The sequence below is a fragment of the Centruroides vittatus genome, unplaced genomic scaffold, assembly GCF_030686945.1.
Source record: "Centruroides vittatus isolate TY-2023 unplaced genomic scaffold, ASM3068694v2 contig_2787, whole genome shotgun sequence".
Taxonomy (NCBI): domain Eukaryota; kingdom Metazoa; phylum Arthropoda; class Arachnida; order Scorpiones; family Buthidae; genus Centruroides; species Centruroides vittatus.
The window spans coordinates 228,581-291,003 of NW_027121767.1; the positions used below are offsets into that span (position 1 = coordinate 228,581).

The following is a 62,423-nucleotide window of genomic DNA, read 5'->3' on the forward strand; positions in this document are numbered from 1 at the left end:
AAACAAGAAATAATTTAATTTTTTCCCTAGAATAATGGTAATAATAAAAGACACGATAATTTATTATGTTAGAGAACGACATTAATAAGAATAAGTTACAACCTTCATATATTATTCAATTATTATTTTTATGCTAGTTGTACTCAGTAAAACATTTTCTGTAAAATGTTGTTAAATTACAAATAAATAGAGAAAATAAAGAAGCAAATAAATTTATTAACATAAAGACTTAGATCTCCGTATTTCAACATTTTTTGAGTAAATAACTTCACTGTTGGGTATTCATTTTCGCATGCAAAGTTGACGAATTTAATTGAACATAATTTTTCTTATTTACCTGTGAAAGTTTTTCGTTCAAGCGTCATTTTATTCGAAAGAAATGACATCAGTCACTTCCAACTTTAATTCATTTCCAATACTCTTTCCTTTACTAACGTAAAATTAAAAATAACCGGAAACCAATGAAAATAAATAAATAAATAAATAAATAATAATAATAATAATAATGCCAAATGAACTAGCGGATTTTTCATCGGGATGTAACAAGGCTAATTTAATTAATAGTTATATATAAAGCAATTTGACTGTATGTAGGCGGTTAAGCCGCCATCTAATGAAAATTACTAATTAGAAATTAATTTAATTTTAATTTAACTTTGGAATATTTTGGAAGATGGGATGGCAAGGAAGATCTTTAACTTCTTTCGAACTCAACCTGTTGCTGAAGTTGAATTCATAAACTTTACATTAGAAACAACTGATTACGTGACCAAAATCACTGTTGCAAGAAACATTTTAATCTTTAAACAGTATTTTAGAGATTAGTGCGAGTATTTATTTATAGTATGTACTATATTGGTTTCAATCTACGACAACGGAGTCTATGGGCGTCTTCTCATTGATAGCGATGATGTCGCCATCAATGGGAAGAAAGATGGTTTTCATGGGAATTAGTGTTAACGTATTTTTCAACCACATGTGCATGAGTGCTCTGTTGTTTTATCGATAAACGAGTTTTATAAACTTCAGAACATCATGCACATGTGATTGAAAAAGCCGTTCACGTTAAATATCCATGAAAACAGGGTGAGTCATATAATAGCCGCAACGTTGCCACCAATAAAATGGCGCCCTTAGACTTCGTTTGTTGTAGATTAACTTAAGACCAAGTAAAAATAAGTAATTCACTCCAGAATTGTTATCAATGATCAGGAAATTCTAATGATATGATTTCTATTAACATTCTTATTAGATATTCCTAATCATTATATAACTTTAAATAATCTTTACCTCATAGTTTACGGTGGAAATCCTATAAGTTTAGTGAGAAAATATTGCTTTAAGTATTGTTTATAGATTAAAAAATCATGTTAATACAATAAAATAAAATCCATCGTATGTGTGCATGTAAAGTTATGTGTGTTTGTGAATTCCCCATACAAGTAACTCCTATTTTTGTGCAATCCAGATGAAATTTTGATTATATATTCTACTTAATTTGAAAAAATATTAGCTATAAGCTATAAAATAAGGTTTTATCGATTTAAGCTCACTGACGTTATTTACCTTAAGAAGCATTTTTAATATTTCGGCAAATTGCATAATTTTAAATTCACTTCATTAAATTTAAATTTTAAAATAAAAGAAAAAAAAATATTGTGTCGCTTCTACAACAAATTTTTTAAAAACTTTCCATAGTGACCAGGTAATGTTCTATTATCTAATCGAAAGTATCAATCTGTTATTTAAAATATACTATCGCGATTTAATTATCCGACGGACAGTATAGGCTACTTAATTTGTAGAAATATTAGCTACTCTTCTTGAATTTCTTAAAACTCTAGTCTTCTCAATTTATCAATCTCTGCTTTTTCATAGGAAGAAGTCCGTTATGCTTAACGGGAAATTTCTAATTTAAATATATTATTATTTGTTATTAAATGAAATAAAAGTATAGAAAACTGATACTCGAATAGAAATAGTTGGCCTATATTAAAATTTTTAAATCGATTTTAAATCAAAAGTTTCAATAGCAAATCGATATTGCTAGGGTATTTGATTTCAAGTATGTAAATATAATTGATTTATCTTTTAATAAAATGGTCCCAGACAAGAAAGTGAATTAATGATAACGTATATTCTGCGGTACGAAATAAAAATAAAATTTCAAGAAATAAATAAATTATTAATACTCTATGTTTATCTGTTCGGTTAGTCTTTGGTTGAATGTAAGAAAAATGTGAAATAAATAGTATTGTTATATAAAATTCGTTTTATGTAAGTACATTGTCTAATTATTTCTATTGAAATAGCGGTGAAATAATAATATCAGAAGATTATTGATAATTAATATAAAATATTGATAGTGAAGAACACCATTATTTATAATGTTCAGCGCTTTATTACTTCAAATATCAGTCTCTCACTTGTCAGAAAAATCAGTCATACTCTCGTTTATAACATTTCAGAGAAAATTCTCTTTTTTAAGCTGTAGAAACTGTAATTGCATTTTCTAGTTTGTTAGTATAAGATGCGAATAACACCAAATTATATAGCAATTATAACTATTAGTAACAAGAATCTGTCAAATAGTTTTCTCTTTGCCTGAAGTAATTTTTATAAAGTTATCCTCAGAATATAAATTTCAGTACTTTATTCGTGTGCCAGAGTTTTTATTATGGGAATTATTTTAGTAATCCTTGTAATTATCCTGTTAAAAACGGAAACCGCCAAACGGAAAAAAAATTTCGGTACTATGCAATCCCGGTTTACGCAGGTTTTACTGTATAAATAATAATAAAGATTTATATATTTTAAAACGATATTTCATTAGTGAAGTAAAGACAGTTTTTAAAACTTCTTTAATATCTAACTTGTAAGCAGTAAATGGATAAAAAGTTAATATTTTATGATAAAATATTTACAATACATAATATCACTCTTCTAAAAGAACTATGATATAAATGCCGAATTAATAATTTTTTAGTAAATGCAAATAGCAAAATTTTTCATATTCGGGAAGTCTATTTCTAAAACGTGCTAAATCCAATGTTGAGTTGTAAACTTAATGTTTCCCCGATTTGCATGACCATCTTTCAATTTCCAGCGGCATTTTATATAGAAAAGCTATTTCAATTTAGTTAACATAATACAATTTTTGAAAAAGGTTAATGTGTTTATACAACTCAAAGTTGTAAAAGGTCAGAATCTTAAATAATTAACGTTTAAAAATTTTAATCATAATTGTTGAATTAAGGAATAATGTTCATATTATCAAACTTTATATCATATACCCGAAGTCATTTTTTAAAGGAAAAATTTGTGTACTTTATTACACGTGTAGAAATTATTTTAATGGGAAAAAATATAAGAAGTTGTAAACTTTTACACTTTAGTTTCCCAGCTATTGTGTGTATAACACGGAAGAGCATTGGAATCGTGTCAAATTTGACCTTTTGGGTTTTTGAGAATCTTGGCGTTTTTGAGACCCTCGAACCCAAAAAGGTAAAAAATAAATAGGAAAAACTTCTGTGGATGTGTTTTTTTCGTATTGGCGTTTACTTCGTTTAAATAATATCTCAGGATGGAGTAAAAATTAAGAAACGAAATTTAGCACGATGATTTGTATATAAGAGATGCTGTTGAATTTTGGAGTACGGAACTCAAGAGGGTGGAACGATAGAAAGGAGTCATAGGTCATATCTAAACTGGGTCGTACTTCATAAAAATTTTACTCATTATTGTCATTTACAATTTTTTTTTTTTTAAATTCATGTCTACTTTCAAAATTAAGCCTTTTGCCTTTTATAACAATCAATAACATAAAAGTCATTTTTTATAGCATTTCATAACAGATAGCACCACGCACAATTTTAACTTTCTGCTAATGTGTCTTAGTGTTTCTTAAACAAAAAATCCAGCAATTCGCTGCTAATTTTTACACTTTAAAATAATTCATACAATGAAAAATATAAAGTGCTAATATAAAAAAATGTAAAATATTTTAAAAATTCTATTACTGCATAAATCTGACGTTTTATTTTAGAGAAAAATTATTTATATTAATGTGTCCGATTTGATTTAAAATCCTCGTTACATGTTTCGCATTTTTTTTACAATAAAAAATATATATACAGTGAAACCTCCATTAACGGACACTCCCGAATAGCGGGGCTGGCCCACCAGTGGCCAAGCGGTTCCGTTCCCTGAACACTGGGAGTTCGGTCGTTGGCTTGCGCCTCGACCGAACTCCCTGAGCACGTGGCGTTTTCCGGGTTTTCTCCACGTCTATAATGCCTGAATAGGAACTAGTTACCCTTAAAAAGACCTCCCGGAAGGCATTACCCCTAGGCAGATCGCCCGAGTGACGCGTTGCCATAACCGAAGTAGTAATAAAAAAATAAACTTAAGATCATAAATGACGTCATAAATGCGAGAAAAACGAACATCTTCGCACATTTTAAAGTGGTGGGCAAATCGCCTTCGTGACCCGGTATTCGAACGAGATTCAATTGAAACGAGATTTTTTCAGCTGTATATATATATTATATATTATATATATATTTTAATTATATATGCCTCGTATACTTTTCGGTATATTCACATTCCTAACGCAAATTTGATGTTTTCGTAATCCATCGTATACTTCACTTTATAATGACCAGGTTAAAATACACTACGGCTGCCGTCATAGAGGACAAACTTCTCGGTCCCAAAAGTGTCCGCTATTCGGAGATTATGTATAGGCTATATTTTTCCAAGGACTCTAGCAGGTCAGACATTTTAACCTAGATTAATAAAATAATGTAAAAAATAAAAATTACTTTGAAAAAAACTCTTATCTTAAAAACCGATGATGGGTTGTCGGATGGGTTTCTGTTGCTGTCGGATGACTTGTATCAAGGTTTCTTTGTGAAAAGCCCTACTGAGGAGGCCGTTAGCGGCGAAATGCATTTGGGGTAATGTAATGTAACATGAATAAAATTTCTCTTTCAGAGTTTACCTGTTTGCCTTACATTTTTTAGTTTTAACTTGTGTTTGTTTTTGAGTAAACAGATTAGAGTTATGTAAAATTTCTAGCCTCCGTATGTCAGAAAAGAGTGGAGATTAATTTTCCGTGTACTAGTATATAGTACAAATAAGTAAAAGACGGATTTTAACCTAGATTAAAGTGTCCGCCCGAACACTTTTTAATCTAGAAAGGCATAAGCAACCGAAACTGGATGAAAATCTTTTTTACGAATTGTGGATATAATAAAATGAAATTATGTGTAATATTAATCACTCCATCTTTGAGAAATCCTGTGACATATCACACCGCCGCAGATTTTTATCGAGCTATTTATATAGGCCTAAGTGTATCGAATTTACCCTCCGTATCTGTATTTCAAAATCTTCTTAATAGTTTTCTTAAAATTCTATAAGTTAAAAAATTTATAGCTAACTAATCTAAAAGATATTAATTTATTGCAATGTGGCGTAGGATTAGGATAAAAATAATAGTTTCTGTGCACGGTTCGGCTATTCGTTATTTGTTTTTCTGAAAATAAAAAATTGAACATTTTTAGTTTCGATGAATAAGTTTTCTTCATCTCTTATTCATCCAAATCGAGAATTTTCAATTCCGTTCATTTTCTGTACTTTATTGTTATAGTTCATTGTTAAATGTGAAATGCTGAATTTCTCGAAAGTTTTGTATTCATGTATAATTTGTTAATAAGTCTATAGCTGCAAAAGTACTTCATAAAAAATAAATAAATAAAATAATAAAAGTTATAATGGAAGAATTGATGGAACGTAGTATGGAATGCAATACAACCTTCTCATACAAGCGTCTCGTATCAACAAATTCCATTTGTACGAAACTTAGAAAAAATAAAACGTCCCAATTTCCACACAAATTATTTTAATTGGAATTAAGAGAGAAAATTTAAATTCAATTATTATCACTACAAATTTGTTTTAAGGAAATGTGTTAAAAAATTAAATAACTATTGCAAACTAAAACAAGCTTTTAATACGGATATCTCTTTTATTTATTTTCCATTGGAAGTAAATTAAAAAGTAACTCCTAGTTGGAAATTGAAGCTGATAATTTTTGCTTTTAGTGATTAAAGAACAACAATGACAAGAATTAAAAATAGAATAAAGTTTTGAAATAATTTTGTAAACTATTTAGAGCTACTATCGCTTGTTTGTCCTAAAAAAACAAACAAACAAAAAAAACAAATTAAGTCTTACTGTTATTTTTCATGAATTCAAATTCAATTCATTTTTTCCTATTTATTCACAAATGAAATTGTTGGCATTGGAATCTTTATCTGATATCAGCGGCAATTCTATATAACTTTATATAAACGCAACTTATATATTTATAGATGTAAAGTCCATATCACACGATACTTAAGCTAATATTTAAGATTTAGGATACCAAATAGTATTTTATTCCAGTACCTATGACGAATATTTGTGCGTTGCCACAAGAAAAAGCCTAAGTTTCTTGTACCTAAAATTACCACTGTAACAGTGAAATTCCTATGTAATGTGATTGTTAAACGAGAAGTTTTCGACAGTTAGTTTAATTAAAAATCAACAGATGGCAGTACGATATTGTTGTTTCTGCAGAGAATTTCAACACCTTCCATTCATTACTTTTTAAATTACTATTCTGTTTATTTATTTCATATCTTAACTTTTTATTTTCGATTCTTGTAATCTTTGAATCGATATTTAATTAATACACAATTTGCTTTTCTTTCTGTAAAATATGAGATTATTTAATGAGATAATTTTAAATTTTTATATATAAAAAACGTGTTAATTTACAAATAACCACCGATTTTGACGATCATTTCATTAATAATAAATTGTAATATCAAGAAAATATGTTTAATATTTTGAGTATATAAAAATATTTAAATTTTATTTTTTAAATGTTACTTTTTATTTAAATACAAGAATTGATAATGTTTAATATATAGATATTCGTGTTCCACTTATTTAATTTCTTATTTGTCATTTCTAAGCATTGAAAAAATTGCTGAATGAAATAAAATATTTTAATTTATAATTTGCAAAGACTTTCATAAAATTAATCTAGAAAATACTGTTTAACAGATAATATACTTAGAGAAATTATACTTGGTTATAGTTATGAAGTACTTCGAGACCGGTTGATGTTTAACGTTAAACCATGGAGTCACTGTAATAGTAATTTAAAATTGTGGATACATTTTAAACTGCAATGGTATTTTTTTAAATTTTTTTACCTGTAAATAAGTAATTTCTAAGCGAGATATGTCAACACCACCTGAGGAAAATCCTGCAAGTCATGCCGACAGAAGAGGGGCCTTTGCCCGATCGGCCTATAGAGGATCCAGAATAAAGGTAAAGTAAAAATGCCTTGTGTCTATTAATGCACTTTGTAGTGAAGGAAAAAAGAAATTATACTTATTCAAATAAGCCCTTGAATTTATAAAAATTATAAAACTATTTATTTTTAGTTTAAACAGAATTTTTCGAGATTTCGATCAAGCTAATTTATTAACTTGAAAACGTAAATATGTTTTGTTTTTAGACTTAAAAGATCTAATAAAGCTATTTTTATAAGAATATAAAAAGATTTATTCTTTTTATATCTTCTTTAATTTAGTCTATGCTTAAATAAACAAATGAAAAACGTAACACATATTTTTACGGATATTATTAATTTAATCTAAACATGTTTATATTTTTAGATATTAAAGTTTCTATGGGAAAGAACGTGTATCCTAAAAACCTGCACAAATTATAGTTATTTAAAATTAGGCGGTTTTTTGGGGGGTACAGATAAGTTGTTTTACGTTCGAATGAAATGATCAGATCTGCAATCGATTGCAATTAGAACTTTTGTCTTATTTCATTAATTTCCGGATGTGGTCAGCTATAAAATGGCAGTTTGAACCTTAATAATGTCCTACAACTCCTTCGCGGATCCAGCTTCCCGACTATTTTTTTAAAACTTTTTGCTTCAGTTAGCACCAAAATCTCTTAATCGGTATCAGCTGCAGAAAGTTTGAAACTTAATGTTTCAAATTCCGCAATGGTCCAACTTGGCAACTTTGTCGAAAGCGTTAATATGTCTGGCCAGAAAACTTAGCCTTAGTTAAGATAGGATTTGTTTTAGGAAGGGTGCCAGCCTTTTCTGAATGCATTCGTTGTTATACACTTCTTTGGTGATGGAGATCGTTGAGGGGAATGAAGGCTCATGAACGTTTCTTTCGACTGATTGCCAGCCAAACCAGAAGGTTCGGCGAACACTTGGAATGTTGTTTGAATTTGATTTAAAGATGCATCTTTAAGAATCCGATCCTTTTCTGATCAAAATAGTTATTATTACCAGCACATTCACTTCAGTCAAAAGTGAAATAGGACTCATCCATAACCACATCAAGATTGTTTGACGCCTTCAAGACTTCGCCATGCAGCTTCCTCAGGATTTTTCGAGTAATAAGTTGCTTTGTCGTGCATTTTAGTTCACTTTCGCTTCTTGAGAGTCAGTTGACTTTTCTTCAAAATCCGACGAATATGTCCGTGTGAAATTTTGAACTTTCTTCCCAATTTTATGAGTGTTTGTCTCAAGGCTTCTTCCTCCAATTGGTTCCCCTTTCTTTCAGTCATTTTCCTCCTCTTTCGACCACTTCGCTTTCTTATTTTTGCAGGTTTCCTTTGCTTTAAACTTTTGAAATGATGATATACGCTGTGCGCCAAAAAACTCTCTTTGTGCAGAAATGTGTAACTGTATACGATTTTCTACTTTTACGATTTTTAGTATAAAATCTGCCACTTACATTTTTTCTATCGAATTTATTTAACGTTCCATTTTGAAAATAGAAGGATTAATTATTTACTAAAAACTTTTCGATAAGTTAGCATACATTCTTCCTAGAATGATTTCATTGTCTCGTGCGCATGAACAGTTATTCGAAATGACCAGTAAACGTATTTAAATTTGTGCAATTTTTAGAATACGCACCTGTATTCTTTACCTTTATTTACAACTAGTTAACCGATAAGGGTATTAAGGTTTAATGTTACATTAGTATTTTTAAACAATATTTAACTTTATAAGACTTTCATATAAAGTTTATGTATTGTTTTGTTGTTATTTAACGTTTGATAAATGTAATAAATTTAAATCTATTAATTTACGTGTGTAAAAGTCATTCTTGTTTTTTTCAAAGCAAAGTGTAGCTGTTCAAAAACGATACGTAAGATCTTCGAATAAATAAATAAAAAAAAAAAACCATTGATGATCGAAATATCGAACAAAACTAATACAGAACGACCGTACTTTTAAAAATATAACTTCTGAATGTTACTGTATTTCGTTTAAATTATTTTTAAATTTAAAGCAACGTCAAGTAGCGATGACACTACAGGAATTATTCATTTTACAATAATCATGTTTAATTGTTTTAGAATAAGTTTATAGAATAAGTATGATATATTGTTATATTTCTACATAAAACAAATCATATGACGAAAAATATTCTCGTCTCTTTGCACTCTGCCACTTTTCTGTTTTGAAAACTAACTTTTTGGTAAAAAATGAATAAAATTGTTAAGTAAAAAAGATCATTTTGTATAAAAATAAGCATGAAAAAAATATAACTTTTGTGCAGTTATTTTTAATTAATCATTTTAACAGGATCTGTGGTAAATAATTGAATAATTTATCATATCACTATTATAAATAATTAGTTATTTGTAAAATGAAATTATATTTGTAAATTAAATTGCAGGCCTATTTTAGTTATAATCGTTCATTAAAAATACATGTAAACCTACAATGCAAGTAGTTTCTAAAATTATAATTAATATACAGTTATTAGGACGTATTAATTAAAATAATAAATAATTTAATTAATTAGTATCTCAATTTATCATAATATGATTCATATATATTAATTTGTTAACAGTACCAATCGAATCATACTATAATTTTGGTAATTTAAAATATTAATCTCCATATGATTATAATTCTATTTTATTAATTGAATTACTATTACAGAGTTTCTGAATTTGCATAATGTAATTAATTCATTATTGAATAGACAAAAATCTACTTTTTCTCTCTCTTTTTTTTAAGTTTAAAACAAACTTTACAACGAACGAACATCAACAGTGACAAAAGGAAGACTTCGAATGAATTTTCCACAAAAAAGAAAAAACCGTTATTGCTTTGCACTGTCGATGACTGCAGTCATTGTCAAGTTGGGAAAAATATATATATTGTATATATTCCAAAACAAATTTGGATGAAATGAATATTTTAATAAGTTAAAACACTTAGAATTTGTTAAATGTTAAAGATGAATTATAATGATGGCACCATAAGCCCCGTCGATATGAGGTATTTAGATGACTGTACATATAATTGAAAGAATATTAGTAAATTAGAACTTCGCATAGAACAGCAGAATATAGGCGACTCCACCTGTTAGGTACTCCTGTGGCTTTAACGTATATGTACCTGCCATTCATATTAGCTGGGCAGTCGATGAGGATCCTTTTACGAAAAACTGCTCCATTCATTCTCGATACAGATCCACATTTATTGCCAGTTATAATGGATTCCAATCTGGGCTTATCTTCTACATAAACTGTTAATTTATCTAATTTATAAACATAATCTCTGTATGGAGTAGCTCGATCTGAAAATAAAAAAATATTTGTTTGCATGAGCTGTATTAGGATTTTTTAATTACCATTGTAGATTGGTAAAACAATTGAAATCTCTAAAGGGCGTCTACTTAATGGAAATGATTGAGTATAAAGGGAGTCTCATTGTTTCTACTGTTAATCAATCACTCCAGCAAATGAAGCAATCACGTAAAGGTTTAACTTACCCTGACCTTTACCCTGCCAAGTGACAATCACGACACCGCGTATAGTTCTCTTTTGTCCGAGGTCAACCATCCAAATCGGGTATTCCACATAATAGTTATCGAGAATAGCACATTTTTGAAGTTGATTGTCTGCTTCTCCATCCACAGCAAATGAAGAATGTCCATATTTCCATCCGACCCAGGCATGTCTTTTATCGTTTACCCAGGTTTCTTTTTGATAAGCTAAATTCTCCACTAGAAAATAGAAAGGAATGTTGATAACACGAAGTTGTTTATGATATTATCGTTTTAGTTTGATTTATTTTTACTTACCACATTCTGTACAGTCATGTATTCTGAAAAATCCTGGACCACAATCACCTGAAAAGTAAACATTACTTAATACTATTATCGTAATCGGTTAAATTTTTAATAATATTTATTACTGAATATTTACAGATACTAAGGCTTAAAAACGTGAACTGCTTTCATTCACTATATAATCTTCAGAAAGGATATAAAAGTTGAAAGTAAGTTGTTTTATATAATTCATATATTCTATTATCTTTAATATATTTGCATTTATTTAAATCTATAAAATTCTCATATGTAAAACAAAATAGGAAGTACAAAATATAAACGTAATAGTAAAGTTTATTTATAGATTTAACACTGTTTTTACTGAAAATTTCCATTGCGAATTGAAACAATTGATAAAATAATTCTTGTTTATTGAATTTAAAAATAATTTATTTTTAAAATTACTTTTTTTAACGAATGATTTTTCTGATTTTTGCATGACCATACTATAAGAATATATTTGTTTTATCGTAACTTATTATACTTTTAATTATAGCTATATTTATATGACATTTTATATTTTGAATTAAATGTAATTGAAATTACCTGTATGACGACATCCAATTACACCCAATCTTAAACTGACTCTCCCGTGCCATGAAGTTGGATGGATTCTTACATATCGACTCACAAAAGGATGATTTAAATAGTGATGCCTTTCCGTATTCTTATCCATATTTCCACCAAATTCCTATTAAGGATATTGTATCTGAATTATTTATAATTTTATAATTAAATGTTACTTCAATAAGAATTTTTAGCAAAAACAAATGATGCATAATTAAATATTTTATATAAAATGAGAGCTGAATATCCTATATTATTCTCTAAAAATAATCACTTTTACTCTTTAGATTACATGAAAAATGGAAATAAAAGAAAAATTATATCCAGAATTTTTTAAAATAAAACATTAAAAATAAAAGATTAGTTCTCAAAGAGCACAGTTATTTCTAAAATAAAATGTGTTATAGACTCGAAATATTTTAGATAATTTATTTTGCATTTTAAAAATTTAAATTTTAAACGCAAATCATTAAGAAAGGAGATGTGATGTAACATAAAAATTTATAAAAGCAAATATCAAAATAAAACACACAAGGAAGCGTCATATGGTATTAACAAGACTTAATAAATAATTAATGTTTATACTTTTACATATTCTGATTAAAACAAATGTATATAATTGATAATAATTTATAGGATTTAGACAAAAGAGATTCTTTAAACATACAAAATCAACCGGTTAGTTTATCGATCTATCGGTTCTTTTATTATGGATATATTCTAATGATATTTTAGCCAAGTTAACTTCAACATTGAATAATGCTAAATTGAAGTATTTTCATTGGTTTTAAATTTTATATTAAATTAAAGTGATCATTACTTATAGTAGAAAAGAGTTATGTGCAAACATAAATAAATACCTAGTAATAATTTTAATTTTATATCACATTATCTGAAACACATTTTCTCAGATGTTTAAATTGTTGCAAAAATAGTTAGGTAATGATATCTTTTTAAAAATTTGCATTACCATTACGCCAATTATTGATTTTATTGATATAAATTGTCACGCAAGAAACAAATTAAGTATTAAAAAAAATGTTTCAAAAATAAAATTAGATAAATGTTTTAATTGCATAAAATAAACATTTTGATCTTTTGGAAGTAATTGAAAGTTAACTAATACTTTATTATTATTTCACTGTAATTTATACTGTAAAAGGAAATTTGTGTAACATAACTTAATTATAAAGAAATTTAAACGAAATGTAATTGAGGTGTAATTTGTAAATATTGTAGACTTATAAATTTCCACTGTAGTCCGTCGGCCTGTCTGTGCTTCCTTAATCTCGAGAACAGAGTCAGATAGGCGAAAGCCGAGACAGATATGGAAAGATTAGGCACAGGAGGCCCCGATTATACACAAACTTCCGATTCCGATGCAAACCAGACATCAAGTTATTTTAATTCAAATATTTTTCCCTGAAAGGAGTTAGATAGATGACTCTATCGCTAACAGGAAAAGTATAATGTACACAGGCAAGACACTACTAATTTGATATATTTTAAATTAAATACATATGATTAAAAATTGCAGCCCGGCATTGTGACGATGTCACAATAAATAATTGCTCGTTGAAGATTATATAGTGATTATAAATCACATAAAAAATGTCAATAAATTAAAAAAATGTATTCCTAAACTTATATGGGCACATTAAGCATTTTTCTTTAGTGCCAAAAATAAAATTTTTTTATTTCTTAAATTTTCACAGAATTTGAAAGACAATCTCATATACGAGTATTTTGAAGTTGACATAAACAAATCGTTCTACTATTATAATGTTAGTAAAGAGTAAATAAAGTTTTAAAAAGTTTGTCTTTATTATAAATAGAAATCTGCAATTTACATGAAACTTGATCCAAAAATATGTTCAACTTAAAAAGTGAAAAGGTAAATAAAAACACAAGAAATTCTAACAATAAATAATTTAGTAAAACAAAATAAATTATACTAAAAACTAATTTTTGTTTATTACTAAATATAGTATTTTATAGATTATTTCACTACTAATTAGTAAAAAATTAATATTATTTTATGAATTTATTAATTTTTACTATTAATATTTTAAACACCGCTTTTAGAAACATTCGACTAAGAAATATAATCATTAATAAAATAAAGACTTAACTACCTTAATATTTCATCTTACTTTACAAGATCAATAAAGCAATAATAATTTAAAATAATTGTATATATATATTAAAATAAATAAATAACGGATCAATAATGATAATACCTTGACTTTTGGATTCAGGTAACTATCTTCTTTATAAAAGTACCACATATTACTATCATTGCTGTATGATATAAGAAATGATGCCACCCATTGCTTTCTCTTACTATCGCCTCTTCCTTTAGTGACTAAGCCTGTAACCACTGTAGGAGGTCCTAAGTCGACTTGAAGCCACTGATTGGCTGAAAAAAGCGATGTAATCAGAATGAATAACTATTTGTATATATTTTTTTATTACAATTAGCATTTTTTAATGGATACATCAACTTTCCCAGATAAGATAATGTTAATGATAATAGCTGGGTAGTCTCGTCAATGACAAAATAACTTAAGGAGGGAGAAAACCGCGTTACTGATCTTTTAAAGATGTTTTTATCAACTAATTATTCGTTAATAATAATAGTAATAATAATCGCAAGAAATTAATGTTTAGAAATAATGTAAAATTATGATATAGATTTTAAATAGATAATTAATTTTTCGTGTTAATAAATTGTCTCGTGTGTTAAATAAGATTACATATCTTAAAACAAATTTAATAGCCATGACTGAATTTCTGAAAATCACCTGCACTGACCGTCATTCTTTCGAGCGCACCAACCACTCTGACTATATATGTGACCATCATCAGGACTGCAAGTTTTTTGTTTGTTCCATGGTCTCCAACTTGAGGCACTCATTTTGGCTTGTGGCGGTAAACTAATGATTTGGTTGCATTCTATAATCGAACAATTATCACTTAGGCGCTACTAATTATAAACTACATTAATTACTACAGTCGAGACCAACCTTGACATCCAAGAATTTCAACTCTCATACTAGGATGATCGTTCCATTCTAATATATGCAATCTTAGAAATCGTGTTTTAATTGGATGATCTAGGTAATTTTGTTGAATTGTATGAGAATCAGAATTTCCTATAAAAACCTGCATTTATTTAAAAAATAAAATTAATACTTTTGTTACTTTATTGTTCATTTTAGCAATTTTTGTGGTATAACTAATTCAAGATTAAAATCAATTTAAAATTAAATAACATAAATTTAAACATTTAATATTCACATGGTAGTTTCCATTATACTGTATTATATTTGTGTTTAATAATTAAATTTACTAGCTTATATGCTTATAAAAATTATAAAATATTACATATATTATCTATGTGATATGAATTAACCTTTCTTGTTCCATAAGAATCCGTACAATATTTCCAATGAAAAGCATCGGAGCTATGAGATAAAAAGTAAGACGTGACCCATTGTTTACCGTCTCCTCTCCCTTGTGTCATAATTCCAGTCACCTGATATAAAAATAAATTGCAAAATAAATCTCAGTGAATGAATATGATGTATATGCATAACTTATATAATGCATTTAAGAATTACATAGTGTATATATATATATACACTATGTATATATATATTTATATAAATATACATACATACATATATACATATACAAACACACATTTTATTACATCGGTGAACAGTTCTTACCTTTGCTGCAACTCCTAAATCGATTTGAATCCATTCAAAAGCGGATTTATGTCCAGCACACCAGGCGTGTCCACTCAGCTGGTAAAGCCTAGCATATCTCATCTGACACCCAGGTTCTTTTGAAGAAGACAACACGGAACTGGCACTGATCTGCCAATCTTTAACTGAACCTGACATTAGACCTAGAGGCTGGCTGCACCCCGTTACTGTAACAGATATAATTTTAAAATGCACAACCACACTTTCAATTTGATGTCAATCATAAATCATGGTCTTATTTTCTAATTTAATTTAATATTTTTCTACTGAAGCACGATTTAGAAAATATTTTCCCCTGTAAGTACAATTTTTACAATTACAACGTAACACTGATACTAAGGATAATTAATTATCTTCTTTCAAGAAACTGAAAAATATGAATGATTTAAATTAATAATTTATTTTAATAATGGTAAAATAACTTTTATCACTTGTTTTGTTGCAGGGTATATAACAGATAAGAAATATTTTTGCTTTTAGTATAGTTGGTTGTTTGATATGACTGAAATAATGGAAATAAATCGTTGTTGTTTGTATGGTAGATTACACTTCTCTTGCCATCGTTCATCTTCATAAATTTTTTATTTAAACTTCTGGAAAGCAATATTGTTATCTCCCTACGCCAACTAGCATTCTGTGCTTTCAGAACTCACACCATTATCTTATTTTACATTTTAAATAATTATAAATATTCTCAAAATAAACAACGATATTCATTTTTATTAAAAAAATGAATTCGGAATTAATATACAGTATTAATCCTTTGTAAAATTCCTGAAAGTTTTAAGAATAGAAGTTACTTTAAAAACATTGATATTGATATATTTAAAAAGTAAATTTGATTTATTGGATTTTGTGTTTATTTTGAATATTTCTGAATTTATTAAAGCCATTTTTTATGTTAAAACTATTTAATAAATTATCGTTATACTTACATTCTGCCTTTATTTTAAAAACAGGTCCTAACAATCCTACTATCATCATCCAGAGCATCGAATAGAATGCATCCATTTATCTCGATCTTAGAAAGGGAAAAAAAGAGCAATCTTTAAAATACAGTTATCTAAGGTTATTAATAACTTCTAACAAAAAAGCAATCATCCATCAGCTTTCCTATATAATAAGGTAATGATATTACACCCTGAGATATCAACCTCAGTAGTCTGCGAGCTAGATAGGAGCTGTTCCTCCCAATAACAGACACAAGAGGCCTAGTCTATCATTACCTGATTGTTTGGGTGAGGTGAAAATTGCATCCCACCTATGGATGGATAATTCTTGAGCTTCAGGGCGATTCGGCTTATCTCTCAATATGTGATATTTCGAATGCACTGTCATATAAAGAAGCGATCTGTTTGAAGAAAAATTTGATGAGAGAGATAACTCAAGTAATCTTGTTGAGAAAACTGTAACAGCTTGTAGTTTGTGTGTGATAAGTATATTTTCTTTTTTCAGTAGAATTATTTATGGTCTCTGTAATAACTCAATAGTTAATCATTAGAAAAATAAAAGATACACTTACTTGAACTAGAAATATGTATTAAAATAAAAATCACGTAGACTGCGACTGATAATTATAATTAAGATAATTAATACTAATGGAATATTTTTCTTTTCTCTATCTAATATAATTTCCTTCTGATTATTATCTCTCAACCCAAATTTGGAAAGAGGCAAAACAGGGAATATATTTTGAGCTACAATAAATTTATAAAAATTTCTTTTGTTAAATTCGATAATATATCCATTTTACTTCGCAAATGCATTATTTTTAATAATTTAATTTGCTTTTTCTAAGTAAAGTTATTTAGAAGTTCATAAAAATCGATTTGCACAGTAGAAAGTATCAAATAGGAAGAAAAAACTAATCAGGGGTTCCTCATAAGCCGGAATACCAAATGACAAATCGTGAAGGAGTGTTTTTTTGTGAATGCGCGAACCATTTACAAATTCAATGATTCATCGGGCTTAATATCTATCCTTTTTTATACCTCGGGCATCAACGGATGCTCATCGCTCACTGTCTGGTTTCTTTGTTCAACTTCCAACAGCTAAACTTCCATGTGTCGTCCGAGTGATATATAGATCATCATAGGAGGGCAACTTTGATACCCAGACCTGTCCTAAAACGCTACCAGCATCATACCTGTAAGCTTTGTCAGGATCCATTCAAAAAGAAATTTTCCTGTATTGCGACTTTTATAGGGAGGAAAGAAAAATTCTTTTTTTCTTTATTTGTTACATATAGAAAATTGCTAAAAATTATACCTCATAAGCGTCATTTCTTTCTGATCACTAATCAAGAAAAAATATTTGTATAATAACAGTAATTTGTTTTCTGGTTCTATCGATTTTAATTAGCAATTGATGATAACCTGCTAATGATAGCACAACTATTACGCTATCTTACGAATCAATTGCTGCCTGGAGCTAAACCGTTTTATGGTCAATTAAAGTGCCAAAAGTATTATTTTCGGCATTTTTTATGTGCAGATTTTTTTTATCTTTATAAAAATCTCATATTTTAAAAAAGATAAGCATAAGTAACACACATTCAGTATTAATTTTTTAAACTAGTTATTCAAATTCTAATTTATACAATGGAAAAAATAGCAAAATTTAAACAATAAAAAAGAAGTTATTTTTTGAATGCGTTTAATGAATGAAAATTCAGGTTTTTGTCGTACAAAAATCGTAAATAGAAACCGAAATTATTTATTGATAAAGGCACATATGTTAAGATTAAGTGATTAATAATTAAAATGAATTTCTTTACTAAATTCTTTGTTATGTCTAATGAAACTTTCGCCAGTCTTATATAAACTAAACTAACTTCTTTATAAAAAAATTTAAACCAGAAAAATAAAAATTTTTCTCTGATGGAGTAGAAAATGTATTTAATTTCGTAAGCGTAAAAAAAATAAATAAATGATATATATATATCAGTTCGTAACATACTTTATAGCAATTATAACTATTTCCAACTAATATTTTTACTCTATTTCTTAAAAAAATAAAGATAACAATTTGTGACATTTTGATAAATACCTAAGGCTTTTCATTAGAAAAGAGCTTTAATAAATACTGAGCACATTCTACGTAAACTTGTGTATAGAATAAAATATTTATTCACTAAGGAAAAAAACTTTTTCTTTTTTAATATTGACTCTAAAAGGTAATATTTGCTAATTTGTGTGTACTGTATCTTTTAATAATGAATTATTCGAAACCAAACCAACGAAAATATTTAAAAACACATTTTACTTACTCTATGCAAAAGTAATTAATACTCTAATATTAAAAATTCATTTTAAAATTAATTATTTATTTTAAAATTTTAATGCAGTTTCCGTTACCAAATTTCATTTTTAACCTTTACCAATTAACGAATATTGAAAAATATCCTCTAAAAGCTTAAAATATCAGATTATTTTTCCTTTTTTTCTCAGTTTGAAATGAATAATTTGCATTTTTGAAGTTAAGCTCTTGTTTTACAATTTCATTAATAGATTGTGGTATTTATAAACAGTATCAATATATTAATGAATGTTTTGTAATTTAATTAATGTTAATTCAAAAAATATATATATATAGCCTTCAACTTTATAGCTCTGGAGGATATTTAGTTACAGATTAATTTGAGATATAGAGAAGATAAAGAAAAAAAGCAGTGGAAGAAAAACAGAGAGAGAATATAAGCTGGTTCATTCAATCTATGTCCGTGTGACTGAAAGCAAACATCAAGAAGAGATTATGATATAAATTATAACATAAATTAAAATTTAAGAGGAATTTGTAGTCCGCAACGAAGCGCATCTTATCCGCATCACGTGATATGATGTTGCACATCGGTTGTCATGGCAACAAAATTAAATTTTTCCACCAGTTTTTTCTCTTTGTTTTCTTTAATTCAAAGTGCGCTTTTTTAAAGTTTATAAACGTTATTAACGCGCCTAAGTGTTTAATTTATCCTTAAACATTTTTCAAATTGGATTTTTAAGTCTTTTTAACGGTGTTTCAAACGTGTTTAGTAGGCAATTAAAACATTATTCAAGTTATTTAGCTTTAAATTATGAACATTTATCAAAGTCCAAATCGTCATTTAACGTATAAAATCTTTCTTAAATATACTTAAGAAAATCGCTTACTTACTTGATTATTTGTCAGTTTTTACTCATTTTTCTCTCAATTCCAGGAAATAAAAAAATGACTATTTTTCACCTTAAATTCATGTTTATATTTAAAATTTTAACTAGTTTTTTTCTTATGCTTTTTCCAGGATATATTAAAAAAAATTAAGAAAAAAAAACTAAAAATTTCTTCCGAATCGAAAGTAGCAGCCGACAAACTAGCTCGTGACGAAACAGACGAGCGTCGACTGCAGCGCCTTATATCGCCCATCAGTGACGTCACGACAACGCAACAAATACAAAAAAGGTAAAAAAAAAAATTTTTTCTTCTTAAAAAAATATTCAAAATTTATTTATTTTTGCAACTTTAAAAATTAATAAATAATAATAATCTTATAGATATTATTTAAGCAGTGAAATAGTTTAAGTGTATTTCTGTTAATCAAAAACATAAGTTTTAGTATATTTTTGGAGTCCAATTACCTTTTTTTCTTTTTTCTTATTCCACTTCCTCTAAAATTTTTAGTTTTTGCTTTTGCCAAATGTTTATTTTCGCTACATTTTGAGATATTTCGAAGCTAATAATTTCTGTTACCAGTAAATTTAAGAGCTTTTACTAATTGTAATAGAGCAGGGTTAACGATCTAGGTCATTTTTTTTAAAATGGAGAATATGTAATATAAACAGTTTTTTTCTTTACTTGGCGTAAAACCATATTTTCGCCTTCAACGCAAACTCTTGTTAAAAAAAAATATTTTTTGGTAACAAAATATTCCGAGAGGAAATTAGTTTCGGTGGCAGACAAGGTAGTAGCGTTATTAATCTGAAACAAGAAAATCATACCAATCAGTAGGAAGTCAATCACTAGAGTTCATTTTCGAGGTGTGGCCTTGTTAAGAATGACAAAGTGTACAAGTGGGTGTGTGTGTATACATCGTCTCATTGGCCCTACGATGTAACTGGTCTTTTAACTACGCCCTATGGTAACGAAGTAGCCACTTATGACAACAGGACTTAAACTAATGACTTTTCTCCCACCCTGATATAATTTATCGCAGTTTTTTTTTCTTACACCATTATTTTTACTAAATTAAAACCCGTGCGGTAATCTAGACAGTTGGGAATCTGTTTAATTTTGTAATTTAAGCAGACTTCTTGAAATGAACCATTAAAAAAAAGTAATAATAAATAACGTCGATTTTTCTACCCCCCCTGTAAATTTCTGATAGGCCAACTTAGTTACAACTTCGATAGATGATAATTAATATATGAAGAGAGGGAAAAAATATATGTTTATCGCGTTTATATGAAGGTTTATCGCTCGAAATTTTTACTTTTAATGAAATTTTATGTTTCGGTTCCATTTTAGATAAGCCAGTTTTGTTATCGTTTGAAAGATGCAAGTTGTACGTCTGCTTCTAATGTCGAAAACAGTGCAGATTGTCATACTTTCTCTCTCTCTCTCTTGAGTAGCATCTTTCCTGTTGTATTGAGATTTAGTAGTTATTAATATCATCCGTAATCAAGCTGCACCCGTATTATAAGAGGAAGTAGTTTACAACAGGTAAAGTCATACCGTTACTTTTCATTATTTAATGACTGTACTAGTATGAATTTATGATGTCTAGTTCAGTAATAATTATGCACAGCGGCACTATAAACTGTCGTCGAGTAGGATGCGGCATAGGAAAAATTATTTTAGAAAATCTGATTAGAATCCTATAACAGCTACTAAAATACATTATTTATGAGTAAAATTTTCACCTGTTTAGCAACAACAGGTTTTGCTCCGTTCTTTTTTTTTTGTTAAGTGCTGACTCAATAAAATAACATCCCACGCATCCACCGACTAATCAAAAGAGAAGATATAAAGGTGAAAAAGGCCCCTAGAGTTATAAATCAATGTTTTATCAACTAGAAAATCGAATAAGTAAGATGTAGCTGAATAGTGTTTTTTATTTTGTTTTTTCCCCTTCTTCCTCCTCTTCCAACGTATATGTTGATTATCGTCTTAAGATTTATTAGCACGGCTTTGCAATTTTTTCTTCATAAATTAGAAAATTATATATATAAAAACTTTCGACTTCTAAGAATAAAGTATGAAGTTTAAGGCCCTCCTTTAATGGGCCCCAAGTTTAGAAATATTTTTATTCTGTGTATTCTGGCACGAGACCCAAACTATCCCTTTACGTTCTACATAATTTTTCTCCCGGGACTGCCACTACTTTCTATCATTTTGTGCATTCTTACCTTTCATACAAAAGAAGAGACCACTTTCTTCTTTCTTATAATCTGTAGCTTTCAGGAAATACTTAAAAAGTTCCTAAGGGTATTTTCTGGAAGAATAATTTATAATTTTTTCTGTGCAATAATCTGAATTTTTTTCAGATATAAGTCTTAGTTTTTAATAATTTAATTATTGATTTAAATTTAAGAATTAATTCTGTTCATAAAATTTACTAATTCTTGAATAAATTTAGGTGATAATCTATTCGAGTAGTGGCATTTCATTGTATAAATATTCTGCAATGAATTACAAATATCTAAATCATTGAAAATAAAAAAAAAAACATATAAACATTATAATGATTTAGATATTTGTTGTTATTCTCCAATATTAGAACTTTACTCAACATTGTAAAAAACAATATTCTCAGTACAGTTAAAGGCAAAATTTAATCAATATATTTGGATAGATTACATAAAAAATTATTCGCAAATCTGAACTTTCTAAAATTTATCTACTTTCTTTCTTATGATATTCGCAAAAAAAGTAAATAAATAAAAGAAAATATACGTCATCGAATAAATAAATCAAGATTTATTCAAGCGAAACTATTCGGTAACAAAAAACAACAACGTTTAATATTTTATTTAGCGACCCGAACCGCTCTGGAATCAAAATATGAATTTAGATCTCGATGACGCACGAAAACATGTGACAAAAACAGCTTACTAATGGCTTCTTTTAGAGAACGATTATCATAATCGCGTGGAAGGGGGATAAAAGAATAAATCCCGTATGAATTTTTGCATGCATAATTTATAAACATATTCTAAATTTGGCCGCGTATTATTAACACTATTTACAGAAAAAGAGAGCCGGTTTTTTTTATTTATTTTTTCTTAATTTAAACGCACTCGAAAGCTTTTTCTCGATTATCTTCTACAATAAAGACTTTTAAGAAAGTTTTTGTAGTTACTATATTCGACATATAAGCCAATAAAACGAGGCGATACATATTGGGTTAAGTTGTGGCTATTGTGTTTCTTTTGTCGTTGAATTAATTACGAGCCGGAAGGTGAATCTGAGCAGAAGACATTCAAGTAAAAAACTTCGTTATCTTTACTTCTTCCTATCCCGGGGTAGAGCTATAGGAGTTTATGTAGCGAAACACAATGGTCATTTCCCACTCCACGAGAAAAAACGTCACTTCGCTGACAGCCGACACAAAATATCAAGTTGTAAATTGTGCGTAGAGAAATTTATTAGTATTGCTGTCGAATTTTTATATCTTCTCCTCGCGTCTATATCTTTCTTAACGCGTAATTTTTAATATTAAATTATCTACAATAATTGCATTGTTTATCTTTATATGTTGTGTAAATTTTTCATCTTCAAAACGATTTTTAAATTTAACATGTATTTATTGCTTAGTTACGTCACCTTTTACAATTTAATATTAACTAATTAAAATACTTTATTTTTATCGGTGTAATTTATAAAAATAGCATAAATTTAATCACTATTTGAAACTACACTATAAAACTTATAAATCGTTTTTATAAGTTATACTTTTGTTTAATCAACTGGAACAGTTTTAAAAATTTATATGTAATCAAAAATTTTGATGATAAAGTAATATACTTCGACATGAAACAAAATCTATAAAAATATAAAACATGATGATATTAAAATTTTGCATTATACTCTTTGTTGTAAAAAAGCCTTTAAAAAAGCATGCAATAATATAAAAGTTTACATGTTGGATGATAGTGGGGGAAAAAAAGCATTATAACGTTATAGCACAGGGTTATACAATTTTACCACGGATGTTGCATATTAGTAAAATATAAAACCATCTCCGACATTGGTTAATTTTCATTCATTGCCAGATTACATTCATCAAAAATGTAACAAATCAGAAATTAACAAAACTGTTCAATAATGTATCCTTGTGTTGTGATATTGTAATGAATTTTTTATTTTTTCACAATCATTCCTCATGCAGAATGTGATTACTACTGCAAGCTGACTCAAGGTGTCTCGATATTTTTGCTACAGAGTACATTTTATATGATTTAAAAACACTGTTCATTCTTTATGGAAGAAAATATCGCAAATAACGTAACATATACATTATTTAAAAACCGCTTAAAATTCTTATATGTTATACTTAAAACTTTAATTTTCAAAGTTTTGCAACTAAAACTGAGAAAACTGTATAACAGAATTTTAAATACTGTATATAGATTATAGAATATATTAAATTATCATTAGTTTTTATGAATAATTTATTGTAGCAATTATAGATAAAATAATAAAGATTTAAGAAATTTATTTACTTAAGTTACGCACACTATTAATATTATTCATTTACTAACAAAAATAAAAATATATGTAGGCCTATATATCCTAATAAAAAATACTATACGTTTATTTTCCAATGTAAAGTTACAGCAAAAAATTATATATATATAAATATTTTATAAATACAAAATGATGCGTGACTAGTAACAATTGGCAGAATTTCATTATTATTATTAACACGAGAATTTCATTGGTTACCTATAAACAAATATTATAAATTAATTTATATATCGATAAATATTTTTTATATATTTTGAAACATTTTATAATATTAAATAATATTACCTGATAAACATAAAAGGGTACATGTATCGCTTGAGACTAGGGAACAGCTTTTGAAGTACTTTGCATTAATTGTTTCAATTTTTCCTGGTTTGTTCAGATTAGAACTGTTTCTTCCCAACTGGCCGTTCGAGTTTTCACCCCAGCTATAAACTTCTCCCGCTATTTATATATATTAAACTGTATTTTATCATCATTATCGGAAGTACGTAATGTTACATTAATATTTACCTTCTGTTACAGCTATGGTGAACGAATTACCGCAAGAAACACGTTTAAACTTCTGATGATTTATAAATTGAACCTTGCAGGGCATGTTGTGCGAAAGACCAATTTGTCCCCAACCGAGCTGCCCATAACGATTGGAACCAATCGTATAAAGATCTCCTTTATCTATAAACATAAAGTAAGGTAATATATCTTAATTTTTAATTAAAATTACGTTTATTACCTAGAGATTTATGCTATTAAACTATATTAAATTTATGAAAAAAGAAAAAACTTATGCAAAATGCAATTACCAGTTTATTTTTACAGAACTAAATTAATTTAATTTATTGTTAAGTTTTAAACTACTTTTAAATGAAAATGGATAAAAGTACTGTACTTTGTCGAAATCTGAAATATCTGATCAATATCGTGTCATTGATTGATTCCGAAAGAGAGTTATGATATAAAGTGGTCATTTTTTTCGGTATTACTTGTCACAAAAAGTTTATCAGCCGTTCGAAAAACCACAGTTTTCTAGACTTATTACAACTATTCGGATCCAAAACAAACTATAAAAATGCACAATAAACTTTCGATGTACAAAAAATAAGATTATTTTATGTGTTAACTCCGTTTTATCAATGCAACTTTTTTAATATTACTACACAAAGTTATAAAAGGACAATAATTCTTCCAAGGTGAAATCAATATAATATTAATAAATTGTAGTTTGTTAAATTTGAAAGTATTTATCATATACAAAAGTGTCATTTACTAAAAAAAAAAAAAAATAATAATAATAATTAACTTAGTCAGTTTTACTTCAGTCCATTTAGCTGTGTTTCGATTTTTAATATTCTGCTTTTTATTATTAAAAAAATATATGAAATCATCATTTTAAATGTAATTAGTACATTTTAAAAAATATCCAAATTTTTGGAAAATTCTTTTTTTTTATTTTATTTCAAACACACACAATCTGCACTTACAAATCGAAAATTAATAATATCAGACAGATATTATTTTCTAAAATTGCATTTTTCCCCTGTGATAATATAGAATTAAAAAATCTTACACGTTTTAGCATGATAAAATCCAACTAATGAACTATATTAAACTGCAATAATTTATGATAAAGTATCGCAGTCAAGTTTAGACTCTCTCCATTCGTTCCTAATTTACTGATAAGTTCTTAATTAATTTGTAAAATGACATTCTAAACTAATAAGTTTATAAGTTAAATCTGAAAAAAAAATTTAACTGCTAACAAATTGCATCTTATATGCTTTTAAATTAACTTATTTTAAAGACATTAAAATATAGTAATTCATAATTATTTCACAATAATGAAGAATTTATAACCAGCCAGCACAAAATTAGCACTTTGTGATATATTATATTTTGGTAGAAAATGAAGATTTGTTAAATACCGCTCGTAAATTTAACACGGCAAATGTTATGGCCATCTGCCCAAATACTAATCTTCTACTTTATTTCCCTTCTTATACTTCCTCCGTCATAAACTCGATTTTTGGCATTTTCCTTAATTTCGAAATACTAGAAAAATTATTATACAGTATAAGCGTTCCGGAATTATCCAATAGTTTAGATTTTTATTTAACGAAAGACATAATTGATAACTTTCTTATAACTCATAAGCCAAAATGAAGCACTTCCGATTGGCATATGAGCAGCGGCAGTAGGAACGGGCCTAGAAGCGCAAAAATTTTCAAAAATAAAATAGTGAAAAAAATACTATTAAGAATTATTTCTACATAAGATTATCAGTTGAGTAATATTAGTGTATGAATATCTTTAGCATGAACAGAGTGGTGTAGTAATGACGGGTTCTCAGTAGCAGTATCTTTTGTCCTCTCGATATTTAAAAATATGTAAAAATAAATTTATGAAATAGAATCATTTGATGCAAAAGTGGTACTATGAGTTTGGGGGCATCTGCATATTGTGGACACCATATTTCTAAATACGCCACTGCAGACGGCCGGATGGCCGAGCGGTCAAGGTGGCAGCCTACCGCTCTGGGGGACCCGGGATCGAATCCGAACGGGTCGAATAATCCCCAGGAATTTTTCGGGGGGTGGTCCGTTCGGATATGTCGGGCCCCGTCCCTCACCACCCGGTCGCCCCATTGTGGGCCTGGCCGAACCCATAATGGGCCTACTAAAAGAGGCCCTCTTAGTGCCCACAGGGCGGAAAGAGTTAAAAAAAAAAAAAAAAAAAAAAATACGCCACTGCATACGAGTCGAGGGAGCAACTATCCCCAAATCTGAAAAAAGTGAAGAAAATTAGGGGAGAAAAGGACAGAGGAAATTAACGAATTATCAGTTACGGCAAATTAAAAATTCGTACTTGTTTTTTATTTGCGTAAAATTTTGGAAAAATAACCCCCCCCCCTCTGTTCCCTTAACAACAGTGTCCTCATAGGTCCATTGCACTCACTATCTCTCAATCCAATTTTCCTTCATTTAAATTGTATATTCTATAAAAATACTCGACTAATTATAATAATATACAATGCTGATAAATAATCAGCTTTTAATTTGTGCATCGAGAATTCTCAACAAATATCAAATATAAATTACATATTCATCCATTCATTTTATAAATGAACTAGACATTCTCCCCTCAAGCATGACGGAATATTTTTTTATGAGAAAGTAGAAATTGAAGAATTGAGAAGAGCTTCAAGTCGAGCTTGACGTTGTGATGCTGTTTCTGCAGTCCCTGACAAAGCCATTCCTATTCGATGTTGCTCAAGTCGGACTTTAGGGCCTTCCAGGTTCTCAGTTGTTCCTATTCTTTTAGATCTAGAATTTACCTGAACAATTTTATGTACTCTTACGCTTTCCCCTAGGCATTTTTTAAAACCAAAATAGCGAGTCTTTTAAATTCCGCGTTGATAAAACAAAGATGTATTGTACGAATAGTACGTTAATTAGATGAGCGATAACACTTTCTAAATAACGGACTCACAGATCGTTACTTCCGATTGGATAATAGAACGTCACGTGGTCACTATGGAAACAAAAAAAAAATGTTACAGAAGTGACACGATAAGGCTCTCATTTTTAAATTTAATGAAATAAGTTTAAAATAAGCTATTTGCCAAAATATTTAAAAATGAGACTTGAGGGAAATTTCCTGGTCACGCATGAACGTCACGTGGTCACTGATGTCACTGCAACGTAAGTGCAATCTCATGTGCTTGCCTCTCTCTAAATGGCAGAAACTGTTTTACCGTCGACATGTCACACTTTATTTAATCTTCAGAAGAATGTGAATAATAATAATAAATTTCTAACCGGTATAACACTAAAAATTATACATTCGTTAAACATATAAATGTAGTAATTTATCTTATTAACATGCAGAGAATGTTATACTATTCAGAACTTGATCACATTAATTATGCACATTTCTCAAACTTAAATAATGTAAGACTATATGTATCTTGCGCGAATTGAATACACATACAGTATATAACGATAAATACAATTAACTCTAAACATTGCCTCTAGATGGCGTTATGAGTCAGAGCTATCTCAAATTTTCAGTAAATTTTTTCATACGACCGTATCGTAATTAAAATACTCTAATCAAAACTATCAAGAGAGATATTTAACACTATATGCAACCAAATCTGGTTACATTTCAGAACGTATAAAAACCATTTCCGTAGAAAATTATTAAAAACTACCACTTCGGCACTTTTGACGCTGCAAGCAACAAACATTTGATTATTATAAGCAGGGCCGTGCCGTGCTATGATGCAAAGAGCGGCCGCATCAGGCGGCACCTTAAGGGGTCGGCATATTCAGCATTTCGAAGACTTGCATCATACTGAGAAAATCTACCGCACGGTCCTGATTATATAAGACTCATACTACAGGTATCCCTTGCTTAACGCGGGATTTGATATCCGCAATTAATTCTGCGCGTTAATCTCTATATATAGGCGGCAGAACTTTTAATTTACGCGGATTTACCAGCTGTCCTTACTTAACATAGATACCATGTTTTGATTAACGTGATAGGATCGAGGGATTAATTAACCGCATTAATCAAGAGATATCTGTATAATACAGAAACCTTAGCAATGCAGATAGTTACTGCCCCATGTGGTTGTGGTTTTCATTCTGAAGATATAAAACCTGAACGCGATGAATCATCTGCCCAACATCCGACCGTAATTGATCCTGTGATGCCTCTCATATATAGTTCACAGTGGCCAAATGGATAAAACCACTGAATACTAAGTTGATCGTGAGTTCGTGCTCGACCAACGACGGCCCGCTTGGAGTTTTCTTCTCGTACCTAACACCTAAATAGAGGCCATTTTTCCCATAGAAAGCCCTTCGGGGAGGTGCTTTCCCTTGGCAGGTCGGCATGTGTTTGCGTTGCTTTATCCATCAATTCTCATATGTAGTATGATACTTTCATGGCTGTCAAAATTTGCAACATATCCTCGATAAACCAAACTTTTTTAATTAGCTCCACAACTCAAAAATCACACGGATTAGGATCCGGAGAACGAGACGACGAGGCAGTAAAAATGCACAGCTAAACACTATCCTCGGTGAAGTATTGCAAAAATTTGTTGTTTACAGCGTCCGATATGTTAAAGTTCTTCAACTTACTTGAAACTGGCTGACACATGGCATTGTTGCTGTTGCAGTTGGAGTACAAGTGTTAAATGTTCTCAGTATCTCTTGGCTGTCACAGTTTACCTCACAAGCTCATTTGAACTAGCTACTTCAAAGGAAAATGAACTATGGATAAGTGTGGCTGTAATTCCACAACACTGTAAAACTGTAGGCAAATGCACTGAAATCCACTGGAAAGCTTAAGGGCTATCGTGGCTCAAATCTGATAGTTATGAATGCTCACTGTTCCAGTGATATTAAAATATACTTTGTCATTCCACAGAATCTTCCATAGTAAACAACATTTATCCATTCTGGCAAGACATTCCTTGTTAGAATAGATAAACGTCAGTTGGGTTTCTCTGTCAGCACAACTGCTGGTTGTGACTGATCTCATAAGGATTACAACGCATCAATTTTCTCAGCACCTCCACATTGCCAACTACCATGACACTGCACATGCACTATCGGAGCCTGTAATGTTATTCATTGACTGATCATCAACAGCTCTTGTGAAGCCTTCAACGACTTGCAAAGTGAAACATTTGTGCCTCAATTGACTTAAACTTTCAGACATCCAGTCTTCAAATCGAGTGATTATTCTCCTGAGTGTATGGAGTCGTCATGATGCGCCCCAAAGGCTACACGTCGTAAGAAATGCAAATTAAAACTATATGTCAGCAAAATGCAAATTTACAATCTTGATGGTGAAGTGCAGCTGCAACATTACCATTGTTTTCCAGAAAGATGATGGCCACTATATCCGATTCAGCAGTTATGTTCACTCTTATACCCAGAATTTGATGAATGCTTATAGAGAGGAAACTGCTTTTTTGTTGCTTGAGGTGCCAAAATGTCCTAATGCTGAGTTTTGGTACTTTTTCTCTCGAAAATGTTTTCTGAATGTCACTATACCAATTTGTTTGGATTTGGACTGCTAAATCTCTTTACATAGTTGAATATGTGTACTTCAATTTGGTTACTTGGTAATACAGAGAGACAGACTAAAACCTTCCACAGTGTTATATATGATAGAGAACCAACTAACATTTTCGGACTGCTTCGGGTTGAGAACTAAAAGTGACAACACTGTGAAAGGTTTTAGTCTGTGTCTCTGTGTTATGCACTACAGTGTTATTAGAAGAAGTCGTTTATTGTGATTACTTTGTATTTATTCTATTTGCAATATTTAATATAAATTTTAAAAGAATGAAAGAAATATGAAAGAAAACTTGTCTCTGTAAAAATTATGAAAGTAATATTACCCATTTAACATGAAATATTTATTTAGCTTTTTAGAATTTGAAGTTACAAAAAAAAGTAAGTTTCAGATGAAAGATTGAAAAAAAATACATTAAGAGTAAATCACTATGATTCTAATCATTTTCAAAATTAAATTGTATTGAAATATTATATGAACGATTTAAATTTGTTAAAGGTTTTAGCCAAATACCAATCAGTCACCAATTCTATAATTATGAAAATATTTGATAAAGTTTTCTAAATTTTAAGTGATTTACACAATCAGAAAGTTTAATAACAACATAATTTGAAAGCTGATATATAATTTTTTAATCTTATAAAGATTAAAAGACAACATTTATTTATTAAATTAACATTTGAAGTTTGCATTTTCATCTGTAAAAATTCACAGAATAAAATTGCTTTTAATTTCTTGTACATGAAATTAAAACTCTTTTACATTACATTTTATAGATGGCTAATTATTTAAAAACTTTAAGACATGTTTAGAGGCTGTAATCAAGAATTCTTGAGAAATCACAAATATTTCTTTTTTTACATTTTTCAAGAATGGTTTATTTATAAATTCTACAATTTTTATTTCTTGAGAAACTGCTTGCAAGAATTTATGTGAAGTTTGCAAATACTAATAATAAAAACAACAGGTTTTTAAAATATTAAAGAAAAAATTTTAATTGTATTTTTATCAAGTGTAAAATAGTAAATAAAAATGGGGTTAGGACAAATGAATTCTAACATTCTATAGAAATATTTGTTGTTAGATTTCTCTGCTGTCTGCTAAGTCATGGAAAACTGCCCTTAGGACAGTGAACATTCTTAAGCCACAACATTTCAATAGAGAATGTTTATTCTAATCCTGAGTTCTAGTTGTGCTGTCTCTCTAAATATTAGAATTCGTTCAAGTACTTTATCACTTCAGCCTCCTTTTTAGTCATACCACTGATTCCAAATTTTTAGCAAATAGTGGTGTATAATTAGATGTCTTTAGCTATTGAAATTTTTATTGTTCAACTCAAGAAAAATATCTTAAAATTTTTATTTCGGAATCTTAATAATAATAATTAAAAATTTGTTTTATGTATAGCAAAATTCACATTGACTCAAAATTAATGAAACTTTTCATATCTAGAAATTGATATTGCTGCCAGATAAATCAACTATGTTTCTCAAGTATAAATAACATAATAACATTATATTTAGCCATAAAACATTTAATTGTATTATTTTTACAATTGCATGTTTGATTCTTTATTTTATCAACCCTGTTTAAATAAATATACAGTAAAATAAAAATCAACCAATTTTTATTTTATTATATATTTATTAAAACAAACTCTTGAAAGCAAAAAAAAAAAGCTTGAATTCTTAATATTCTCTTTATTGTAATATCCATATTACAATAAAGAGAATTCCAAAATCTCAAGAATCAAACAATAGTCTTATAGTTGAGAATTCAGAACTACAAAACATGCATCTACCAGTTTGAGAAACCCAAGCTCAAATCTAAATTGGATTCTGGAATATTTTCATAGGATAATCAGATCCAAATACATTTGACCAAGTCTCTCCTGACCATCCAGTTATGGAATGGTCAAGTCTGTAATGAGTACAATAAAAAAAGTCTTCTTTATACCCACTACATGAAAACAGTTTAAATACAAATTTTCTACAGATTAACAGAGATAAATATTTTATACCAGATTTTTATGAAAAATTAATTTGAACTGTTCAATTTTATGCTTGTATTTAACTACATTAAAGTAAATAATTATAATATTCAATTACCTGTCAGAATAGCTGTATGAGAAAGTCCTGCTGAAACAGAAACTATCTTTAAGTTTGGAATGGGATCCGAACGCATGAGTTCAAAAATATCCGTTCCATCAACATGCTGACCATCTTCTGTGTCCATAGCTAATTTATTATGTCTAAAATCCATAAAAGTTTAAACCAATTTAGTTATATATTATAATTATTTTAAATAATATAAATGTGATCGATAATGTACCTGTTGCTTCCACATGCAAGAATACCATGATTGGAAGTCAAAAGAAAGGAACAGTCTGAACCACATAATACAGATTTTGGATGACAGTCAGGAGGTAAACTGATTTTTTGTGGTTGATTGCAGTTTTTTATTTGGTTTAATCCTAACTGACCTGTGAGAAACAAATCATATAATATATAATAATTATACTTATTTTATTTCTGTTTAAAATGTTTATATTTATTTAGAAATATTAATGAATTCATATTGAAAATGAAATTAAAGAAATAAAAGATGAATTTCTTTAAAAATTTCATTTAATGATAAAATTTTTCAAGATATTAGAGAACATAATCCATAAAAGTTACATATCTTCTGGACTAAAGTTTAGAATGTTAGGCACTATCTTGTACTAATATTAGCACTTAATGTGCTGGTCCAGTTGACCTAGTTCCTTACCTGTGTGCTGACTGATTTAAGTAAATTTACAGTATTTTCTACTGAAAATAAAAAATGATTGACTAAAGCTAGGTAAAAAGTAAAAACAGTTTCTATATTGGAAACATTTGTCTGTACAATACTCAATTTTGATATCTGTGGGCTTTATTTTTATGTATTGTGCTTTAATGTTATTTGGACTTGTTTCAGAGATAAAGATAAAATGAAAAAAAAAATTAAAAACTGCAATATAGCTTTAAAATTTGTATTTTTATGTATGAAATATGTAGTACATTGATGAATTTATTCATAATAATGATGTTCTGTATCAATATTATTAGTAGACTTTTTCTGACTGTAGCTGTTTTTCGTAATTGAGTTGGTTCGGCAAATTACATAAGATGGCATTAGCACTATCAGAAATATAGGAATTTGACTTTTGTATTGATAATATCTAAAAAGTATATAAATTATGTAATATCATATGAACTATACAGGTTTAAAATAATAACGAAGTTATGTGGCTTATTTGTATTTTTTCAATCTCAGTTAGGCCTGAATCATAATCACTATATTTTTGTCAGATAAATCAATATAACCAGCACTATATTTGTTGATTTTTTATTAATGAATTCGAACAATTATTAGTTAGTATGTTAATGTGCCATATCTAAACTTAACTCGTATATAAAAAATAAAACGACTTGATATTCAACTTGCAAAATATGGCAACGAAACTCCGAATCAAACGATGATCATGATTAGACAAAATTGCTTATATTTCAAATTTCTGAATAAATAGTTCACACTATTTATTAAGAGACACACTAAAATACACTAAGAAATCATATTTTCATTGCTGAAAATGTATTGAAGCTAGAAATTACAGGATATATCGAGAAACGTAATATTGTTTTTCGTTTTTTGCGAAGTAATGCAGAAAACGTAATATTACGTTTCTAGCATGGCAAGTGTTAATAAGACCTGACTGTAATGATATACATTAATTAATTATGTAACAACTCAGAATTCTTAGTAAAAGCTAATTACAAATATAATTAAAATAATTTTACGAAATATCAAAAATATAAGCATTGCAATAAAAATGAAGGAAAATTAAAATGCACACATTTATACAGAAACACCTTTTTAATCAACTGACTTTCTATTTTCCGAATTAAAACTTTTATGATGATAATACAATCCAGTTAATTGGACAATAATCTAAATCGGGGCATTCTGCAGGGCATTCTGATCAACTCATTAAAGATTGATGAGCAAATTAAATAATACTGTATTGTATTGTACATACTTTTTCTATCAGCCTTTTCCTTAAACATATATATATATATTATATTTAATATTGTTTAATTATTTAGTAAAGAAAATCATTTAGCAAAAATTTTTCCAATAATTTTTCCAAATATAAAAATAATGTGTGTGTACATATATACACATACTTTTTCCATCAGTCTTTCCCTTAAATATATTTATAGGAAATAACGTCTCTTAAAAAGGAGTTGATACAGGAATTAAAATAGGTGGAAACCTGATTTAAATTCTCTTCTGCAAACATGACTTTTTTTTTTACTATCAAGAAGTACATTCAGATGACAATCACCTGGAGTAGGTTTAGTTTGCATTTGTAATTATCAAACATATTATTTCAAGCCCCATCACATTGATAGGTAATAAGTTTATTTCTGTCCTTTGTTTTCTAATATATTTTTATCTGAATCTTTATATAATGGGTTTGAATCTCATCCAGTGTCAAAGTTAAAGTGTACCAGATTTTCCAATTGTGAATATTTTATCAAATTTAGCAAGAAAATATTTGTAGCAATGTTATTTATTATTTTAGTAAAATTGGCCCCAAACACATTTTGCACTAGCTGAATAAATATTTAAAAAATGAATTTACATTAGATTTAAGCTTATATTTTGTCAATATGAATTTAATTCATTTCCTAAATAGCACATTATCAATTTTTGTTTCTGTCTGTAGATTGAACAGATACATCTTTTTTACTTTTGGGAAGAAATAGATTTACAAGTATATTAAACAAATTAAATAAAATATCTACAAATGTGAGGCAGATAATAGTAAGGGCTTATCACACCAGTGATAATAGGCAAAGTAGTAATATCAAAGTAGAACATTTAATAAAACAAAAAAGGGGTGTAAAATAAAATTTGGCTACATAAGTATTATACAAAAACCAAAATGCATTTCAGACTATTGGAAATAGTTCCTCTTCACTTGGTAACTAATTTAAAGGGGTTAATGTACTTAAAACTATACAAGATAAAGATAAAACACACTGTTATAACAGTATGAGCAATAAACATTGTTTTATTAAATGTTCTACTTTGATTCCTGAGTGTTTGTGTGCCTATTATCACTGGTGTAATAAGCCCTTACTATTATCTGCCTCACGTTTATAGATATTTTATTTTATTTTATTATACCAAGGGATAAAAGCAATTTTTTGTTATAATTTTCTTATATTAAACAACCCAAAGCCCTATATATATGTATGTATATAAAACCAAATGACCACTTTAAATACTCAGGCTATAAATCTGCTATTTTTAATAATTAATACTAAGTAATTTGCTACTAGAAGTAGACATTAAGTGCCATCTCTTATCTAAATTAATAATTCTAATTTAAATAATTTGGAATCATCTGGAAGATAAGAACTGGCCTGGGGCGGGACTTGAACTCGCAACCTCCACTTGCTATGCAGTGCACCTGTCAGTTGCACAACCTGGACCCCAATGCAAGCCTTTGCTTCCAGATGTATTTAAATTTAGATATAACCTTACATAGTGTCAGTATGTAATCTTTAGCTAGCTGAGTGCCATTGTGGAGATGCACTAAGGCTGTGGACTTAGAAGTCATCTCCAGCTGACACCGTGATTTTGATGGTTATAGGTCTAGGGGTGTCACATGTCATATCTCAAAAAAGGTCAAACTTAATAACTTCTTATTAGCATTTACAATTTTCTATAAAACTGATTGCTATCCTCAAAATTAAGCTTTTTTCCATGTTAAAGGAATTAATAATATAAAAAGTTTATAACAAAATCTCATAACAGATGGCACCACACACAATTTTATTTATATTATTAATTTTTAAAATAAAATCTCATAACAGCCAGGCAAAGTTACTCAACTTGTTGCTACATTTTTTTTCCAACTCACATCAATCAAACGTACTGGATGAATGTACTTCTTCTAATATAGCCTTAATCCTTCCAGTTAATTTCTTTACACGTTCGTTCATTATATTCCTGAAGATGGCCCAGGGTGGGCCGAAAACGTTAGAACAAACGTGAAAGAAATTAACTGGAAGGATTAAGGCTATATTAGAAGAAGTACATTTTTTTTGTTACCAACTCAATTCTGTCAAAAAGAAAACAAGGTTATAACTTATAACTTCCAAAGAGAGAAGACATTGTAAAAATTACAGCCAAACTGTAACAACTGTTTAATGAAATGTAACAAATATGAATACCTTCAGTTTATAAAAGTCAGCATAAGATATTTATTAACAATTTTTAAATAACAAAAGAATTTTGAACTTCTGTTGATTATTACCTTCATCTGAAGCAAGATATTCTTATAAACATAAATGGCTAAACACAAAAGCATTTTCAAGTAATAATTATTAATGGATTTTCAGAGTTTATTTTAAACTATAAAAATCTCAAATCTAATTGTATAGTTTATTTAATGTATTACTTCCAGTTTCATTTGTTTTGATATGCATCATAAGCATATCCAAACAAATTAAACTGGAAGTTATAAAAATATAGATGTCATGTTCTTTCTTACTTCTAGTTCGAATTAAAAATGAATAATTGTGTAATTATTAAATTTAAGACAAAATGCCAAATTATTTTGTTTAATCATTAACTAGTCATATTATTAAACACCTACTCAAAAACCTTTAAGTAGTGCAGCCAAACTTTAATATTTCGAACATTTTCGGTCTTGTTCAAAGACCTTTCTCAAGAAAAGAACAGTGTAAAATTAAAACGTAGTACGAACACAAACTGAACAAGCTTTAGAATGTTTTTAAAAATTAATTCGTTGCAAATCACATGCGTAGTCTTAAAACATAGCTAAAGTTAAAAAATATGCACGTACAAATACATAAAGTACTGAAAAAACAAAATAAAAAATAAATATAAAAATAAACATAAAATACTGGTAATACATCGGGATTGGGATAACATCCACCGTTATACTACGGGTTCCGAAGTATACAGTAAAACAAGAGAGGGCATATATTAAAGTAAGCTTGAATGCCAAGCTGCAGAAACTTTAGTGGAGTCCCTGAAGTTGACAGAGCAACCTTTATGGGCTGCTTTACATATCTGCCATGCTTCTGCATAGTGACGGTGCTTAATGTCTCGAACTACTTGTAGAAGCCGTGTTTGGTCCCATTCTGCTTTGACCTGTTGTGGGTCGGCTAACACGTAGGTGGCCAGCGCTGTGCATGGTTGTTCCTTATTAATGTTTCTTTGATGTTCCGCATCAAAGAAACAGCTAAAGTTTCTGCAGCTTGGCGTTCAAGCTTACTTTAATATATGCCCTCTCTTGTTTTACTGTATACTTCGGAACCCATAGTATAACGGTGGATGTTATCCCGATCTCGATGTCTTACCAGTATTTTATGTTTATTTTTATATTTATTTTTTATTTTGTTTTTCCAGTACTTTATGTATTTGTATGCCATATTTTTTAACTTTAGCTATGTTTTAAGACTACGCATGTGATTTGCAACGATTAATTTTTAAAAACGTTCTAAAGCTTGTTCAGTTTGTGTTCGTACTACGTTTTAATTTTACACTGTTCTTTTCTTGAGAAAGGTCTTTGAACAAGACCAAAAACGTTCGAAATATTAAAGTTTGGCTGCACTATTTAAAGGTTTTTGAGTAGGTGTTTAGTTATATTATGCAGTCCCAGAAGAACTAGTCATATTTTAACCTAAATATAATTGATAATTACTTTATTAATGAAGATTGTTATTTAGATAACAGTATTGTTTGTATTTTGAATCATTTAAAAGTATAGAAAGAAAATGTAAGATAAAAAACTAATGTTTACTTCAAATAAAGGTGGACTTGTTAACTGATCTACTCTTGATTAATATTGGGACTACAGTTCTTGTTTTTGAACTTATCTATGTTGATTAAAGTTGTTTGTCCCAGATTAAAATGGATGATAGTGGAGCCTAACAAGAAGTGATAGCTGTATTTTATTGTAGGGTAATAAGTTGGCCAGTATCACCAATGATAGGCCTGTCTAGGCTAGTATCTTCAAAGTGGGTATGACTATAGGAACATTTATAACATCAGTTTCAGGCTGTATGTCTAGCCATAAAATCTTAAAATTATTGTGGCCCATTGAAACTGGGAAAGTTTTGTGATGCTGTTTCAAAATGTAATCAGAATATAAAAAGAGGGAAGAAAACAAAAGATTTTGAACTGACCAAAATTAGCAGATACTTATAGACCAGGGCTGTCCAACTGGCAGCCCGCGGGCCGTATACAGCCCGCCAAATTATTTTTACGGCCCTCGAGTACATTTTACCATGAATAAATTTATGTTACTAAATTATTATTATTAATATTAAAATTATTTTACTATGTGAAAATTACGGCCACAATGTTCTCATTAATATATTACGAATATTTTAAAGTTTTCTTTTTAGTATAAATAAAATATTTTTTTAATTAACATAAACTGACTTTTCATTTATCAACCTTCTTGGCCCCCAAAATGTTTGGTGAAGAAAATATGGCCCGTGGGCTATGATAAGTTGAACAGCGCTGTTATAGACAATAGGAAAAATGAATGACAATGGATTCTCTCTATTGGAAGTAAGTGTACGTAACTGATGACTTTATATAGTAGTACCTTGTTATATTACTCATTTGGATACATTGCATTTTGATCTCCCAAATTTAAGAGCTTTAACCAATTACAGATAGATACATCAGTTACATTGTGTCATCTAATATATTGCTTCTTTGCTTTGTATCCCTCAGAGCATGATATAACAAGGAGCTACTGTAACTGTTTCATGTATGAAAAGGTGTATGAAGTTAAGCTTAACTCAACCTTTCTTGACTTAATATTTAAATGTATAATTTAAAATTTTTTAAAATTTTTATTTAATATATATCACCATAAGATCCTTGACCCCAAGCGTATACTTCATGCTCTCCTGTCACGACGACAACATGAGCAGCTCCACAAGCAACAGAAGTGACATCTAAACCAAGAAGAACTTCGACTATCTTTGGCTAATATAAATTATAAAAAAATGTAAATATAACCAATGTTATAAAATTAAAAAGAAATTAAGTTTATTAATTCACCTGCAATAATGATTTAAAATCACCGTGACCTAAACATCCTTTATCGCCATTTCCATAACTCAATAATAAACTACGATCTATTAAAAAAACAGATAAATTTGAATCCAAAAATCTATGTATTTATTTTAACTTGTAATAGTTTTATATTTACCTGTTAAACAAACAGTAAAGTCTTTACCACATGCCACATGAATAATATTTACAGCAGCTTTCTCTTGAAGAAGTCTAGCAGTGTATTGAGGAACAGAAGTTGTTTCAAGTGAATTAATCTGTCAAATTTTTAAAATTTATACATGTCTTGCTTGCATCAATTTAAAAAATGTAATCATTTAAATACTTAAATTTTTATAATTGCAAATTATAAATTTTTTAAATGGAAAATCTTGTTGGTATATATGCTGGCGATTATGAAAGGGATATATGGTCATATATTTTTTATTTGGTGATATTTTGACTTTTGAATTTGTAAAAATTATGATCATAAAAATAAAAAACATATATATTTAATCTTGAAAAAATTTTTTATGTAAAATTTTACATATAATTTTCTTATTTTTGACTAAGACCATTTTCATAATCACTGAAACATACGTGGTATGTTTAAAAAGTGCACAAAAAATGTTTGTAATGTGTGCAGGTGGAGTAAGAATGACTCAGATTTTTTTCTTTTTTTAAATACTTTCAACAATGTACTGAATCACAGCATGAGGTGGTGACATCACAATCACTTTGTGATGAGTCTCTGTATGAATTTTATGGTATGGTGAAAGCAAGATTTCGGAGTACAGTTTAATACAGAAATGTCTGGCATTGAACAAAGAATAAATATCAAATTTTGTGTCCTTTTGAAGAGAACCTCAATAAACTCTAAAAATGCTATCTGCAGCTTAGAGTCTACCTTTTTCCCCATATGAAGATACATGTAAAAGGTGAAAATTTGTCAATGCAGATGAAATGATTGCTGCTAAAAAACATGAATACTTTGAGGGTAATGTCAAAATGCACAGGGTGTACCAACATTCACCTACCTGGTAGGTGAATGTTTGTACACTTAAATCCTTTCATTATCACTATTGTCAATAAATATGATCAATTACTGATCACATTTACTAACAATAGTGATAATGACAGGATATAAGACTGCCCCATTTGTTATAACACAAGAAACAATATTATTTCTTGAAAGTAACTCCACTCCTGTGTAAGAGCTTAGTCAGCATCTGCACACATCAGAATGATACAGGTGCTGACTAAGTACATGTTTCCAGCATTATGCAACCTGGACATTGACCCTGCAAGAGTTTATTTTCAACAAGATGGAACCACAGTTATACCACTTGACAATCAATGAGCACTTTTAAAAAAATGTTTCAGCATCAGATTATTTCTCACTTTAGAGATATCCTTTGACTAACCCAATTACCTGATCTGTTGGCTTGATTTTTTCATGTGGAGATTTCTCAAAGGTAAAGTGTTTTAAACATGCCTACTGGATCTAAACACATTCAAGCAAAGAACTTATATGGCATTAATTTCCTGTGAATAAAATTAATGCCATACAAGCCATTAAATTGTTGCAAGAGATGGAAAAATGCAGTCTATCAAGTGTGAAAGTGTATAAACCTGGATGAATGACATCTGAGAGGAGTTATTTTCAAGAAATAATAGTTTTTTTTGTGTTGTAACATGACAGACATGTAGCCACATTCCATTATCACTATTGTCAATAAATATGATAAATAATTGAACATGTCTGTTTCAACATGGTAGATGGACATTGGTATATATACTTTGTATATAGAGTCAATAAAAAATCTTTTATGTGAATTTTTTGAATGAATCACTTATAACTAACAGTTATCTGATGTTCAGTCATTAAAAAATAATAGAAAAGATGAGATTAATTTTCAAATTATTATCATTATTACTACAATGGTGCCTGTTATTCAGCATCAACAGTTTATCTTGTAATATTATAAAAAAATTATTTTTGCTAAATTATTTTCAAACATTTATATATTATGCTTCTATTTCAGTTCTTTTTTTAAATCTCAATATGTAATTGGTTCAAACACTGTTATTTTCTAGGAATTACCACATCCACAGATTCCAAAAATACTAGTGAATCAACAATTTCATTTCATCCAGATGCATTTCAGAAATTACAATACAGTAGACCCCCCTATAACACGGTAGATATGTTCCGTGTTGTACAAGTCACTTAAATACATGAGCCAATCACAGCCCAGCACTTGTGCAGTTTAGGGGCTACGGCCGTTTGAAAGGTTTTCTTCCATAAAATTAATTGATTCTAGACTAATTTGACTCAACATTTCCAAATCATGTATAATTTTTTGGGCATAATCCATATAAACTATGCTATAAACAAAAAATTGTAGGATTACTTACCAAGTGTGCACTGTTCGACGATGCCATTGCTTAAGCTTGTCACAGAGCAGCTCATCGAACGGTGGGCGCATGTTTCCTGATAAGTTATTTTTCTGCGAAAAATTCACTGAACTTTGGAGACATCATTAATATAAATATAATTTTTATGACCGTTAAATAATAAATGATTTTTAGTAGGTCTGCTGCTCGTTTAAACTCAATGATTTGTACAATATCTGCTATTGGTCGTGATTCGACCAATCCTGTCGCAACATGAGTCAGTGATGACATTTTACCATGTTATATGAGTCTCTTTTAGTGTGTTATACGAACACGATCGCAATTTTTTTTTCGCTGTGTTATACAAATCTGTGTTATACGAACCCGTGTTATAGGGGGGTCTACTGTATTTTTCTCCTCAGTGGGGTTTCTTTCATACAAGCTAAACAAGACATAAGCACTTTTTCCGTGGATGTGATAATTCCTAGAAAATTATGGTGTTAAACCAATTACATATTGAGATTATTTTCAAGGGTTTAAAAATTTGAGAACTATTAGAAGTTATACTTTTCAAATAACTTGTATTTATTGATTTTATGAGGGTATTGACAAGTTGGCATGAGCTCTAATTATCTACACTACTTTCTTATACATGTTTCTAATAACTGAAGCAACATATAAATTTTATATCTGAATAAAGAAAGTACTTTGAACGATTTTGAACTTGTTATCAGCTCAATGAAATCAAACATTAATATTTTTGTTTTTATTACTCAAAATGTTTTCAAATCAGATAAACAAAAATTCAAATATGGAAGAAAATAAAAACATGCCTTGAATAACAAATGCAAAAGTACTCTTTAGGTTTTGCTTTCTTTGAGTAATTTTAAGAAAAAATATAATTGATTAATTATTATTCATTCAGAAATTTATTTTGTATGAAAGAAAGCAAAAAACAAAAGACAACATACTATAATTACTTCAGTTGAAAGATGATGCTAGTAGCATGAGTTGCTTGAACTGAAGAATTATTGTTGCTTAAATGAAAATACAGAAGAAGGTGTTCCAAAATGAAAGATAATAATTACATGAATTTAAAATGGTATCAAAGAAGTATTTGATGTACAAAATTGGTGTATATCAAACAGACAGAGTAACTGTCTGAGTTTCATCTCCACCTGCATTCAAATGTCTTGTGTGCTATCACTAGGAAATGCTGTAAACAAAAACATAGAAGGCATCTTGCATTCTGCAATTCACAAAGTTGTTTTTCATCATTGCACAACACAAGTACCCTAAGTACCCTGCAAGAACTGTAGAATCATGGCTGCTGTGGAAAGAGTGACAACAAATATGCCGTAGCAAACATAGGAAGAATTTCAGTATTGGTTGGATGTTGCTGTGCAATATGAGGTATATACATTGAGAAATTGTAATGGACAAATGTGAAACGTTGGCAGTTTTCTGATGTTTTAATAAATATTACAATGTTCTTGGATAATAATTACTTATTACAATAATTTAAAAAAGTAGCATTATTTTGGAAGACCTTGTATATGATTTACTATACTGTCATTCAGCAATAATGAATGTATTACAGTGGCATGCAGTGACATTTGATAATAGGGAAGCTGTGCCAGCCCTGGAAAGATCATTGGAAGCATTATACAATATTTTGGTGTGTAGCATCCACCAGCTAAACCATGAGAGGTTGGTGCTGTGTAAAGTGCATGTGAAAATGCCTGTAATCTGGCTGTTTTACACAATTCAAATATTTTCACTGTAGAAGTTGTCCCATATTCAACAATACAGCACTTCCATTGGGAAGATGCATGTACGAATTTATATTTGAATATACAATAGCAATCTTATCATTTTTTCACATGCAGTATAGAAATCTGTAATAAGATACATAATGCAGTTATAAAAAATATTAATTTTAATCAATTCAAAATATGTTAAAATATGAAAATAATCACACAATATGTATTTATATTTTAGAAAATACAAGGGAAGTGGTGCTTCCACAACTTCCATGGGCGGCATGTCACTGATGTATTATAATCATAGCTGTATGGAAATATCTTGTCATAACAAATGTATATTAAATGCAAAATTATGAAATTATATGAAACCATAATGTTTAATAAACAAGAACTGCTTAATCAAAGTTACAAAATTACAGTGTTTTCAAGCAGCTTCAACTTGTGACACAAAAATGTTTTTGAATGATTTTGGTATCCTTAATCAAGTAGCTTTTATGTATCAAAATTTAGAGTTTTAACATAATTTCTACACTTAAAAGTAACTAACATATCCTGATATTATACATTGACTTCATCACTGCCAGTTGGGCTGCAATTTGAAAAAATTGTAGACATATAATTTCCCACTGTCATCTGTCCACCTGTCCTTCCTTAATCTTGAGAACAGTGTTAGATAGATGAAAGTCAAGACCAGATACGAAAATTGAGCTGCACCTAAGCTTAACTATATAAGTCTGTTTGATGAAACCGTGTTTTGTTCTATAATTTAGACTTAATAAACACTAGTGTTGTGTGTTTTTTCTCAAAGACACTTGGCAAGTTTTCTATCAAATATCTTTATTCATTCTTTGAACCTGAATGAATAAAGATATTTGATAGAAAACTTGCCAAGTGTCTTTGAGAAAAAACACACAACACTAGTGTTTATTAAGTCTAAACTATATAAGTATTTCTGGTCTAGACTGGAAGTCATGCAATTTCAATTCAAAATTTTTCCCTGAATGGAGTTAAATAGTTGACCGACATGATACTGTTGTTATCAGGAAAAGTATGATGTACAGGGACAAGACACTACTAATTTGTAATGGAAAACATAATTTATTTAATTTAAAATATTGTATAAGAAAATGATTGTCACAATGCTGGGCTGCAATTTTTAATGTCACAATAAATTCAATGCTCATTTATTATCCTATTTTTAGAAACAAGTTTCTATAAATATATTTCTCTAATTGCATTCAAAATTTTCCATTTATTAAATTTCTGTATTTTTGCAAAGAGCAAAGATTTATTACATTTTATTATTGTAAATTTACCTCCCAAGATATAAGTAAACCATTTTTTGTTATCCCAACTTTCTGGTTTTCTCCTATTGCCACAGTTGTTATTTCGGTATCAGACATGGGAAGAGGAAGAAGAAATGGAGTCGAAACACTGTCGCCCCAACAATAGATTCGTGAGGAAGACATCTGAGACATATATTTTGCATTATGTGCAGAACAGTCTTATGAATAAAAATTACCAAAGAAAAATAATTAATTTAAAAACTTATATTTAATAATAAATAAAATAACAGTTTCTTTACCTAAATTATCTGTGACACTTCCAACTTGTTTAATTGCATTTTGTTTAGAAGAATTATTTCTATAACAGAAATAATTAATACATTATTAAAAGAAAATTAAACGACATCCAGATAAAAAACAAAAATGATTAAATTTACTTTCCGATACTTGATAACGAACCAATTGTAACATATAGACTAAAAATGGGAGTTATCATAATTGGATAAGCCATTATTTGATTGATTGTTGGACGCTTATTTGGATCCGTATCGAGCAGAGTCAGGAGAAGTTTCCGCAACTCTTTACTGTAGTGTTCGGCTACGGGAGCAAAAGAGCCGCGAATTATTTTCATCACAAGTGCTGGCAAATTCTGCAGACAAGCATCAAATAAATATACATTCAATTAATAATTAATCTTACTAAATATAAATTACTAAAAATCTTCATATAATTACTCACGGTTGCTTCAAAAGGTCGTTTTAAAGTTAATAATTCGTACAGAGTGCAACCAAGAGCCCAAATATCACTTTTTTGATTATATCTTGCTTTGGTCAAGATAAATGCATAATTATAGTAAATAGGACTAAATACCAGTTACAAATATTTTTATAGGAATTATTTAGAAATTGCAAATAACATTAAATTACTAATTTCATTTAATAAATTTATAATTATAAATCTAATAATACTTCTATTTATATGTTAAAGATACGGTTTTCCTTCGCAGAGCTCGGGCGAAATATAACAAGGCGTTCCGACAACCTAAAATTTAGAAAAGCATAACTCAAATATATCTTATTACAAATTAATTAGTAATGTAAGGTCTGTTTCATATTTATCTACACTTCTGGCAGGCCAGTTTATAAGTTTTTTATTATTGTTTTTGAACCACGATTTTGTAGATTTTCAGTTGTGTATGGGTGCATCATTTTGCAGGAAAGTCCAATTTGAGCCACAATAATGGGTCAGCTTCCGCTAAATGATCACAGAGCATGTTTTGATAATCCACCAAATTCATTTTTTGGGCTATAAATGCTAATTATGTTGTTCTGTTAAAGTCAAAACCATCTCATGTCATCACTGATCCACCATTTTGAAAATATCTCTTGCTTAAATCATGTCAGTAATAGATACAACAATGTGAGCCATACAGATTAAACTTCTTCTCATCACTAAACAGTATTTCAATCCATTCATTGCTCCAGCTCATGTATTTGCATGCCCAATTAAGTCTTCCTTGTGTGTATTGATGTTAAGTGGTAATTGTGACCGGGGGGTCTGCACCTCTTTGGTGTCACGTCAGGTCTGACACCACCGTGTCTCGGCTGACACGGAAGCCGCGGCGATTCTACGATCGGTCGCGCAAGCGGTCGCGTTTTTCGGGCGATTGGATTCGGGATGGAGGACAAGAGATAACAGAGGCCATTTTAACAAAACATAACGTATATTTAATTGGAACAGGATTCATGTACATTATCAAGGGTCTAGTGACGCGATTTCGAGAGAGAGAGCTTACAAACGAGTTCGCGTGGTGATAAATACCTTGTGAAAGGATATTCGTAGGTTCTGGCAACCAGAGGGCGACGTTCCAGTCTCGGCAAAAGTCTTAGTCCTGGCGTTGGGCCTACGATGATTTCGGTAATGGCGGTTGGAACTAATGGGTTCGGCGTTGCTCCCCTTAGTCCACGGGACTCTGCACAAAATCCCGGGAAGGTAGCGCACTACGTAAAAAGTACTGCTGCACGGGGGGTATCCGAGCAACAACTGCCCGAATTCTCGTAGTATTGTTGTTCTTTTCGATGCACTTTAGGGCGAAGGTGATGAGAATTGCATCTGAGAACTAAATAGAGAATACGTTCTCACGTAGAAAGTTGACAGTTAGTCGTTAGTAAGTGACAACAAGACGACAACTATGACGTCATGGAAAATATACTGGAGGTCCAAAATTCAGACACACACATAATCTAGTAGCTTTCTTTCTGTATTTTAGAATAGATGATTTATGTAAATCCCTCCATATAGTTATATGCTTCAAGGCAAGTCTATTTCCTTCTTTAATTTCCTATTGAAGAATTCCTATCAATTTTTTGGCATGACTCAACACTATTTGCCTACATGTCCAAGATGTCAATTTAGGTTTGGGTCCTGTCTTCCTTTTTAAAATGTCCTTTCTCTATCATCATGATTAATAATCACCTACAATTAATTTTTGTCTGTTAATGAGTGCAACAATTTCCATTACTGATTTTCCTGCTGATTTATTTACATCAATTGGTCCTTGTTCATAAAGGGATAAAATTTTTGTTCTCCCCATATTTAAAATTGCAGTTCATACACAGATCCTTAGGTCATAACAATTAACAATATCCATTTCAATAAACTTAAAATAGCAGTTTAAGGTTGAGAATTGATTAATTGACATTCAATTATTTGTAATGGAAAAAAATTAATTTGGATTTCAAATGATTCAGAGTTCAAATGGCCTCATGGAATGAATTAAATTCAAAGTATAAGGCACCACTGTATTTACTTTTAGAATTTAAATCAACTTTGAATTACTACATCCTAATACTCTTAAAAACAGATAAAGAAGTGGTCAGGAATGTAAGAATAGAAATTCTATTCTGATTTAAAGGAAGCAACATTATACTTTGGTTGTATTACTTGTTTCCTAAATAATAAACCTCCTTAAAATACAACATATAAAAACATCCATGCTGAAAGGAGAAAATATAATTTCTCCTTTCAGCATGGATGCAAGGAGAAATGGTCTGTTTTGTCAAACTCAAACAATCACAGTTTGACAAAGTGTTGTTTTGCCAGAGCATGGATTCAATTTCTCCTTTCACATGGATGTTTTTATATGTTCAAATTTAATATGAATATTTAGCACTTTAAACTTTAACAATCACAAAGTTTAAGTATTCATATTAAAATGATAAAGAAAACTTAACTGATTTTGGCAGTTCTTTGGGCATAGGAAGACACACAAATCAAGTATAAAGTATAATTTTGTTTTTCAAGTTAGTTTATTGACTTTGGATATTTTTACATTTACTTCCCTAATAAACTAAATATGAACATCAAAATGGAAATTTACATACATTATATTACATCAATTTTTCAGAAATTTACTTACCATTTCTTTTATTTCTGTCCATGCATCAAAAAATCAGAATTAAAAATTTGAGACCAGTTTAATATTAATATGCAAAATTCATACTAAAAAAAATATTAAATATATATATAAAACTTACCGTATAAGCTTTACTTTTGCTGCTCAAAATTTTTGATATTCCAAAATCACCTATTTTAATGACATTCTTTTTTTCACTTAAAAGAATATTATGAGATTTTAAATCTCTGTGAAGAATTTGTTGGGAATGGACGTGATGTAGAGCCAAAACTATTTGAGAGAAATAATATAAAACTTCCTGAAATTAAAGTAAATATAATAAATTAGTTATTAGAAAAACAAATATCATTAACAAATTCATTTTCTTTAACATTTTTTAGTTACGTATTGAAATATGTTCTCAGTTTCATATGTTCTTACTTTCTTAAACCAATGCCAGTTTCACAATCGGTTTGACCCTAGAAACATTCTGCATGTTTGAATTTGGGTGGGTATCAACTTAGTGAGAATTGTCTTGTCACATTTATAAATACAAATAGTACACCTGAATTACAGATGAATGGTGGTACTGGTTAGATGGTCAAGGCATTTAAAGCATCACCTGCCTGGAATTTAATCTGGGTAATTGAAAAATTCCAGAAATTATTCTGAGGTGGCCTCATCCCTCACCACCCAGCTACCCCGTTGCGGGTCTGGTCAAACCCATAATGGGTTTGACAAAAGGCCCTCTTTGTGCCCTAGGGCAAATTAAATTTAAAAAAATAATACTTGTTATATGCAACTAAAGTGACTTGTATGCAACTATAGTGACTTATATATGCAAATAATAATACTTATAGTGACTTGTTATATGCAACTATTAGAAAGGAAGAAAATTATTTGATTATTCCATGTTAATTATTTTTGTAGTGATGAGCAGGTCCCCTTTCTTGTGGCATTCCTAAGCAATTGCCTGTGATACATAAAGATGAAACTGGGACTGCCACCAACCTTTCAATTATTGATCAGTTCTGTCCTGTTTAACTAAATTGAAATTGATAACTCAAATCTGCATCAATGATTGAAAGGTTAGAGGCAATAATTGTTTTAGTTTCATTAGGAACAATTATGCACTGCCATGTAGTTAAAACAAATACTACTATATACAAAGTTCCTACTCAAACCTTTGTTTTAAAATTCCATGACTTTCCCTGACCAACTTTGTACAACTTCTCGACCTTCACGTTCCTTACAGTAAAGCATGCTGACAACATAAAACAGCATATGACCTGCTATGCAAATATGCTATTGCTTCTTCAACTTTTAAATTAGTTATCTTTTATAATTAACAGTTACATAATTTTTGTAATTGCTGAATAATTAAAATTGAAAATAAAATGTTTTATTAAATTAAAATCATTTATCATATTATTAATCTATAACCTTAATACAGCTGTGTTAAAACTTACAAATGACAATTGATATTGCCATATATTATATTTGGGAGTTAGTTTGATCCCCTGACATTTTGCAATGCTCTCCTCTCTGTTGCATTTTATAATTCTTTGCATAAATAATATTAGTTTTTAAAATTAATCTACACTATCAGTAAATAGAAGTAAATGTATGTAATAATTACATAAACATTAAACAAAATGAAAAAAATACACAAAGTGATTACAATTTATAAGGTCTGATTTTGAGTGATTTTAAAATAGAATCTTACAATGCAATAGAATAATAAGTAAAAAATGTAAAAATTAAAATTAAATTTTGGCTGATGATATTTACATCAAAATACATATAAATAAAATATGTCAAAGCTACAAAATTGTCTTTGTGTTCCATTTAATGACAGAACACATTAACATTAACAGGGTTCTGACAAAATTATGTTAAGAACCCTTTTATGGATACTTTATGTCAATATTGATGTATTAATTTGAAAAATTTGTTATAGCAAGTTACTGTAAACCAAAGAAGAACCATCAGGTCCGAAACACAAAAGCAGAGTGTACACATGAAAATAAAGATATTTTGTTTTGATTTTTCTGACTAAGTTCTCCTCTATTTGCTATACAGAAACTACACCAGTGTAATAAGTCCTGTTAATAAACAAAGTCCAAAGTAGACAAGGATAAAAACAGAAATCAATAAAAGTACATAGAAGCAAAAAAGAATGAACACAAAGACAATTTTGTAGCTTTGATATATTTTATTTATTTATATTTTGATGTAAAAATTAAAATTAACTCATTTGGTATGGTTTGTAAAGTTTAACAAACTAGTTAAGAACTTGGTCTTTAGGTATAGTAACAAAAAAAAATTGACGAATAGCACTTGTGTATTCTATAAATTTCTACTATACATACCCCACACAATAAGTCAACATTTCACTGTAATGGTTTTAATATTTTTATTATCAACAATGCATCTTTATTTAAATTGTAAAAGAAAAATTTCGTCCAGTTTTTGAAAAATTGTACTATGTGTCTTTAAGAACAAAACACCCTAATGACATGCATTAACCTAGTGCTTCTCAAACTTCACCTTCTGGTTCAACTCTATCACCCAGCAACTCTATCAACTCTATCCCGGTTGCTTAGGAACGGGAAAGATCCAGTGGACGTTGATAGAGCGCTGGGTGTATATAGAATTCCACTCCAAGACGATAGATTCGATAGGGATCTGGTGTATATCGGTTCCACAAAAAAATCCCTTGGGCAACGCATCCGAGAGCATAAAACGGATATCGAGAAGAAAAAGACCAATACTGCCTTAGATGCAATATGCCAGTGAAAACGACATTACACCCGGGCTGCAGCACGCAACCCTGATGCAGAGAACCAAGCAGGTACACCACCTTAAGTATTTGGAAGCACTAGAGATCTTTAAAGCTGACTGCCTAGGCCTTTCTATCAACTTTAAGGATGAAAAGCAACTTTCGAAGGCATGGCAAGAGATGTACGACCCAGCGTTGTAGCCGCCGACGCATGCGCAACGATGTTTGTTTATAGTACACATCTGGTGTGGGGGGGTTGGAATGCATCCGTAACGGGAGTTTAGAACTTAGGGTCACTCTGTACTTGGATCCCACCTGAAGGAGGTCCTAAGGGGACCAAAAACGTTTGTGGATAACTGTGCTTTGCGAAGCTATCTAAGGTTATTAGAGTTGACACAAATTTAATTTATTGCATATGTAGTACAAAGTACTTCATAGTAAGTATAACAGTGTAGTATAAGTATTGTTAAGTTTCTGCCCGTTCTAACATGCTCTATAGCTAGCTGAAAGTTTTTTTCAGTCCAAAAACCTTTTTGAAAAGTCCTTATATAATTTCTATGCATATCCTGCAATAAAATGAGAAAACATAAATTTATTTAAAATAGGCGTATTGGAATTCAATTAACAAAAAATATGCATGTTACCCCATGAAAAATGTGGCATCTTTTCTATGTGTCAGGGTAAGATGCCTACGTTGTAGTGTTCTAGCATGTCTGATCAGGATCGGCGGTAGCTCACAATGGAAACTTTAGAACCTTAACTACATCACACATTAATTCTGCAATTTTTAATAAATTCTATTTTAACTTTTAGTTTTAAAATGATTCTAGAAACATTTTACAACAAAAACTTCGTTCTTATCTTGCTTTTATTCTTCTCAGACATAGAAAATGAGGTAATGGTATCCAACTACAACTTTCCGCACTCAATATTGGCCCAACGATTCATCATACAAACACATGACAATATCTGACATCACCGTTTGAAAATATCAAAAAGTAGGCACCTTTCCTGCTTACCATCTTACCCCAAATCACTCTATATGTTGCAGTCAAAACCAATTTTTAGTTAGGATGCGTTTTATCTAGATGAAACTAGTTTATACTGGATGTCTTTGTTAAAACCCGTTTTGTCTAGTTAAAACTAAATTTACTGCTAGTCAAAAATGAATTTGAGTTAAAACTAGTTTTAACTAGACAAAACGGGTTTTTAACAAAAACATCCAGTTGTTTCAACTAGTTAAAACGTGTTCTAACTAAAAACGGGTTTTGACTGTAACATATATATGATTTAATTTGAATTTTCCAAACTATGTAATAATAATTATTAATTAGCTTATAAATTATGGTTTTATTTTGTGTGCAATAATTTTTGGGAAATTTGGGTCCTGAAAATATTCTGCATGCCTTTTCATAAGCTACATTGTACTACATTACTTCATGCTGTTGCAGATGGCTACACTTGGTCTACTTTATTGTGAATAAAAAGAATCAACAAGGCTGCCAAGGAGACAAATTCCTTGACTTTTTCCAAACACTAATAAAAATCCCTGACTTTCCAGGTGAGTAGGATATATCCTTGTATATCAAAGCCAAACATACTATTTTCTTCTTCACTTTAATCAAAATATATTTATTTTGATTAAGTATTAAAAAATTGCTTATTTTCAGCAATTTCACACAAGTGAAAAATACAATAATATAAATTGTTCATTCTGAAACTTCAAAAACATTTAATTCCAAATTCTTTGAGAGAATCCATTTCTGAGAGAATATTTCATATTCATTCAAATTTTTTATATCATGTTTTTTGCCTTTAAAACTAAACTTTTGATTGTCCAAAATCTTTCCATTATTCTGTATTTTTCAAAAATAATATTCTAATAAAGCAACCAATGTGAAGTTTACATTTACTAATTGAAATTGTTAATACACACAAAACACAGAAAGAACTAAAGAATATTATTGTTTTGAGCAAATTATTCTGACACTGTTTTTAATAATAATAGAATCTTAATACAAGTACAGTACATAGAGGAAAATGATATCATTTTCATTTCAAGGTAAGACAGAATATTAAGTAATATGTAATCCTATCAATAATTGAATGAAATGTTTCGGTTCTTGATGTAATTTAAAATAACTAAATGATAGTTTAACATTACACTATTTGATATTAATAAAACAATGACAAAGATATAAATGAATTTCGTCATTCTTATGTAAATACAAAATAAGCACAATTAAATGCCTATGAATTTTTAAAATAGGATAACTTGTGAAGATAATTGATACGATTTTAATTCATATTCAGTAATGTTGATTATATCTTGAGATTTTTCAATGATTATAATATTGGGTTATTAGGAAAGTAATTTCATTTTTCTACCACCAGAAAAATTAGTTGTATTTTACTCACCAATTTCATTTGAAACCATATTGTCATTATATATTTTGACAGTGGACATTTCAAGGCTTGCTTGTAAAAAATTTTGTTTGAATCTGCGCAATTGTTTTTTATTTGGTGTCCCATCTAATATAGAAAATCGAAAGCAGCATTTTCAGCATATTTTGCTTTTTTATTACTAAATAAATAAAAATGCTGTTCAAGCAAGAAAAAACTTTTGTGATGTGTATGGAGAAGGTGTGTTGACAGAATGACAGTGCCAAAACTGGTTCACAAAATTTCATTCTGGCAATTTTGATATTGAAGATGCACCACGTTCTGGAAGCTGAAGAAGACAAAATAAAGGTATTGATTGAAGCAAACCGCCGAATAACAACATGAGAAATTGCCAAGAGATTAAATTTGTTGAACTGAACCATTTATGATCACTTGAAACGACTTGGTTTCGTTTCAAAGCTTGATATATGGATTCCACATAAAGAAAGATGCTCTCTTTGGTGGGATTTTAAGGAACTTGTTTTGAGTTTCTACCAGACAATTCCATAATTGATTCAAAAATGTACTGCCATCAAATGGACAAATTGAGTGATACTATCAAACAGAACAGGCCAGAATTGATCAAAAGAAAAGATGTAGTCTTTCACAGTGGTAATGCCAGACCATACACAAGTTTGGTAATTCATCAGCTGTTACAAGCTTGAATGGGATGTGTTATCACACCCACCATATTTGCCAGATCTGGCACCTTTGGATTATTACTTGTTCTGGTCTTAACAAAATTTTTTAAACAACAAAACATTTACTTCAAATGAGGATGTCAAAAATCACTTGGATCAGTTTTTGTAAGCAAAGATCAAAACTTTTATGAACGTGGAATCATGCTATTACCAGAAAGATGGCAACAGGTATTTGACCAAAACAATCAATATATAATTCAATAAAATATTTATATATTATAAGAAAATTGGTTTTTTTTTCGCCCACGAAAAAATAAACAAAATTACTTTCCAAACCTAACTAATAACATAATACACAATTTGCTTGCTAAAAACAATTTTTAAATTAATGTTTTTAAACTAAAACCAAAATGCATCTTTAATGTGTAAAAATTGTAACCTCATTAGAAAATAGCACCAACAAATACAAGAATTCATAATAAAAATATGAATTATCTGCAATAAGATTTTTGTTTTGTTTTACTTTAGCAACTTCAGATTGAAAACATACAAATAAACTTGCAAAATCAATTTCAATTAGTAGGGGATCCAGAAGTATATACAGTGGGTGATTGGTTAACAAACAGTTTGGACTGCAAACAAATCAGATACTGAACACTTTCACGAAAGATTTTTGTTTGGATAACAAATATATGTTTGGATGAATACCTCACAGAACAAACACAAGAAGTAATGTAAAATAACGAATACCAATTGGTCTTCCCTTGTCTCCAGGTGACAATTCAAAATCTTTTGGAGCATGAGAGATTGATGCTTGACCTGATATCGATTGAACAGTATTCTTCCAAACTGAAACTGCCCCTTGTAATTCCAGCCTTTCGTTTAGCTTTCTGACAGAAAGAGAATTTTTTTATAGTCTTTGCAAGACTGTTGGGCACTTGTTTTGTGTTGGTTTTTATTTTCAAAAGGTGAGAGTTTAACTGTTCCGTTGGAAATTTCATCCGAGCCTCACATTTACATAATTTTTTTGTGTGCTAGTTGATTTCTGTTCTCTGAATTTTGGTAAGTACTTTTCTAAACTTTTTATTTAAAAAAAACTGATAATATTATGGAGCCTAAAATGAGTGGAGTGTCAAGAACCATGCTCAACATAGAAACCAAGCAAGAGATAATAGTCAAGGTAGAGAGTGGGCAGAAGATGTCTGATGTTGCTAGGCAGTATGGCTTGAACAGGTCTACAGCTGCACAACCTTAGCTAAGAAAGATATTTACTCCTTTAGCTGCTTGAATCATCTGAAGATTCAAGCAGCTAAATGAGTAATGAAAATTACATCTGAGAAACAAAAACACACAACCATATTGCAGATAGTCCAATAAACCATATTTTCTATCATCGATGTTAAAAACATCTTGAAATTCAAACAAATTTTAGTTTTTTGTGTCAATGGAGAAGGATTTAAGCGCTGCAGCCCTACCCTTGGATCTACCACTGATTTTAATGTTCCATTATTATTTTTTCAATCTAAGACAAGCAAAAGTATTCATTGATATAAGTTTGTATTTTTACTTTCATTTTATGTATTGTCATTGGTGTCTCCTAACAAATTTTCAAGCTCAAAAGATTTAAAATATTACAATAATATATAAGAACTGAAATTAGATACAGTATATCTCAGTGGATAAGATGATAGTTGAATCATAAAAAAAGACCCCAAAAATCTGGGGTTGTCTTATAGGACAGATACAAAAAATTAGATTGAAATTTATATAAATTAAAACCATTATAAAAAAAACGGACAAACCGTAATTATTTACTAATAGAGAGTAGGGTATGTGCACAAAATAGAATAGCCCATACAACGTTTTTGTAAATAGTCAAGGTCATTACCCAAATGCCGAATCAGTGCGAATGCTTGCAACAATCACAAGGCAGTGCTGCCAGATGCAAGAAAATAAATGTGTTTATTTGAAAAATTACAAATAGGACATAATTCCGTATATGCTATACAGTATTATTATTCAGATGATGATCGCTGATCTAAACTAAATTCATAGGCCGTTGATAGTTTGGGGTCATCTTATAGGACAGATATAAGCTAAAACTACAAAACTTTGACAAAAATTTATACCTCGTCTTATCTGAAGATTGTCTTATCCGCCGAGATATATGGTAATTGATATTTTAAATGAAAGTAACAGTTTCTTGTTTTCATTATTCTAAAACCTACATTAATATAAAGGGTGTCCCAAAATTCATGCAAGAAGTAATTTTCATAGAAAACACAATTAAAAATTGTAAATTTTTATTGATTCATAAAGTATACAGTATGGGGTTATGTATGGAATAGCATATTGGGTAAATGGCCTCCATGGCTTTGCTGGAACATAAGCACTATTTTGTTGAAATTTTCCACGACCGTTTTGCATAAATGTGGCAGAATTTCATCGATACAACGCTCAATTTCCTCCTTCAAGACATGAGCGGTCATGGGCTTGAAGGCTTATATAAACCTTAGACTTCAAAAAACCCCAAAGAAAAAAGTCCAATGGTTTTAAATTGCATGATTTGGGCGGCCAATTCTGATCACCAAAACGACCAGGAAATGACTCATGCAGTAATTGAATTGTTTCTTGGGCTGTATGGCACGTGGCACCATCTTGTTGAAACTACATTGCAAGATATGGATGTGGACTGTCGTCCACATCCATATCTTGCAATTTAGACACAAAAACTGGATTATTATGTTATGATAGTGAGCACCATTAACTGTTGTTGCCTGACCGAAGAAGAATGGTTCGATGATGCCTTTAGCCCAAAATTCACACCAGTGACACGTGGATACATTTGTTTCTTAACAATTACTCGTGGATTTTCTGAACCTCAAATGCGGCAATTTTGTCGATTAACATTTGTATGAAAATTGCGAACTGTAGCTGCCAAACCTTCATTATTTTTAAAATAAAAACGTGTTGTTCTTTCGTGTAGTGCTCCATTTTTAATAACCCTGAACTGTCAGCTGTCTTTTTTTTTTTTTCTTTTTCGTTGGCAACACTTTACTGCACAATGCATAAATGGCACAAAATTCAAATCTTGTGTGAATTTTGGGACACCCTGTATAAGAACTGTTAATATATAGAAGACTAACAGAACGGAGTACAGAATAGTTATTCTTCTATTCTGTACTCTGTTCAAGTTGATTATGAAATTATTTACATTTCCTTACCTCTTCAGATAATAATTTTCCTTCTCTCTGTTGCAAATAGTCATATAATGTTCCTCCTGTATATATAAACATATACATTCTTCAATATTTTTGTCGTAACTTACGATATTAATCATTTGATAACACATACCTGGAGCATATTCCATAACAATAACAATAGATTGTTCTTCTAGGAAATTTTCATAATAAGCGATAATATTCGGATGCTTTAATCTGGACAGAACTTTGGATTCGTTAAGCGAGACCAATCTTTCTTCTTTAGTCATTTGATCAACACAGATTTGTTTAACTATAACCAACATTTTGTCGGCAATTCTACGACAAAGATACACAGTTCTGAAATAATAATCATTTTATATATTTAAATAATATAAATATTAAGAATTAAATCCAATAATTTATTCTACCAACCCATAAGCGCCTCTTCCCACTGTACGGATTTTCTCGTATTTCTCCATCTTCCCAATACCAGAGTCTGCCAATACATTCACATCGCGTAAACATGTGGCTTCCCACCAAAACAAGATCGGAGGTACCCTCTAGCGGAAAAATATTTTGTAAATGTCAAAATTTAAATTACAATATATTTATTATCGACTCGTATAACTTTGTTCTCTAATTATTGTTAGAGAAAATTTTAATAAAAAAATTTGACACGCTGAAACAATATGTCGCTTCTTTTTAATTTCCATAGCAATGATTTTGCGCTGGACTTTTGGAGGAGCAGAGTGGAGTTAATTTTTATACACGTTCGGTTTATCGAGCGAGGAATAGTGTAATTCACGAAAAAAAATTCGATTATGTAAACCAGTGGTTCCCAACCTTTTCTAGGATGCGGAACACTTTTGTGAGCAATTTTTTTTAGCGGAACACTTACTTAAGTTAATATGAAATACATAAGCTTGTCATCAGTTATTTTATTAGAATTGAGCAGTTATAATTCAAAATCTCTACTCATATTATTAACGCCAATTCTAAGACAGGAAAAAATATACCTAAATAACTTTAATGGAAAACTTGTGCCTGATGTTTGTTTTTACATATTTCATTCAGTTTTTTTCATTGCCTTTACCTTATTCGAAACAGTAGTACACTCCATAAGTACGAGTCGTACATATATATTTAAGTTTATGAAAATTTTATGATTTTAATTTTTTTATATTCGGCGGCTCGAATACGATTGTACACTTTCCGATTTGCGACAAAATCTGCGGAACACTTGGAAGATGCTTACGGAACACCAGTTGGGAACCACTGATGTAAACAGTTTTTTTTATTTTTTGACTACTTTCAAGGCCTTTTGCCCCACTGTGTGACGCTCGAATCGACGGTGGGCGTCTCTAAGACTACAGTTACTGTGGATACGAATTCTGACGAAATCTTGTTCTGACGGGTACGTCCGAAATCCTCGTCAGAACAAGGTGGGTACACTGTGCTCGTTTTCTGATAGTCGTTTCTGCCTCCCAGCAAAATGGACGAACTTGATGAGTTTTATTTTCTTGAAAGTCCGTTGATTAAGTTATTGTTGATAGGTGGTGGGAAAACAGAGCATGTTAACCACTTATTTTCCACGAGAGACGATAAGGGTGAGCTGCAATACTGCTAGTGTTGATTTCTTGAGCTACTTTCTCTCACTTTTGCCGAGAAATATCTCTGTTGTGATAGTTTTTGTCTTTCATGTCCCACAAACACCTATTCTCGAACACAAGACTAATCAATTTATTAATATCCATGTTGAAAAAACCAAAACACTCAAAATTCAACGTCAGAACGCACGAAAAAATCAAACTCGTTTGAACGCTCGAATGGTTCTGATTACATCGTGCGCGTTCTGACATGCCTTTCGCTGCCAAAGTAAACGCTCTCATTGGAAAACAGGTATTTGTTTGTTCGGACGAACTCGTCAGAATTCGCATCCACAGTAACCGTAGCCTAAGTTTTCGAGCAGACGGGTTGCGGTTGGGCAGAAGCTACACGACTATATCGCCCCGACAGGATAGCGGATAGAGCGGTGAAAGACTGAAGTATATACGATGATAGGGACAGTTGACTTGTTAACGCTGTAGATTAGATGATAGATGGAACAGTGTCGCTCCCTTGTAACGATAGTGTTTCGAGTATTCGTTGAAGGAATTTAATATACGTAGACTTGTTTTATTTTTAATATTCACAAGGCAGTCACTAATCTCATTGATGCCGCTGTCTTGAGAGTGCGAAGTTGTCAAAAGAAGACTTCTGATTCCCTGGAAATGACACACTCATCCACTCTGTGCAGGGAGGTATCAGTTTTGGAGGGGCAATGGGGACATTTGTAATGGCTGGAAAGATTCCGTTTGTGCAGGAAGTGGTTGGTGAGGAGAGAGTTGGTGCGAATTCTATTGTTCTAGGTATACTTGCCTAGATCTTCGTAACTGGGGTCGGATATATTATCCAGCCATGGATAGGTAGCCCTTTTGGGATACGCTATCCAGAGCTGGTTCATTTTATCTTTTATTTCATGTTTGCTGATGGGGAGAAAATCTTCTGGGAAGACAACATATGTATTGATAGAGATGGGTTGCTCTTGGATAGCTTATCAACTTTTTCGTTGATGGAGATACCTGCATGCCCGGAACTCCATATTCAGAAGATGCTGGGGATGCTCGGTTTATTAAAGTCAACCGCATGGAAGATAGCTTGAAGGCTAGCATAGTCTTTGGCCGCGAAGATGTTCGCTTCAGGGTGAAGGGATGTTATTCGTTACGTCGATGTAAGGGAGAGGACAAACTCATTATTCTTAGAGCCGTCAGTAGCCGTCAGTCACTTCACAATTCTGTTGTTGAATCCAATCGTTGAAATTGGCCTGTAGAACCTCAGAGGGAAGGAGGGCTGTTGAAAAGATAGGCCGTTCGTGCAGATGAGAGGTTTGTTGATATCTTTGGAGCGGATGTTGTACTGGATGCAGCTATCTTGGGTAATATGATGATGAATCCAGGCGCGAGCTGTTTGGATTAGAGGGATTTTTATGAGAGAGATGCCTGCGTCAGAGTGGATGAAGTGCAATATCACACTAAAAAGCGGGTCGGTGTTATTTTTCTTGGAGTATGTGCTGTACTGATTGATGATGCGATGGTGGAACCTGGTGGCTATGTTGGTTTTGTTAGCAATGCGAAGGGTGATGATGATGTTGGAGGAGTAGGGAAGGCCAAGACGAATCTTGAGATATTGGTTCTGAATGATTTGTAGAGTTTGATTTGATTCTTCGTCAGATGAATGATGCCAGGAATTATGTAATCGGCAAGACTATCTATGGAGCTTTCAGCAATGGCGGAGGTCGGATGGGCTGCCCAGTGGCGTCGCGGGGCGAAAGAAAATTTCGCCGTCCCCTTATTTAGATATCTCAATTGAAAAGACTAAAATATACAGTAATTCTAAAGAACTTTTCAGCAAGAACAATCATTATTATTGTGTATTGTACAGGTTCAAATCTTTACAAGATATTATTATTATTATTTATTGTGAAATTTTGCCGCCCGGGGCGGGCCGCCCCTGCTGCCCCCACTACGCTACGCCACTGGGGCTGCTGCCACTTTTCTGGAGCAAAAAATTTTAATCATCTTTTCAATGTGACTAATAGGAATGGAGCGATTGGCTAGTGACGCAATAAGCCTCACGATAATTGTATTTAATAGAAAGGTTGAGGCGCAAGTACAAACGTTAAACTTGTACGGCAAGCAGAAGCACACGTCTGACGTTTGAACCAAATAGTTTATTACGACAATAGTAGAAACTTCTGAAAACTGGCGACAAGCTTCTGCCCGCCATCTAGTGGTTCGAGGAGACAACTACACCACTTCACTTGTACCGCGTGTATGAGGAGACGTTTTTGGGTATTAGTATAAAGTTTTGAACATTTTTATCTCTCACAATAATTAGAATGGCCGGAAGAGGGGTTATTTGCGCTATGTATGGCTGCTTTAAGATACAAAGTGATCGCAAGTCGTTTTACAGATTCTCTAAAACAAACAAGTGTAAGTAAATTAATAAGCAATTCGATTGTTCTCATTTATATCAACATTCTCCCTTTAAAATATCATCATTCAACGTATGTGTTTATATTGATTTTCATATGCACTCAATGGGTTATTAAGAACAGGTTTTGAAGACGAAAGGGACAGAATATTTAGATAGAAATTATGTCGTGTGTTTCGACCATTTTACTGAAAAAGATTATCTTCAGAAATATCAGCAATATTTCAAAACAATTTTAATATATTTTTGATACAGAGCCCATATGGAATTAAAACTAAATTAATTAGTATTAAAGAATGCAAATATTAAAGGTGTTTGTGACAATTGTATTAAATTATTGGCAGATAAGTATTTAAAAATCGTTATTAAAGCATGTGACAAAAAATAATGATTCGTCTGAAAATTTTCTGAGAACAAAAAATGCTAAATTAAAGATTTCACATATGTAATAACAGTATTATCCATGACCTGTATGATCAAACTGCTCACATAATGCATCTTGATATACATGATATTTTTACATTAAATTGAAACACATTGAACACAAATATGTTTTATTTTAAAAAAAATTGTTTCAATTTAATAAAATTAATTTAAAACCTCAGATTCTCAGATTTTAATTTTAAAAATCTGCTCTTATTGCATTTGATTTGTTTTATTGGTATTATTTCCTTCCTTTAAATCACTATCCATCCACGTTTCTTACTAAATAAAATTATAATTCTGTTTTAAGATAAATATTTTATTATCTTGTTGTCTATATTTTATTATTTCGTTGCATTTTTGCAAGTTTTGTTAGACTTCGCATAGTCTGCGGTGTTAGTGTCTCCTACAGAATTATAATAAGCTATTATGAAAGACAAATATATGTAAATTCTATAGGACTTCACATCACTTGCAAAAAACAAATTGAATTAAATAATTTCTGGATTAAAATAGCCTGTTTCTTTACATTATTAT

General features: G+C 30.0%; 2 protein-coding genes across 8 annotated transcripts; both read right to left on the reverse strand.

Annotated features, from left to right (window-relative positions):
* Positions 1–10,011: 10,011 nt before the first annotated feature.
* On the reverse strand, positions 10,012–19,970 carry LOC136972079 (lactadherin-like). Of its 4 annotated transcripts, XM_067266626.1 has the most exons (13): positions 19,721–19,969; positions 16,795–16,919; positions 16,504–16,589; positions 15,530–15,735; positions 15,211–15,333; positions 14,822–14,960; positions 14,610–14,750; positions 14,036–14,214; positions 11,775–11,919; positions 11,202–11,249; positions 10,890–11,123; positions 10,478–10,694; positions 10,012–10,405 (listed from the first exon to the last, which is right to left on the reverse strand). In XM_067266626.1, the coding sequence occupies exons 3-13, from the start codon at positions 16,577–16,579 to the stop codon at positions 10,330–10,332; spliced, it is 1,584 nt and encodes a 527-aa protein (XP_067122727.1). In that variant the 5' UTR covers positions 16,580–16,589; positions 16,795–16,919; positions 19,721–19,969; the 3' UTR covers positions 10,012–10,329. The 4 variants fall into 4 exon arrangements, with proteins under 4 accessions (XP_067122727.1, XP_067122729.1, XP_067122730.1 ...); XM_067266628.1 differs by lacking the exon at positions 16,795–16,919 and having other exon boundaries at positions 19,721–19,970; XM_067266629.1 differs by having other exon boundaries at positions 10,012–10,694; positions 19,721–19,967.
* Positions 19,971–24,330: 4,360 nt separating this feature from the next.
* Positions 24,331–57,976, reverse strand: LOC136972083 (serine/threonine-protein kinase Nek8-like). 4 transcript variants are annotated; one of them, XM_067266636.1, is made up of 17 exons: positions 57,864–57,976; positions 57,583–57,788; positions 57,453–57,508; positions 48,506–48,682; positions 45,961–46,010; positions 45,708–45,789; positions 45,407–45,618; positions 45,269–45,327; positions 45,000–45,187; positions 39,681–39,798; positions 39,530–39,606; positions 39,337–39,454; positions 32,717–32,867; positions 32,494–32,636; positions 24,803–24,964; positions 24,575–24,733; positions 24,331–24,487 (listed from the first exon to the last, which is right to left on the reverse strand). In XM_067266636.1, exons 1-17 carry the CDS (start codon positions 57,908–57,910, stop codon positions 24,477–24,479), a joined length of 2,016 nt encoding a protein of 671 aa, XP_067122737.1. In that variant the 5' UTR covers positions 57,911–57,976; the 3' UTR covers positions 24,331–24,476. The 4 variants fall into 4 exon arrangements, with proteins under 4 accessions (XP_067122737.1, XP_067122739.1, XP_067122738.1 ...); XM_067266638.1 differs by lacking the exon at positions 48,506–48,682; XM_067266637.1 differs by lacking the exons at positions 45,708–45,789; positions 45,961–46,010.
* Positions 57,977–62,423: the final 4,447 nt, after the last annotated feature.

Bases quoted from the DNA above. Each gene is read 5' to 3' on its own strand.
- LOC136972079 (XM_067266628.1), bottom strand. From the start codon at position 16,579: ATGGATGCATTCTATTCGATGCTCTGGATGATGATAGTAGGATTGTTA. The intron at 15,334-15,529 runs GTAAGAACTGTT...TTTTTATATCAG, and splicing joins ATTTAGGAGTTGCAGCAAAG to GTGACTGGAATTATGACACA. The intron at 14,751-14,821 runs GTTGGTCTCGAC...GTTCGATTATAG, and splicing joins TGAAATTCTTGGATGTCAAG to AATGCAACCAAATCATTAGT.
- LOC136972083 (XM_067266636.1), bottom strand. From the start codon at position 57,910: ATGGAGAAATACGAGAAAATCCGTACAGTGGGAAGAGGCGCTTATGG. The intron at 46,011-48,505 runs GTAAGTTTTATA...TCTAAATTTTAG, and splicing joins GCAAAAGTAAAGCTTATACG to GTTGTCGGAACGCCTTGTTA. The intron at 39,607-39,680 runs GTAAATATAAAA...TTTTTTTAATAG, and splicing joins CTTTACTGTTTGTTTAACAG to ATCGTAGTTTATTATTGAGT.